Consider the following 60,948-nt stretch of genomic DNA (forward strand, 5'->3'; position numbering starts at 1 on the left):
ATTTATTAAGGCCTAACCTACGACTTCCTCCTCATTGCTAACACCTTTTAAGAAACTATTATATGTCAATCCACACTATTGTTTAAATTTCTCAAATGCCTGCATTACATTATTAGCTTCCCAATTCATCATGATGTATAGCTCATAACCTATTGCTATTTCCTGTTATATGGGTCAGTCTGTCCACAAGAACTTGTACCAAGTAACAACCAAGTAACTGTCCAAAATGCCACACTGGTTGACAAATGATTTGTGAAGGTTAAATGTCTTTTCCATTTTGCTGTCATGGTCAACATTCCATTTCTCAGTTTACCTGCGATACACTCATTTCTTTTAATTTCATTTTCTCTCTGGCATTATTTGTGCCATATTTCCTGAACAACTTTAAATTAATTTATATTGTTTTAGATGTACTTACAGACATCCTTTGGCACTATGCTCTCCTGGTTCTCATTTCTTCAAAATAATCACACTTTAGACTTGGAGAGATTAGAGCTCATTGGTGTTTATAAGTTCATAGACAAAGGAGCAGAATTAGACCATTTGGTCCATTGAGTCTGCTCCGCCATTCGATCATGGCTGATATGCTCCTCACCCCCACCTTCCTGCCTTCTCTCCTTATCCCTTCAACCCATTACCAATTAAAAATCTGTCTGACTCTTCCTTAAATTTACTCACTGTCCCAGCATCCACTGCACTTTGGGGGAGCGAATTCCACAGATTCACAACCCTTTGGGAAAAGTATTTCTCCTCAACTCTGTTTTAAATTTGCTACCCCTTATCCTAAGACTATGACCTCTCATCCTAGAATGTCCCAGAAGAGGAAACATCTGGTCCACATTTATTTTATCTGTACCTTTTATCATTTTGAATACCTCAATTTGATCTCCCCTCATTTGTCTAAATTCCACAGAGTATAGGCCTAAACTGTTCAATCTCTCTTCATTCGACAAGCCCCTCATCTCTGGGATCAATCTAGTGAACCATCTCTGAACTGCTTCCAATGTCACTACATCTTTCTTCAAATAAGAGAACCAATACTGCGCACAATACTCCAGGTGTAGTCTCACTAATGCCATGTATAGTTGCAACGGTGTTTCCTTACCTTTATATTCTATTCCTTTAGCCATAAAAGTCAACATTCCATTCATTTTCTTTATTATCTGCTGTACCTGCATGCTGGTTTTCTGTGACTCATGAACGAGGACACCCAAATCCCTCTGCACAGGAGCACCCTGAAGTCTCTCCCCATTTAGATAATAGTTTGCCTTCCCATCTTTTTGACCATACATATCCATGTTAACTGCATCTGCCACATTTTGGCCCACTCTCCTAACCTATCTATAACCATTTGTAATGTTCTTATTTCCTCATTGCAATTTACATCTATTTTTGTGTCATCTGCAAATTTGGCTCCAAAGCCTTCCATCCTGTATCCAAGATGTCAGCGTAGATTGTAATAGCTTGGATCCAAGGACCAATCCCTCACTAGTTGGTATGATCAGGGCACTGTTGGTATGATCAGTAAGTTTGCAGATGCCACGAAGATTGGTGGAGTAGCGGTAAGCACAAGGGACTGTCAGAGAATACAGTAGGATATAGATAGAATGGAGAGTTGGGCGGAAAAGTGGCAGATGGTTTTCAATCCAGACAAATGTGAGGTGATGCATTTAGGCAAAACTAATTCTAGACTGAATTATACAATGAATGGAAAAGCCTTGGGAAAAATTGATGGGCAGAGAGATCTGGGAGTGCAGGTCTATCATACCCTGAAGGTTGCTGTATACAGGTGGATAGAGTGGTCAAGAGGCATATGGTATGTTTGCCTTCATTGCGCGAGGTATTGAGTATAAGAGCTGGCACGTCATGTTAAAATTGTACAAGACATTGTTTCGGCCACATTTAGAGTACTGTGTACAATTCTGGTCGCCACATTACCAAAAGGATATGGACGCTTTGGAGAGGGTGCAGAGAAGGTTTACGAGGATGTTGCCTGGTATGGAAGGTGCTAGCTATGAAGAGAGGTGGAGTAGGTTAGGTTTATTTTCATTAGAAAAAAGGAGATTGAGGGCGGACCTGATTGAGGTTTACAAAATCATGAAGGGTATAGATAGGGTGGATATAGACAAGCTTTTTCCCAGGGTGAAGGATTCAATAATGAAAGGTCACGCTTTCAAGGTGAGAGGTGGAAAGTTTAAGGGGGGATACACACGGCAAGTACGTCACACAGAGGATGGTGGGTGTTTGGAAAGCATTGCCAGCAGGGGTGGTAGAGGCAGGCACGGTAGATTCATTTAAGATGTGTCTGGACAGATGCATGAGTAGGTGGGGAGCAGAGGGATACAGATCCTTAGGAATTGACCGACAAGTTTAGACTGTACATTTGGATAGGCTCAGGCTTAGAGGGCCGAAGGGCCTGTTCCTGGGCTGTAAATTTTCTTTGCTCTAGTTACATTTGGACACTCAGGAAAAAAAACATTTATCCCGTCTGTCTGTCTTCTGTCCCTCAGCCAGTCATCTATCCAGATTAATAAATTACCCCAAATCCATTTGATGCAACCTTGTGAATTAACCTCGTGTGTGGCACCTTATCATATGCCTTCTGGAAGTCCAGATATCTTACATCTATAGGATTCTTATTATCAACTTTGCTTGTTACCCATGAAAACTCTACTAAATTAGTCAAACATGATTTACCCTTCGTAAAACCATGTTAACTTTGATGGATGGTTTAATATAAGATGCTGCATTGTTTGAAGGGGCCTCCTCCACTGCCACATTCTAGCCACCCGATGCTTGGAGGAAGAACATCTCATCTTCCGCCTTGTTGATTTCACCAATTTCCTCCTCTCCCCTCCCCCCACCTTATCCCAGATCCAACTTTCCAACTCAGCACCGCCTTCTTGAACTGTCCTACCTGCCCATCTCCCTTCCCACCTATCTGCTCCGCCCTCTTCTCTGACCTATCAGCATCATCCCACCTTCATCAACTATCGCATTCCCAACTACCTGCCCCCAGCCCCACCCCTCTCCTATTTATCTCTCAGCCCCCTTGAGCCCACCCACATTCCTGATGAAGAGTTTATGTTCAAAACATTGACTCTCCTGCTCCTCGAATGCTGCCTGACTGGCTGTGCTTTTCCAGCGTCACATTTATTGACTCTGATCTGTAGTTCTCACTTACTCCATGTTGTTTGTTGTTAAGGAGACTGTCTGATATTAGTGTCTTTTTTAAACACCAGCTGATTGTCTAGTGCAGCCATGAATGTGATCCTCTAAAGCACTTACACATAGCAATTGTTTCCTAGCTAATTAGTTCCTACCTCTGTACAGTCAATGTACAATATATAGCATGCCATTCAATGCTTAATCTGCAGAACCCTTTATTTAGCTGAGAATTATTTGTTCAAGGGCTCTGAGCAACTGGCAGTGTTTTCTGAACATTATCACACAACACCAGGTTATAATCCAACAGGTTTATTTGATGCACAAGCTTTCGGAGCACTGCTTCTTTGTCAGGTAGCTAGTGCCACAGGATCATAGGAAACAAAACTTATAGCAAAATATCAAAGTGTCAAATAACTAATGCAATGTATTGAACAAATCTAGATTGTTGTTTAGTCTTTAATGCATGAGAATGGGTTGCAGGTTTCAATTAATTAATATGTAAATCCCAGAACTTCTTATAAGTCACATTCCCAAGATAACTTAAGGTATTAATTAAAAAAAGCTAACATTTCAGCTCAGCCAAAGTATTAAAAGTGTGAGGTTCGAGTCTGTCTGTATTCCAACCTTGAGTCAGACCAGTTCTATTTCCAAAGTAGGAATTTATAAAATGTCACATGGACTGACTGCCTACAGCTTGTATGCTTTTTGAACAAAATAGAATGTATCTGCAAACACAAATCTGCAAGTGCAAATTCATCCCATAGACGTGTGTGTGTGTGTGTGTGTGTGTGTGTGTGTGTGTGTGTGTATGTGTGTGTAAAATGGAGTATACACCTGTGAGAAGGTGTGCGCAAAAATGTGAGTGTGGGAGGGGGTGTTTGTCTGCCTGAAACAGAGAGAGAGAGAGAGAGCGTGTGTATGAGAGCATGTACACTATACACACACGAACACACACTCTTACATATACCCCCACAATCATACTCACACACATACCCCTACACTCATGCTCACAAGCAAACCTTCTCACAGATATATACTCCATCACACTCATGCACACACGCACACCCACACACTCTCTCTCTCCCTCACACACACTCACTCACTCACACTCTCTCTCTCTCTCACACTCCCTCACACTCACACACATACACACACACATATAAGTCTATGGGATGAATTTGCATTTGCTGATTGGTATTTGCAGTTACATTCTATTTTGTTCAATTTTGCATGCAATCCGTAGGCAATCATTCATGTGGCATTTCATAAATCCTTACTTTGGAAATAGAACCGGTCTGACTCAAGGTTGGAATACAGACAGACTCTAACTTTACACCTTTAATGCACTGTATGAGCTGAGATGTCACTTTTTAAAATAAAACCTTAAATTATCTCAGGAATGTGACTTTTTATAGAATCCCTGCAGTGTGGAAACAGACCCTTCGGCCCAACAGGTCCACAATGACCCTCAGAAAAGTAACCCACCCAGACCCACTCCCCCATTACTCTACACTTACCCCAGACTAATGCACCTAACCTACACATTTCTACACACTGTGGGCAAATTAGCATGGCCAATTCACGTAAACTTGAAAGCAGTTCTGGGATTTACATATTAATGAATCTAAACCTGGAACCATTCTAAGTGATTAACAACCGAACAGCAATCTAGATTTGTTCAATACATCGCATCAGTTCTATGAAACGTTTGACCTTTTACTATAAATTCTGTGTCCTATAATCTTGTCCCATTGATAAAGGAACAATGCTTCGAAAGCCATTACTTCCAAATAAACCTGTTGGACTATCACCTGGTGTTGTGTGATTTTTAACTTTGTCCGCCCCAGTCCAACACTGGCACCTCCACATCATGAATATTATCACATACAGAACTAGAAAGAAATGCATTCTCCCAGTCTTAAATAATTCAAGAAAGCTTGGTGCGAAACAAAACAGAGTAGACAGTTTCATGATAACAGATAAACTCTCACATTGAGAAATCCTCAGCACAATCCTCATGATTTCCCAATTTGCATTCCTGGCAGCTCAGCTATTGCATGGTTGAATTTACGATTTTGTTTTCTTTCCAGCCATTTACTGTCAACACTATGCAATGCCACATTTGTTTGCAGTGGTCAAGTACTTCATTAACCTGAACTTCACTGACTTCATCTTATCTGAGCCAGTCCTTCACTGAGGCAGTGAATGAAGGTCATATCAACTCATAACCCATTGCTATTTCCTGTAATATGGGTCAGTCTGTCCGCAAGAACATGTATCAAGTAACAACTGAGTAATTGTCCAAAATGCAAAGCTGCCTGACAAATGATTTGTGAAGGTAAAATGCCTTTTTCATAGGTGTTTCCCTATGTTGCTGAAGAAGTAATTTTGGTCATAACTTAAGTACACAATTAGCTGTTTGTGGAATCTCTACTAATAGCCTGAGAAGACATAACAGCATGCCATGTGTCTCTTGGCACTAAGCCAGCTTGCTGTTAGTCATACCTTATTTAGTACTTGTCCTTCTGTCTGTACTGCAAAGTTATTACAAAACCAAGGTTAAATAATTTGACTGCGTCTCTTAAAATTAAGGAGTTTGCATGTTTTTGAACAATTATAATTGCACCAAAATGAACAAACAAGAACTTAAGGAACAAATTGGGATTGCTGGCTGAAAGATGTAGAGGTCGATGATACATTTGGAAGGAAGCCAAAAACAACTTGAGAAATATTTCATTCAAGTTTGAAATCTGAATGGAGCATTAATATCTTCTTTATTCGGCTAATCATGTGAGCAGTGACGTGTGGGAACATAAGTTCTATGGAAAGGGTAAACAGGCAGGTTTTTAAGCTGACTAACTTGATAATACTCCAGTGAAGAGCCATGTAATAGTTTACTATGATAAAAGCATGATATAAGGACGAGATGTTGATATTGACTGTTTTTCATCTCTTATTATGGTGAATTTTTACCCTCAGTAAATCTTACTCGGCAGCCCTGCAAATTTAGAAGCTAAAGTCATAATTGCAGTTTTCACCTATTGTGCCAGTTCAATTTTGTACTGAATAAAAAGACGGCAACCCAACAAATTTCCTCTCCTTACTCCTTGTTGTGCTGTAACACCACAGCCAAAAGTTGTCACCCAGTACCCGATTTAAAAATTGCTGTTTATGGACATTGATTTAAGTCATCAGCAGGTTATTTTGGTGAATTTGGACTAATGGGATGTCACTAGAAAATAACCAGATTATGATGCTGGCTGATTGATCTTTTCCCAAGTTGGACTGACAATTCAATTGCCGTAATCCATTTGATGCTTAGCTCAGTTCAGTTAATTGGAAAATCCAACTATAACCATTGAAACAAGCAACTGAAGTGGGCTACCAATAGTAACACCAAGAAAAGATCTTATCATTTTCAAAGAAGTGCTGTGAGTTTTTCTTAATATGCTAACTAAAGTTGTTTCTATTTTTAGGGTTACAGTGGCAGGAGGACAAAAATGTCTTATTCACAAGGGAGTGGAAATACTTGCCAGGATTGGCAAGTCTAAGACTGTGGTTGAGGACGCCAAACACTTGGCAAATGCCTGGAAGGTAGAGATCAATCCTTCTCTTGAAATTGTCGGAATCTAAACACCTGCAAATGTGTTGCTGGTCAAAGCACAGCAGGTTAGGCAGCATCTCAGGAATAGAGAATTCAACGTTTCGAGCATAAGCCCTTCATCGGGGCTTATGCTCGAAACGTTGAATTCTCTATTCCTGAGATGCTGCCTAACCTGCTGTGCTTTGACCAGCAACACATTTGCAGCTGTGATCTCCAGCATCTGCAGACCTCATTTTTTACTCGGAATCTAAACACCATCTGCTAAAAATTCAGTCAAATAATGTTTGATTGGTCAGGTTACTAAATTTGTATAAAGCAGGCAGGAAGAGTGTAAGTCATTGGCTACTAGCCAGTCATATTGGATAAGGTGAATATACTTGTAACGTGAGTGCATGTTAAGAACATTTAAAGATTGGAAAACCTTAGAATGCATCAGAAGCTGCCTTTCATTGTCAGTTTTCAAGGGCTGCTCTTGTGTGTTCTCAGCCTGGGACACCCGGCTGTAGATTCACATACCTACTTGAACCTGAAGCTGGAGATGAAGCAATTTCTGCTACACCATACCCGATAATCAAAGAATCCAGAAAATTGTAAAATTCTGGATCCCCCACCTCCCCAGTGCCTGAATTAACCACAAACCCTTCCAAGCTTACTTGACGGCTGCTACAGTGATCTAGACTTTAGTTATGCTCTGCCAAAAACTCTGCACGGCTCACCAGCTCTAGTGAAGTAAAGCATGAGAACCAAATTCATGAACGCTGCAGCCTTCATTATTCAGGCACAGGGATTATAACAGAGGCAATACAAAATAAGGTGTGCTTTCTAAATGGGGTGTAGGGATTTTTATGTCCTTAAGTCATCAAAAGAAATGTGCAGGAAGCAAGGATTTAAATTCTTGGATCACTGGGGTATGTTTTGTGGTAAGCATAAATTCTACAAGAGGGACAGTTTACACCTTAATAGGTGAGGGACCAGCATTCTGGCAGGCAGGTTTGTTACTGCAACACAGCTATGTTTAAACTAAGTAGCATGGGGGAGGGGACAAACTGGATGTTTAAGAAGGAAATTGAAGGGAAAGTTAGAACAAGGGAAGTCAAGAAAGACAACTGTATCAATGAGGCAGAAAACTCAGAAAGGGATCATGCTGTAAGGTTGTGTGAAATAGGAGTTGATGGGAAGAGTGAGGGCAGTAATAAATTAAAAATACTATACATGAATGCACGAAGCATTAGAAATAAGATGGATGAGCTTGAGGCTCTTTTGGAAATTGGCAGATACGATATTTTGGGGATAACTGACTTCAAGTGGACAGGGCCTGGGTAATGAATATTCAAGGCTACATGTGCTATCGTAAGGACAGACTGATGGGCAGAGGGGGTGGGGTGGCCATGTTGGTAAGGGATGATATTCAGTCCCTTGCGCGGGGGGGTACCTAGAATCAGGGGATGTAGTCAGTGCGGATAGAGCTGAGAAATACGAAGGGTAAAAAGACCCTCTTGGGAGTTATCTACAAGCCCTCAAACAGTAGTCTGGATGTCGGATGTAAGTTGAATCAGGAGCTGAAATTGGCCTATTGCAAAGATGTTACTACAGTTGTTATGGGGGATTTCAACATGCAGGTAGACTGGGAGAATCAGGATGGTAGTGGACCTCAAGAAAGAGGCTTTGTGGAGTGCCTCAGAGATGGATTCTTAGAGCAGCTGGTGCTGGAGCCTACCAGGAAGCAGGCAATTCTGGATCTGGTATTGTGCAACGATCCAGAATTGGTCAAAGACCTCGAAGTGAAGGAGCCATTGGGAAGTAGTGACCATAATACAATAAGCTTCAATCTGTAATTTGAGAGGGAAAGGGTACAATTGGAAGTGACAATATTTATGTTGAATAAAGGGAACTATGGAGCTATGAGGGAGGGGCTGGCCAAAGTTCAGTGGTGCAATACCTTAGCAGGGATGACAGTGGAGGAACAATGGTGGATATTTCTGTCTATAATGCAGAAGCTGCAAAATCAGTTCATTCCAAAAAGGAAGAAAGATCCTAGGAGGAGGCATGGGTGGCCGTGGCTGACAAGGGAAGTTAAGAAACATATAAAGTTAAAAGAGAAAAAGTATAACATAGCAAAGATAAGTGGGAAAACGGAGGACTGGAAAGCTTTTAAAGAACAACAGAGGATTACTAAAAAGGAAATATGCAGAGAAAAAATGAGGTACGAAGGGAAACTAGCCAATAATATAACGGAGGATAGTAAAAGTTTTTTTAGGTATGTGAAAGGCAAAAAAAAAATGGTTAAGACTAAAATTGGGCCCTTGAAGACAGAAACAGGGGAATATATTATGGGGAACAAAGAAATGGCAGACGAATTGAATTGGAACTTCACTGGGGAAGACACAAGCAATCTCCCTGAGGTAACAGTGGCTGAAGGGCCTGAACTTAAGGGAATTTATATTTGCCAGGAATTGGTGTTGGAGAGAATTGGAGAGACTGTTTGGTCTGAAGTTTGATAAGTCCCTGGGGCCTGATGGTCTACATCCCAGGGTACTGAAGGAGGTGGCTCGAGAAATCGTGGATGTGTTGGTGATTATTTTCCAGAGTTCGATAGATTCAGGATCAGTTCCTGCGGATTGGAGGGCGGCTAATGTTGTACCACTTTTTAAGAAAGGTGGGAGAGAGAAAGCAGGAAATTATAGACCAGTTAGTCTGACCTCAGTGGTGGGAAATATACTGGAGTCTATTATAAAAGATGAAATTATGACACATCTGGATAGTAGGAACAGGATAGGTCAGAGGCAGCATGGATTTATGAAGGGGAAATCATGCTTGACTAATCTTCTGGAATTTTTTGAGGATGTAACTTCTGAAGATGGACGAGGGAGATCCAGTAGATGTAGTGTACCTGGACTTTTAGAAAGCTTTTGATAAAGTCCCACATAGTAGGTTAGTGAGCAAAATTAGAGCGCATGGTATTGGGTGCAAAGTACTGACTTAGATTGAAAGTTGGTTGGCTGATAGGAAACAAAGAGTAGTGATAAACGGCTCCACTTCGGAATGGCAGGCAGTGACCAGTGGGGTAATGCAGGGATCAGTACTGGGACCGCAGCATTTTACAATATGCTAATGATAAAGAAGATGGTATTAGCAATAACATTACCAAAGAGTGGAATGTGATGAGGATGCCAGGAGATTACAGGGTGACCTGGACAAGTTAGGTGAGTGGTCAGATGCATGACAGATGCAGTTTAATGTGGATAAATGTATGGTTATCCACTTTGGTGGCAAGAACAGGAAGGCAGATTACTACCTAAATGGAATCAATTTAGGTAAGGGGGCAGTACAGAGAGATCTGGGTGTTCTTGTACACCAGTCAATGAAGGTAAGCATGCAGGTACAGCAGGTAGTGAAGAAGGCTAATAGCATGCTGTCCTTCATAACAAGAGAGAATGAGTATAGAAGCAAAGAGGTTCTTCTGCAGCTGTACAGATTCCTGGTGAGACCACACCTGGAGTACTGTGCACAGGTCTGGTCTCCAAATTTGAGAAAAGACATTCTGGCTATTGAGGCAGTGCAGCGTAGGTTCACGAGGTCAATTCCTGGAATGGCGGGATTACCTTACACTGAAAGACTGGAGCGACTGAGCTTGTATACCCTTGAGTTTAGAAGACTGAGAGGGGATCTAATTGAGACATATAAGATTATTAAAGGATTGGACACATGGGAGGCAGGAAAGATGTTTCCGCTGATGGGTGAGTGTCGAACCAGAGGACACAGCTTAAAAATACGGGGTAGACCATTTAGGATGGAGATGAGGAGAAACTTCTTCACCCAGAGAGTGGTGGCTGTGTGGAATGTTCTGCCCCAGAGGGCAGTGGAGGCCCAGTCTCTGGATTCATTTAAGAAAGAGTTGGTTAGAGCTCTCAAGGATTGTGGAATCAAGGGTTATGGAGATAAGGCAGGAACAGGCTACTGATTAAGGATGATCAGCCATGATCATATTGAATGGTGGTGCAGGCTCGACGGGCAGAATGGCCTACTCCTGCACCTATTGTCTATTGTCTAAGAAGAACAACCCAGATGAAGGGTCCAGTTAATAAAGTAGACAATATCCAGGGCATAAAAGGAGCAGAGAGTAAAGGAGCAAGGAGTTCATGTTGAACTTGGATAAGCCATAGGCGTGCATCAATTGGAGTGCTACGTATTGTTCTGGCAACCACACTTTATGAAGGATGCAAAAATATTGACAAGAAGGCAGAAGAGGTTGACAAGAATGGTTCCAAGTTTGAGAGATATAAGTAAAGAAGATCGATTGGAGAAGTTGGGCCTTCTTTTCCGACATTAGTTGAAGAGGAGATTTGACTGAGGTTTTCAAAATCACATGGGGGCTGGACAGAAATTAGGGAGAAACATTCCCCCTCATAAAAGAATTGAGAATGAGAGGAAAAATTATTTGCAAAAATCACAAATGTAGTATGAGAAAAAATACTTTTCAAACAGTGAGCATCTAAGTCCAGAAATGTTTTGCATTGAAATGTTATGGAGGCTGGTTCAACTGATTACTTGAAGCAAAACAATGTGTAGGGCTATAGGGAAAAGGCAGGGAATTAACATTAAGTCATATTGCTCATTTGGAGAGCCAGTACGGACGCAATGGACTCTTCTGTGCTGTAAAATTACTGTGATTATAAGATAAGCTCCAGCTCTTTCACTGCACTGAAACATTAGGGTGTGTGAACTTGCAGACCCACAAACTCAAGCTAATTTGAAAACTGAATCAATTTTTTTTATTAACCTTTCGTTTTTGTTTTCTGTTACAGGTAGAGGAAGAAAGACCAGCATATAAAAGAAAAATGCTTGAATTTATTAATGCGTGTGGTGAAGATTATGATGTTTTAACAGACAACTGTCATGATTGCACAGAGAGAATGATGGAACTGACTGGCACTTCTTATTTTTAGGCTGTTATTATGAGTTATTAGGTGGTTAGGTCACACCAAACTAATATGTGGATTGTTGGTCAAATTTTAAGAACTATATATTTTTTCATAAATATTATACTTTATCAATCTCATTTTCTTGTCCTATCAATTTCTTTCTTGATCGTTGTTGTAGACATATTTTAAATTGAAAGCATGTGACATATTATACAACAACATTTCAAAATCTATCAGTTACAAAACGAATACTTACGACAAAATTTTGCAAAATCAGTTTGTTCTGTGATGCAGTATATGCAGAGCAGGGTTCTACTAATTTTGCAATAAAGCACCATTAAATTGCTGGATCAAATAATCAGCCTCCAAGTGTATCAAATAACACTCCAGGTGGGTGTCAAGGGAGGAAACCTTATTACATGCTTCCAAAAATCATGGACAAATTAGAAGCAGACAGATATGGTGCTTATATTTTTAAAAAGTGGAGAACAAATTTGACGCAAGCAATCAGTCCAACATTGATAATGGTTATGGAATAGAAACCATTTTAAGGGGTAAGTTAGAGGCACACCTTTCCATTATTAACAGTTTGACAAGAAAACAGCCAGCATGGATTCGCAAGGAGGATGATCCTGCTTGTTAAGCCTTGATTTTAAATATATTGCAAATAAAGTAAATTAGTGAAACTCCTGATGACATACATATTTGGATTTTCACAAAGCTTCTGAAATGGCTCCACACGAATAATAAACATAACATCCAATATTGAATATTAAGAAGTTGTATAAAAACAGAGAAAATGGAGACTAGACATGAGAGGTGTCTTGTTAGATCTGTGGCAGGATGGGGGAGTGGCAGAGTGTAGGGGTGCTATGGAAGACTGTGAGAGTTTGATATGTAGATCACCTTTTGTTCATTCCACTGACAAGGCCACATTTAGTGCCCTTGAGAAGGTAGTGATGAGCCACCCTTCTGAACTGTTGTAGTCGCTCTGGTGAGGGTATGCCCTTGGTTCTGATGTCAAGGGAGTTCTAGGACTTTTTTTCCAGCAGCCTGAAAGTTCAGTTCTGAGATGCGTACCATCGGAGTCTTTTACAGCACATTCTATATCTGTGGTCTCTTAACATCTAGCAGGACAAGGGCATCAATGCACGGAAATTTCTCCTTCAATCCAAACACCATATCAATACCCCTTCACTGTCTCTTAGTCAAAATCCTGGAACTTCCTTCCAACAGCACAGTGGATCTACCTAATTCCCCACATGAACTGTTGCGGTTTAAGAATAAAACTTCCCTCCACCTTCTCCAGGCCATTCAGGAACAGGGATTAAATGTGAGTCAGTGACATCCGCATTTCTGATGTGAATAAAACATACTGAAAAGGAGTATTGAGCTGATTAGTTATGATGCTGAGACAGAGAAACAACAGAACCAAATATGCTTCTGGATTGCCTATTCATGATAATGCCGTCATTCCAGTCCATACTTTCAGGCACCAAAGATATTCCATAGCGATTAAGGTGGTGAATTGAGCTGAAACACAGGTTTAGACCATGCATTGCACAAGATGCAGGGCTGCATTTAGCTCTGGTACCAGCTCCCATTGCCAAGGTCAAAAATGTGTGGGAGTCACCACATGCTACAGTGAATGACAGCACACTACATCACTGACAGCAAAAGACATGTCTAAGTTTATTAATCCAAAGTGAAGATTTGAGAGTGGAACTAATTTCAGCATATGAAATATTAAATTCTACAAACAATCTAAAACTGGATTATTTACTTTAAAGTAAGTAAAGCCAATTGGATCAAGGATGTTCATCCTTAAATAAGTAAAAAGTAAAGTTACAGCACAATGTTCAAAGAAAAAAAAAACTCAAAATTAAAATAACATTTGGAATAATCTATTAACACAAGCAAAAATGTTCAGAACACTGAAGCACTGAAAATGCAGTTGGATGAAAAATTTGAGGAACCATTATGCAGGATAGGTTTAAATAGATTGAGTGACCATCTCTCATCCATAACTTTTTTTCTTATAACTTGAGAGCAAGTGTGCTCCCACGAGGAGGTTGAATAGTTCATCCACTTTACCAACACCTTCTACCCTGACCTCAAATTTACCTGGACCGTCTCAGACTCCTCCCTCCCCTTCCTAGACCTTTCCATTTCTATCTCGGGCGAGCGAATCAACACGGACATTTACTACAAACCACCTGACTCTCACAGCTACCGAGACTACACCTCCTCCCACCCTGCCCCCTGTAAAAACGCCATCACATACTCCCAATTCCTTTGGCTCCACCGCATCTGCTCCCAGGAGGACCAGTTCCAATACCGTACAACCCAAATGGCCTTCTTCTTCAAAGACCGCAATTTCCCCCCCGATGTGATCGAGAATGCCCTCCACCGCATCTCCTCCACTTCCCGCTCCTCCGCCCTTGAGCCCCGCCCCACCAATCGCCACCAGGACAGAACCCCACTGGTCCTCACCTACCACCCCACCAACCTCCACATACAATGTATCATCCATCGTCATTTCCGCCACCTCCAAACGGACCCCACCACCAGAGATATATTTCCCTCCCCTCTCCTATCAGCGTTCAAAAAGACCACTCCCTCCGTGACTCCCTCGTCAGGTCCACACCCCCCCACCAACCCAACCTCCACTCCTGGCACCTTCCCCTGCAACCGCAAGAAATGCAAAACTTGCGCTCGCACCTCCCCCCTTACTTCCCTCCAAGGCCCCAAGGGATCCTTCCATATCTGCCACAAATTCACCTGCACCTCCACACACATCATTTACTGCATCTGCTGCACCCGATGTGGCCTCCTCTATATTGGGGAGACAGGCCGCCTACTTGCGGAACGTTTCAGGGGACACCTCTGGGACACCCGGACCAACCCAACCAGCCCTTGGCTCAACGCTTCAACTCCCCCTCCCACTCCGCCAAGGACTTGCAGGTCCTTGGACTCCTCCATCGCCAGACCATAGCAACATGATGGCTGGAGGAAGAGTGCCTCATCTTCTGCCTAGGAACCCTCCAACCACAAGGGATGAACCTAAATTTCTCCAGTTTCCTCATTTCCCCTCCCCCCACCTTGTCTCAGTCAAATCCCTCGAATTCAGCACCGCCTTCCTAACCTGCAATCTTCTTCCTGACCTCTCCGCCCCCCACCCCCCCCCCCCCCACCCCGGCCTATCACCCTCATTTTGACCTCCTTCCACCTATCGCATTTCCACTGCCCCTCCCCCAAGTCCCTCCTTCCTACCTTTTATCTTAGCCTGCTGGACACACTTTCCTCATTCCTGAAGAAGGGCTCATGCCCGAAACGTCGATTCTCTTGCTCTTTGGATACTGCCTGACCTGCTGCGCTTTTCCAGCAACACATTTTCAGCTCTGATCTCCAGCATCTACAGTCCTCACTTTCTCCTCCAGCAAGTGTGTGGGGTCAATAACAGGACAAGCACACCAGAGAATACTTTCTCTCAGATGCTTCATGTCCTTAAAAAGCAAAGAAGGATAAAAGATAAAAAGGAAAACATAACACCTAAATTCTATCTTTACCTACCCTGTATTTTCCCATTTCAAAAGATAACCTAGAAGAAGTTCTTACATTCTAAAATTGGACAGCTCTGAGAATCTTTCCCAAAAGCTTTGCCAAATAAGTGCCTTCAGAGGTTAAGATTTGGCTCAGCAACTCAGAAACAGGCATTATGTAAAACTATCCCGTTCGTTATATTTGGCAAAAAACATGCCCAGGACACCTGTGGTAAGTTTAACATCTTATGGTAATAGGTAAATGACCAAATCAAGAGTGTAAAAGGAATTTCAGCAAACTAAGTAACGACTAGGTAGGTCTACTGTAAATTATACTTTAGGGTTGGTCTTGTTATGAGCTGAGCACCAGTCACAGTTATTGGCATTAAGTTATTGGGGGACATATTCTGCAAGGACATCATAAGAAAATACTTGCATCGAATTGTAAAATTAAAAAGACAGATGTTACAATCTCCCTCCAAGGGCTCTGCACAGCAGAGCAGTGCAGGGGGTCTCCATGTGGTCTGACTGCTGGTTGCGAGCTCCATGCTGAGCCACTGCTGCCACGCTATAGTGGTCATTGTCATCGCTTTGCAGTGGGCCATTGGTCACTATCATCCCCACTCCGGGCCTCTGGTCACTGGCATCCCCAGTCCAGGCCACTGGTCACTGTCATTCCCACTGCAGGTGGCCAGTCACTACCATCCCCACTCAGGGCCCCTGGTCACTACCATCCCCACTCAGGGCCTCTGGTCCCTGTCATCCCCACTCCGGGTCGATGATCACTGTCATCCCCACTCCGGGCTGTTGGTCACTGTCATCTCCACTCCGGGCCGTTGGTCACTGTCATCCACACCCCGGGCCCCTGGTCACTGTTATCCCCACTCCAGGCCCCTGGTCACTGTCATCCACACCCCGGGCCCCTGGTCCCTGTTATCCCCACCCCGGGCCCCTGGTCCCTGTTATCCCCACCCCGGGCCCCTGGTTACTGTTATCCCCACTCCGGGCAGTTGCTCACTGTCATCCCCACTCTGGGCCGATAGTCACTCTCATCCCCACTCCGGGTCTCTGGTCACTGTTATCCCCACTCCGGGTCGATGGTCACTGTTATCCCCACTCCGGGTCGATGGTCACTCTCATCCCCACTCCGGGTAAATGGTCACTGTTATCCCCACTCCGGGTCTCTGGTCACTGTTATCCCCACTCTGGGTCAATGGTCACTGTTATCCCCACCCCAGGCGGCTGGTCACTGTTATCCCCACTCCGGGTAAATGGTCACTATCATCCCCACTCCGGGTCAATGGTCACTGTTATCCCCACTCCGGGTCGATGGTCACTGTTATCCCCACCCCAGGCGGCTGGTCACTGTTATCCCTACTCCGGGTCGATGGTCACTGTCATCCCCACTCCGGGTCAATGGTCATTGTTATCCCCACCCCAGGCGGCTGGTCACTGTTATCCCCACTCCAGGCCCCGGGTCACTGTTATCCCCACTCCGGGTCAATGGTCACTGTTATCCCCACTCTGGGCCCCTGGTCACTGTCATCCCCACTCTGGGCTCTGGTCACCAGCATCTGGCCTCAGGCTGCCGATCACTGACCCCCGCTTCAGGCTGCTGGTTGGTGGCGTCCCCACATCAGAGGCTGTGAGTCAAAGGCTGGGGCCAGGTGTCTGAGGCCGAGAGATGGGAGGAAAAAGGGGAGAAAGAGGGAAAAAAAACAGGTGGAGCAAAACCATGATCTGCAACTTTCATATTAATCATCACAAGTTCCTGAGTTTGCTGGTCTGTACAATTCACTGAAAAAGTTTGGCATGCCAGAAATCCCAAGAAAAATTTTTCTAAATTTTAGACAATGGCTAAAATATCTGAAATCAGGTCCTGTGGTGCATTAGTCACATGTGCCATTAGCTTTTATATTCTTTTTTCCCCTGGTAAACAGTAATACTTTCTAATTATATAGTGCCTATAACATAATGAAATTTCCCAAACCACTTTCTGGGAGTATTATAAACATGGCATTAAGCCAATAAGGAGATACTAGAGCAGATGATGAAAGACATAGGTTTTACAGAGTTTTAATGAAGGAAAATGAGATAGAGAGACAGAGAGAATTTGAGAACTTCAGTCCAGCCCACTAACGGCACAGTCACTAAAGGTAGAAGGATTAAGATTAGTGCTGCTCAATTGTCCAAGATGAGAAGACTGGAAAGATCTTGGAGAGTTGTGGACTGGGGAGATTTCAGATGCAGGATGGGATTTGGAAAGATTTGCAAACAAGGGCGGCATATTGGCTCAGTGGTTAGCAATGCTGCCTCACAATGTCAAAGGTCTGGGATTGATTTCAGCCTTGGGCCATTGTCTCTGTGAAGTTTCCACATTCTTCCTGTGTTTGTGTTGGTTTCCTTCCACAGCCCAAAGATGTGCAGGCTAGGTGAACTGGCCAGGTTAAATTGCCCTAAAGTTCCAAGGTTGAGCAGACGAGGTGGGTTGCCATTGGGTATAGGGTGGGGAGAGGGTTGCTCTTCAGAGGCTCAGTGCAGACTGAATGGGCCAAATGTCCACTATCGGTACTGTAGGGATTCTATGATTAGAGTTTTGAAATAAAGATAGTGTTTAGCTAGGAGATGACACAGGAACCACAAAGGTGATAGCTGAAGGGGTAGCAGAGTTTCCAGTAACCTCAAGTATTAGTGAACAGAAGTTAGGACCTGTTGCAGTCAATCTGAATTTTACCAGCCCCAGCTACAGGGATGGAAGTGCAGTGACAGTTAAAATAGAGCAGTAATTACTGAAGGTCAGCTCCCAAACTTATCCAACTGGTAGGAATGCTTCACGGCAACTGGATGCAGTTGGGCTGCTCGATCCATACAGACAACATTTCTGACATTAAAGCTCCAGTTAGGGTCCATTAAGCAAATACGCAACCATTTTGCAATCAACGGAAATGACCCCATCATTCGGGAAGATGTAGATGGAGTGAATCACGCTATGATAGCTCATTGAGCAGCCAGAGGGCTGTGGGGAAAGGAAGACAGTCCAGGCAGCACCAACCATTCCCTGAGAAAATTTGTCTCTCTGACTCTCAACAACATTTTTTTAAAGTTTTCATTTACTTGGCAGGAGGTGCCCTGAGATCTCTAAGCTGCCTTTTCAACAGGCCAGGTATTAAGGTTTCAGATTGCCAGCACTTAAATTGGCCGTCAACATAGGCATCTGTCTTGAAAGGGATGGCTAGCGAGAAAGTGGGAAATGGAGAGACCACCTCTGGCAAGATTGCTGAGCTAATTTCACTGCTGGGACATATGGACTCCAGATCCCCACATGGTCTCAAAGCTGGAGTCCTGACCCACAGTAAAAGTCAGTTCATCAACTCTAGGTAAGAAAGGCATGGATGAGATTTTCAGCAGAAGATGAGCTGAGGCAATAGTTGAGTCAGGCAATATTAGGGACCAATAAATGAGGATAGAGGAGAGAAGTTGGAACTGTGTTCTCCATGGAAAGGGGAAAGCTTAGTGGAGATCTCGTATCACTTTTTAAAATCACGCAAGTGATGCAGTTAGGGAGAAACTGTTCCTGCTCATAAAAGTATCAAGACAAGAGGGTATAGACTTTCTATGATTCGGGTAAAAAACAAATACAAGGTGAGAGAAAAAACTTTTCCAGTTCAAGCCTGGATAGCAATACCTAAAAATGCGATGGTTCAATTGAGGCATCCAAGAAAATATTGGATGAGAATTTAAATGCAAATGATGTGCAAGGTTATGGGGAAAAGGCAGGAGAATGGGATTAACAAATGATACCCATTTGGCAAGCCACTGCAGACATTATGAGCTGAATGGCCTCCTTCTGCATGATAGCATTTCTGAGACACTATGATTTTGAAATCTCTGAGTTCAGAAGGACTTCATCCTTGTGCCTTTAAAGAGTTGCTCATGAGTTAGTGTTAATTTTCCAAAGATTCCTTGATTCAGGAAAGGATCCACCAGACTAGAAAGTAGAAAATATTATCCCTTTATTTGAGAAGAGAATGAGGACTCCATGGGTCAGTTAGCTTGATATCTCTTATAGGAAAGGTGTTACAGTCAATCGTTTAAGAGATTATAAATGCACACTCAGAAAAAAAAACTCCTGGAAATGAAAAATAGCTAGCGTAATTTCATCACAGAAATTAAGATTAACCAATCAGAAGAAATTTGATAAGGTGTCACATCAAAGGTTATTATAGAAAACGAAAGCTCGTGGTATAGGGAATGGCATATTAGCATGAATAGAAGGTTGGCTTGCTGGCAGAAAACAGCGAATGCGTAAATGTATCGTTTGTCTACTTGACTAATTATGCTCTGTAGAGTCCTTCAGGGTTAGGGCTTCAAATTTTTACAATTTGACTGACTGAGATGAGGGGAGAAATGCATGGTAGCTAAATTTCCAGACATGAAGATACTTAGGAAGCATGTTGAAGAAGACATTAAAAATGTTGCCCATGGGTGCAGATGGGTTGAACGAGTGGACAAACATTTGGCGATGGAGTATAATGCGGGAAATGGGAAGATTTTCATTTGATAGGAAGAATGGATAGCAACTGCGGAATTCCAATGCACAGAAGGATTTAGGTTTCTAGTGCATGAGTCAGTAAATGTTAGCAGGTACAGCATGTAATTAAGAATATTAATGGATGCTATATTTTATTACAAGGAGAATTGAACATAAAGTTAAGGATGTTAAACTTCAGTCATACTGTGCATCGGTGAGGCTGCATCTTATTAATTACGCCTTTTTGGTTTCCTTATTTAGGGGCTCTCGTAACTGAATAGGAGGTGGTTCAGAAGTGGTTTACAATAATGAGATTGGAATAAGTGAACTGTGTTAAGAATCAAGGATGATTTGATTGAAATGTGTAAGATCCTAAATGGTCTTGACGATGTGGACATGAAAAGGCAGTTCCATAGAACATAGAATGTTACAGCGCAGTACAGGCCCTTCGGCCCTCGATGTTGTGACAATTTGTGAAATTAATCAGATGCCCATCTAACCTACACCATTCCATTACAATCCATATGTGTGTCTAATGCATATTTAAATGCCCCTATTATCAGCGAGTCTACTACTGTTGCAGGCAGATCGTTCTGCACCTTACAACGGGGAACTTACAATGGTTGTGTTCCCACATATTCGCTGCTCTTGTCTTCCTACATGGTAATGGTCATGGGTTTCGAAGATGCTGTCTGAGGAGCCTTTATTCAACCAGTCTTCCACTTCCCTACTTTTATTTACAGTATTACCTCATCATTTTGTTAAGGCCTACATCACTACATCCTTTTTCTTCTAAGATAACTGTAAAAACATTTTGTACTAACCTTACACCCCTTGCAAGTTTCTTTTTGTGCTTAATTTTTGTAACACTACCTGTTTACCTCATAGTCAATGGGTTTTACAGTGAGGAAAGTGATCCTTTAACCAATTCTGTCCATGCCAATCATCAAGCATCTATCTACACTAGTCTCTTATTCGGTCACTTGGCTTGTAGACTTGCATGCAATGGCATTTCAAGTGCTAATCTAAATAATAAATGATAACCGTCTAAATGTTGTAATGGTTCCCACTTCTACCAAGCCATGAGTTCAAGATAACCACCACATACTGGGTGAAAAAAAAATTCTTCCTTAAATATCTGCTAAACCTGCAGATATTGTTGGAATATTGCATGCAATTCTGGTCTCCTTCCTATTGGAAAGATGTCGTGAAACTTGAAAGGGTTCAGAAAAGATTTATAAGGATGTTGCCAGGGTTGAAGGATTTGAGCTATAGGGAGAGGTTGGACAGGCTGGGGCTATTTTCCTGGAGTGTCGGTGGCTGAGGTCTGACCTTATAGAGGTTTACAATATTATGAGGAGCATGGATAGGATAAATAGACAAAGTCTTTTCCCTAGAGTCGGGGAGTCCAGAACTAGAGGACATAGGTTTAGATTGAGAGGGGAAAGATATAAAAGAGACCTAAGGGGCGTTTTCACACATAGGTTTGTACGTGTATGAATGAGCTGCCAGAGGAAGTGGTGGAGGCTGGTACAATTGCAACATTTAAGAGGCATTTGGATGGGTATATGAATAGGAAGGGTTTGGAGGGATATGGGCAGACATCTCTATGACTCTGTATCCTTACCTTAAATCTATGCCCTGGTTTTTGACTCATGGGAAAAGTCTCTCCATATCTACCCTAACTATGCCCTTCATAATTTTGAATGCAACAATACACCCGCCCCTCCCCCCACACCACTCGCAGCCTTCTTGCTCTAAGGAAAACAACAGTTTTTCTAGTTTCAATTCAAAGCTAAAATATTCGAATCACGATAACAGCCTGTCGAATCTCCTCTGCACCCTGTCTCCAACATTCCTATGGAGTGGCATCCAGGATTAGAAGTAATGGTAGGGGATTTTAATCTTCTGTTAATACTTTTTCACATCTTACCCCATTCTCTGATCTACCCTTCAGGGTAACTTGATGATAAGCTAAATTATTTTTAATAGCTGCAGTTGTATTTAGTAATGTTTTGATTCAGTTGGTATAATGATTCCCCATCTGTTCCCCAAAAAAGTTAGTTGTAACAAAATCCAGAGTCTTTTTGGCTGTTAGGGTTCTCCTTATTGTAATCACTGTTTAACAAATTTTTCCATTACAGATAGATTGTTGACAAAATTTGGTTTATAATCATTACTAAATCTGGCCTGATCTGCCCTCTTGTGGATTGTAGGACATATTGTTCCAGAAAGTACCTGTATTAAGAAATACACCATTTTATTTAGTCAGGCCAGTTTTTCCCCAATTTAATATCTTATTCTTGATTCTTAGATTTCTGATTCTTAAAACTCATCCAGTCTAAAATAGCATTTGTTGAACTTTGAGTTGCATCAGGTGTGGATAAATATCACCGCAGTTTTTGATGAGTCTTTCTCACATTCTGTGCTCAAATATATCGCTTTGCCAAACGTTGTGCGTTTTAAAGAGATAACCTGGAGAAATATAAGATTTACTTTTAAAACAAACAATACAATATGTACATGTCATGAAAATTGAATGATTGTGTGGGCCAGTATTTCACATATTCGTTACTACATGTTTAATAAATTAACTCAATGCGTATAGAGTGGCCTAGTTGGGATATTTTCGAGCATCTGAAGTGAAGAAACGGTAGTTGACATCTTACATGTCATCTAGTGAGAAGTTATTGCAATTTAGATTATTGATTAAGTACAGACCCTGCTGACCTGAATTCAGCAAAGATACAGGTTTAAATTTGACAAGGGAAGCTATCTAGCCATTTTCACTCTGAAAGACATTTGGGAGACTTTTTATGGAAATTCAGGACAGGATACCTAGAAAACTTTAGATTAGATTCCCTATAGTATGGAAACAGGCCATTCAGCCCAATAAGTCCACACTGACCCTCCAAAGAGTAACCCACCCAGACCCATTCTCCTACACCTTTCCCCCAACACTATGGGCAATTTAGCATGTGCCAGTCACCTGACCGGCACATCTTTTGCATTGTGGGAGAAAACCAGAGAACCCAAAGGAAACCCATGCAGACACAGGGAGGATGTGCAAACTCCACACAGCCACCTGCGGCTGGAATTGAACCCAGGTCCCTGGTGCTGTGAGGCATCAGTGCTAACCACTGAGCCACCATGCTAGTTAAGGGAATGGCCATCATGGGCCAGGATTACATAGATTGTATCCTATATTGTGTTAACACATTGGCAAAGGGCAGTCACATTACATTTCCCACTCACTAATATAGTATGCTCCTTGGAAGTGCTCATTCAGATTCTCACTCTGCTAAACTTCACTGATTGCTTTCAGAATCAACTTTACAGAAAGCTCCAAGCTTCCATCTTGATTAGACAGGTGGACCTCAGTATAAAGATTGATGGGGTTGCTGACACAACCAAATATTAATTTCTTTAATTTAAAGAAGCTTTAAAAGATCTTGCTAAAGGAGCCTTGGTGAAATTCTCAGTGCATCTTGTATATGATACTGACTGCTGACACTATGCACCAGTGATAGGGATGAGTGAATGCTTAAGATGGTGGCTGGGGTGTTGATCAGGGGACTTGCTTGAAGTTTCCTGAGCATTGTTGGAACTGCTGTCATCTACATGTGTCTTGTAAATGGTGAACAGGCTTTGGGAGTCATGAGGCGAGTTAGTCAGAGATGAGTTAGTTCCTACAGAATTCCCAGTTTCCGATCTATTCTTGTAGCCCCAGTATTTATGTTTCTGGTCCTGCTCAGTTCTTCATCAATGCACAGGTAACCTCCAGGAAGTTTAAAGTGGGAGATTTGGTGAGAGTAAGATGATTGAAGGTTGACAGGAGATGATTAAGTTATTTTTTGTTCTTTAGTCATTACCTGCTTGTTGTGTGACACAGATTCTCCTGGTCATTGAGGTCCACAAGTGAAGCTGGGTCCAGTGCAGGATAATGAATGCTTTCCTGTGCCCCTCAAGGCTAAATGGAACCGTGTACTCATTGAAAATTGACACTTAGAAGGTCATCAAACAATGTCAGTTTGCGACTGCAGAGCGCTGTTACACAGGAGTTTGTGTTGCACATCTCTACATCAAAAAGAACGTGCAGACTTAAATGTATCAGAGTGACTTCAACTTTTTACTTTATTCACCCATGGAGCCTGGGTGTCACTGGCTGTCTGGCATTTACCGCTAGTCCCAAGTTGCCCTTGAGAAGGTGGTGGTGAGCTGCTTTCTTGAACCGCTGTAGTCCACCCGCTGTAGGTTGATCCACAATATCCTTAGGGAGGAAATTCCAAGATTTTGATCCAGCAACAGTGAAGAAATAGTGATATATTTCCAAGTCTGGATGGTGATTGACTTGAAGGGGAACTTGCAGGTGGTAGTGTTCCCATGTATTTGCTACCCTCATCCTTCAAGTTGGAAGCAGTTGCGTATTTGGAAGATGCTGTCTGAGGAATTTTGGTGAATTTCTGCAGTACATCTTGTAGATAGTGCACACTGCTGGTAATAAGTGTCAGTGATGGAGTGAGTGGATATTTGAGGATATGGTGCCAAATCAAGCTGGCTGCTTTGTCCTGAATGGTGTCAAACTTCTTGAGTTTTGATGCAACTACACTCATCCAGGCAAGTGAGGGGTAATCTAACACACTCCTGACTTGTGCCAAGAGGTGAGTTTTTCACCGCATTTTCTAGCCTTTAATCTGCTCTTGTAGCAATTGTGTTTATGTGGCAAGTCCATTTGAGGTTCTGGTCAATGGATGTTGACAGTGGGGGATCCAGTGATGTTAATACCATTGAATATCAAGGGGCTGTAGTTTGATTATCTCTTGATAGATTGGACATGATCACTGCCTGATATTTTTGTGGTGGAAATGTTACGTTACCACTTGCCAGACCAAGCTTGGATATTGTCCAAATTTTGTTGCACATGAACATAGACTGTTTGAGGAGTTGCGAATGGTGCTGAACATCGTGTAATCATCAGTGAACATCCCTGCTTCTGACCTTATGATTGAAGGAAGGCCATTGATGAAGTAACTGAAGATGATTGGGTCTGGGACACTACCCTGAGGAACTCCTGCAGAGATATCCTGGAGCTCAGATGACTGACCTCCTCCAACGATCACAATCATCTTCCTATCTGACAGGAGAGTTTACCCATGATAAGCGTTGATTCCAGTTATATCGGACTCCTTAAGGCCACTTGGTCAATGTGGCCTTGATGTTCAGGGCTATCACTCTCACATTCAGCTCTTTTGTCTTTTTTTTACTAATGCTGTAATGATGTCAAGAACTGAGTGGCCCTGATGGAACCCAAATTTTCAGGTTATTGCTGAGCAGGTACAGCTTGATAGCATTGTTAATGACACCAGCCATCATTTTATTGATGACTGGGAGTAGACTGATGGAAAGGTAATTGGCTGGGTTGAATGTGACCCGATTTTTGAGTACAGTTCGTACCTGGCAATTTTCCACAATGGGTAGGCACCAGTGTTGTAACTGGACTGGAAGAGCTTGACTAGGGGAGGGGCAAGTCTTCAGTTCTATTGCTGGAATATGTTCAATGAACAAAGCTTTTGCAGTATGCAGGGACTCCAACCGTTTCTTGATATCATGCAGAGTGAATCGAATTAACTTGTAGCTGTGGTGCTGAGGACCACTGGAGGAGGCCGAGATGTATCTACGACTCAGCACTTCAGGCAGAAGATTGCTGCGAATACTCCATCTTTATCTTTTGTGCTGATGTGTTGGCCTTCCATCATTGAATTTGGGAATATTTGTGCAGCCTCTTCCTCCAATATATTGTCTAATTGTCCATCACCATTAACGACTGTACATGGCATGTCTATATAGTTTAAATCTAATCCATTGGTTGTGGAATCGCTTAGTTCATGAAATGGTGCATCCAATGGGATGACACTCAATCCTTGTTTGCTTGTAGCAGATTCTTATAACCAGAGGGAGTGCTCTTAAAGGATCAAGATGCTGCCTTCTGCAAAAGTCAGATGGGTCATGGGACAGTTGGCAATAGCCACTGAGAGCCAGATCCAGCAGAACTGTCAGTGTCACATGGAGCCACAAAAAATGAACACAACCAAAAAGTTATAACAGTCATAAAGGTGCCTTCAAATGCAGGTTGTGTGCACTGAAGAAGAACTCTGTGCTTTATATAACTGAGAATAAAATTTCTTGCGTAGAGAATCCAAGTTACTGGAATTACAGATGGCCATGAGGAAACAAAGGCTATGAGAGATTTTCAACTGTCAAGAACCATTGTGGAGATTCAAAGATTCCTTGGAATATTGAACCTAGTGATTAGGGTTTTGCCAGACATGGTAGAAATAAATGAGCCTTTCAGGTAGCATGTATAGAACATATACCAAAGTCAACATGGCACTGGAATGTAAATCAGGAAAAAGCATTTGACAAAATCAAGCAGTGTCATCAGAAATCCTTACAAACTATAATCTGCATCGACTGACCACTGTAGTATCTGATGCATTTTCAAGAGGATTAGGACAGTACTTTGAACAGTACTGTTGCAGGTGCAAAGAATGGGAAGTGTGGATTAGTCTACTATGTTTCTAGTTCACTCACTAAGATGAAACAGCAGTGATTGAAAAGGAGGCTTTAGTCATAACATAGGCATGACAAAAAAATGTTTTTGTAACGGGCCTACAACTTAAGATAAAAACACCATAAACTCTTCTGAACATCAATGAAATAGTCAAGGAGCCACCGAGAATTCGTTTTCAGGCTAATGAGGTATGCTTCAACAATTGATTACATGTGAGGGAAGTGCAAGGTACTTGTAGACTAAATGTTGAGAATATCAGCAACTGCAGCAGAGAATGCACATTTAGATTGCATAGAGGAGGCTGGAGCTTATACATCAGAGGTCACAAACATTTACCAGCTATAGAAGAAAACACCAATAAAATCCAGGAAACAAAATGTAATATGGAATGTATCCAAATAAGGAAATATTGCCTGAAAGGCTGGCCAATCTGCATAACAAATAATGCTATACTACTTTGAGCAGCCTTCAATAAGACACTAACAGTGCCAATAGAATCTAACCCACACCTCTCGCTTCCCACACTTTTATAAACTCCACACTTTCATAAATCCTACCCTCACTATAAATCCCTCCCTCCTCCTCTCTCTCTCTATTCCACCCTCTTTATAAACTTCACCCACCCTCTATATCCAACCCATCTCTCTATCCCCACCCTTTATTAACCTCTCCCTCTTGATACCACCTCCTTTGAAAATCACTCTCTACATCTCAACCTCTGTATAAACTCTTCCTTGGTCCCACTGCCTTTATAAACCTCACCCACTCTATCCCCATCCCCTTTATAAACTCCAACCTCCCTATCCCATTCCATTGATAAACCTCACCCTCTCTATCCACACTCCCTTAAAAACCCCACCCACTCTATCCCTCCTCCTTTATAAACCCCACCCTCTCTCCCCATGCCCTTTATACACCCTACCCTCTCTATCCCCAACCCCTTTATAAACCCCACCCTCTATCCCAACCCCTTTGTAAACCTCCCCCTCACCCTTTTTAAACCCCACCCTCTCTATCCATACCACCTTTATTAACCGCAACCTCTCTGTCCCACCACTGAGGTCAGACTAACTGGTGTATAATTTCCTGCTAAACTAAGTGGGGGGGGGAACCAAACTGGATGTATAAAAAGGAAGTTGAAGGGAAAGTTAGAACAAGAGAAGTCAAGAAAGACAACTGTATCAATGAGGCAGAAAATTCGAAAGGGGATCATGCTGTAAGGTTGAGTGGAACAGGGGTTGATGGGAAGGGTGAGAGCAGTAACAAATTAAAAATACTGTATATGAACACATGAAGCATTACAAACAAGATGGATGAGCTTGAGGCTCTTTTGGAAATTGACAGATACGATATTGTGGGGATAACTGAGACGTGGCTTCAAGTGGACAGGGCCTGGGAAATGAATATTCAAGGCTACACGTGCTATCATAAGAACAGACTGACGGGCAGAGGGGGTGGAGTGGCCTTGTTGGTAAGGGAGGATATTCAGTCCCTTGCGCGGGGGGACCTAGAGTCAGGGGATGTAGAGTCAGTGTGGATAGAGCTGCGAAATACTAAGGATAAAAAGACCCTCTTGGGAGTCATCTACAGGCCCCCAAACAGTAGTCTGGATGTCGGATGTAAGTTGAATCAGGAGCTGAAATTGGCCTGTGGTAAAGATGTTACTACAGTTGTTTTGGGAGATTTCAACATGCAGGTAGACTGGGAGAATCAGGATGGTATTGGACCTCAAGAAAGAGACTTTGTGGAGTGCCTCAGAGATGGATTCTTAGAGCAGCTGGTGCTGGAGCCGACCAGGGAGAAGGCAATTCTGGATCTGGTATTGTGTAATGAACCAGAATTGGTCAGAGATCTCGAAGTGAAGGAGCCATTGGGAAGTAGTGACCATAATACAATAAGTTTCAATCTGCAATTTGAGAGGGAGAGGGTACAGTCGGAAGTGACAATATTTATGTTGAATAAAGGGAACTATGGAGCTATGAGGGAGGAGCTGGCCAAAGTTCAATGGTGCAATACCTTAGCAGGGATGACCGTGGTGGAACAATGGCGGGTATTTCTGTGTATAATGCAGTAGTTGCAGGATCAGTTCATTCCTAAATGGAAGAAAGATCCCAGGAGGAGGCATGGGCGGCCGTGGCTGACGAGGGAAGTTAAGAAACATATAAAGTTAAAAGAGAAAAAGTATAACATAGCAAAGATAAGTGGGAAAACAAAGGACTGGGAAGCTTTTAAAGAACAACAGAGGATTACTAAGAAGGAAATATGCAGAGGAAAAATGAGGTACGAAGGTAAACTGGCCAATAATATAAAGGAGGATAGTAAAAGCTTTTTCAAGTATGTGCAAGGCAAAAAAATGGTTAGGACTAAAATTGGGCCCTTGAAGACAGAAACAGGGGAATATATTACAGGGAACAAAGAAATGGCAGAAGAATTAAATGGGTACTTCAGATCTGTGTTCACTGGGGAAGACACAAGCAATCTCCCTGAGGTAACAGTGACTGAAGGACCTAAACTTAAGGGAATCTGTATTTGCCAGGATTTGGTGTTGGAGAGACTGTTAGGTTTAAAGGTTGATAAGTCCCCGGGGCCTGATGGTCTACATCCCAGGGTACTGAAGGAGGTGGCTCGGGAAATCGTGGATGTGTTGGTGATGATTTTCCAGAATTCGATAGATTCAGAATCGGTACCTGAGGATTGGAGAGTGGCTAATGTTATACCACTTTTTAAGAAAGATGGGAGAGAGAAAGCAGGAAATTATAACCAGTTAGTCTGACCTCAGTGGTGGGAAAGATGCTGGAGTCTATTATAAAGGATGAGATTACAGCACATCTGGATAGTAGCAACAGGATAGTTCAGAGTCAACATGGATTTATGAAGGGGAAATCGTGCTTGACTAATCTTCTGGAGGTTTTTGAGGATATAACTCTGAAGATGGACGAGGGAGATCCAGGAGATGGAGTGTACCTGGACTTTCAGAAAGCTTTTGATAAAGTTCCACATAGGAAGTTAGTGAGTAAACTGAGGGCGCATGGTATTGGGGGCAAAGTACTAGATTGGATTGAAAATTGGTTGGCTGGTAGGAAACAAAGGGTAGTGATAAACGGCTCCATTTTGGAATGGCAGGCAGTGACCAGTGGGGTACCGCAAGGATCCCTGCTGGGACCGCAGCTTTTTACAATATATGTTAATGATATAGAAGATGGTATCAGCAATAACATTAGCAAATTTGCTGATGATACAAAGCTGGGTGGCAGGATGAAATGTGATGAGGATGTTAGGAGATTACAAGGTGACCTGGACAAGTTAGGTGAGTGGGCAGATGCATGGCAGATGCAGTTTAATGTGGATAAATGTATGGTTATCCACTTTGGTGGCAAGAACAGGAAGGCAGATTACTACCTCAATGGAATTAATTTAGGTAAAGGGGCAGTACAGAGAGATCTGGGTGTTCTTGTACACAAGTCAATGAAGGCAAGCATGCAGGTACAGCAGGTAGTGAAGAAAGCTAATAGCATGCTGGCCTTCATAACAAGAGAGAATGAATATAGAAGCAAAGAGGTGCTTCTGCAGCTGTACAGGGCCCTAGTGAGACCACACCTGGAGTACTGTGTGCAGTTCTGGTCTCCAAATTTGAGGAAAGACATTCTGGCTATTGAGGGAGTGCAGCGTAGGTTCACGAGGTCAATTCCTGGAATGGCGGGATTACCTTACACTGAAAGACTGAAGTGGCTGGGCTTGTATACCCTTGAGTTTAGAAGACTGAGAGGGGATCTGATTGAGACATATAAGATTATGAAAGGATTGGATAGTCTGGCAGCAGGAAACATGTTTCCACTGATGGGTGAGTGCTGAACTAGAGGACACAGCTTAAAAATATGGGGCAGACCATTTAGGACAGAGATGAGGAGAAACTTCTTCACCCAGAGAGTGGTGGCTGTGTGGAATGCTCTGCCCCAGAGGACAGTGGAGGCCCAGTCTCTGGATTCATTTAAGAAAGAGTTGGATAGAGCTCTCAAAGATAGTGGAATCAAGGGTTATGGAGATAAGGCAGGGAGCGGATACTGATTCGGAATGATCAGCCATGAACATATTGAATGGCGGTGCAGGCTCGAATGGCTGAATGGCCTACTCCTGCACCTATTGTCTATTGTCCCCACCCGCTTTATAATCCTCACCATCACTGTCCCCACCCCCTTTATAATCCCCATATCCCTTTAGAATCCCCACCCTCTCTGTCCCCACACCCCTTTATAAACCTCACCTGTCTCCACATCCCTTTGTAATTCCCACGCTCTGTCCCCACATCCCTTTATAATCCCCACCCTCTGTCCCCACACCCCATTATAATCCCCACCCTCTTGTCCCCATACGCCCTTATAATTCCCACACTCCTTTATAATACCCACCCTCTATCCCTACGCCCCTTTATAATCCCCAACCTGTCCGTCCCTATACCCCTTTATAATCCCCACCCTCTCCGTTCCCATACCCCTTTATAATCTCCTCCCTCTGTCCCCACCCTCCTTTTTAATCCCCACCCTCTCTGTCCCCATACCCCTTTATATTCCCCAGCCTCTCTGTCCCCACACCCCTTTATAATCCCCACCCTCTGTCCACACACCCCTTTATAATCCCCACCCTCTCCGTCCCCACACCCCTTTATAATCCCCACCCTCTCTGTCCCCACACCCCTTTATAATCCCCACCCTCTCCATTCCCACATCCCTTTATAATCCCCACCCTCTCCGTCCCCACACCCCTTTATAATCCCCACCCTCTGTCCACACACCCCTTTATAATCCCCACCCTCTGTCCCCACACCCCTTTATAATCCCCACCCTCTCCATTCCCACATCCCTTTATAATCCCCACCCTCTCCGTCCCTACACCCCTTTATAATCCCCACCCTCTCTGTCCCCACACCCCTTTATAATCCCCACCCTCTGTCCACACACCCCTTTATAATCCCCACCCTCTCTGTCCCCACACCCCTTTATAATCCCCACCCTCTGTCCCCACACCCCTTTATAATCCCCACCCTCTGTCCACACACCCCTTTATAATCCCCACCCTCTCCATTCCCACATCCCTTTATAATCCCCACCCTCTGTCCACACACCCCTTTATAATCCCCACCCTCTCCATTCCCACATCCCTTTATAATCCCCACCCTCTGTCTCCACACCCCTTTATAATCCCCACCCTCTCTGTCCCCACATCCCTTTATAATCCCCACCCTCTGTCCCCACACCCCTTTATAATCCCCACCCTCTCTGTCCCCACATCCCTTTATAATCCCCACCCTCTCTGTCCCCACACCCCTTTATAATCCCCACCCTCTGTCCCCACACCCCTTTATAATCCCCACCCTCTCTGTCCCCACATCCCTTTATAATCCCCACCCTCTGTCCACACACCCCTTTATAATACCCACCCTCTCTGTCCACACACCCCTTTATAATCCCCACCCTCTCCATCCCCACACCCCTTTATAATCCCCACCCTCTGTCCCCACACCCCTTTATAATCCCCACCCTCTGTCCCCACACCCCTTTATAATCCCCACCCTCTGTCCACACACCCCTTTATAATCCCCACCCTCTCCATTCCCACATCCCTTTATAATCCCCACCCTCTGTCCACACACCCCTTTATAATCCCCACCCTCTCCATCCCCACATCCCTTTATAATCCCCACCCTCTGTCCACACACCCCTTTATAATACCCACCCTCTCTGTCCACACACCCCTTTATAATCCCCACCCTCTCCGTCCCCACACCCCTTTATAATCCACACCCTCTCCGTCCCCACACCCCTTTATAATCCCCACCCTCTCTGTCCACACACCCCTTTATAATACCCACCCTCTCTGTCCCCACATCCCTTTATAATCCCCACCCTCTCCGTCCCTACACCCCTTTATAATCCCCACCCTCTCCGTCCCCACACCCCTTTATAATCCCCACCCTCTGTCCACACACCCCTTTATAATCCCCACCCTCTGTCCCCACACCCCTTTATAATCCCCACCCTCTGCCCCACACCCCTTTATAATCCCCACCCTCTGTCCACACACCCCTTTATAATCCCCACCCTCTGTCCCCACACCCCTTTATAATCCCCACCCTCTGTCCCCACACCCCTTTATAATCCCCACCCTCTCCATTCCCACATCCCTTTATAATCCCCACCCTCTGTCCACACACCCCTTTATAATCCCCACCCTCTGTCCACACACCCCTTTATAATCCCCACCCTCTCTGTCCCCACACCCCTTTATAATCCCCACCCTCTGTCCCCACACCCCTTTATAATCCCCACCCTCTGCCCCACACCCCTTTATAATCCCCACCCTCTGTCCACACACCCCTTTATAATCCCCACCCTCTCTGTCCCCACACCCCTTTATAATCCCCACCCTCTGTCCCCACACCCCTTTATAATCCCCACCCTCTGCCCCACACCCCTTTATAATCCCCACCCTCTGTCCACACACCCCTTTATAATCCCCACCCTCTGTCCACACACCCCTTTATAATCCCCACCCTCTGCCCCACACCCCTTTATAATCCCCACCCTCTGTCCACACACCCCTTTATAATCCCCACCCTCTGTCCACACACCCCTTTATAATCCCCACCCTCTGTCCACACGCCCCTTTATAATTCTCCCTCTCCCCTCTCCCTCCAAAATCCAACTCCATGGCATTGCCCTTTGACCTACTCCGGTGTGACATCGGAGCACTGACCTTTCCCTTTTGTCGGAAGGGGGTGGGCGGGGTGATGACGATCATTTCCGGGTCGTGCTGGGGTTGGGGGCGGGGGCGTTGTGGGTGGTGCGCACGCGCTGTCGCTGCCGGCTGGTTTGGTGTCGGCCTGTGCCCCGGGACCGCGGTTTTGGGTGCGCTGTGCTGTGCTGTGCTGCTGTGAGAGAGTAGGCCCCGGAGTCGGTGCATGGTTTGATTTCATGGTCGGCGTTGTGGTGGCGGGGTTGAGAGGGAGTCCGTGGAGCTGTGCAGTGTTGTGATCTCTCCCCCGGGTGACCATGGCCATCAGTCAGTTACGCTCACTCCGAGTGTGTACATGTTTAGCGTGGCTGCTGTCCCTGTTCAAGAGGCTCATCTGCAGGTATTGTATGTACTGGTGGCCTCATATAATCACCGGCTTATTGTCCTGAACTGTCTGCAGGCTATTGTAGCTTTAAAATCAATAATTAAAACACAACATTTACTTTCTTCCAACAGTTGTCCTTTTACATTTGCAATTACCCCTCCCCCTTATTGGATCAGTGCATTTTTTGTGTATTTTTATCACTCAAATTATATTTGTATTTGTGTTATCACATTGCTACTTTTCAGCCTCCTAATCTCAGATAGTTGGCACTCCTGGTGACTAATGGTGCTATTAATGCCTGCAGATTTTGAATGGCAAAACCTTTTATTGGTGTGCGGAGCAATTCTGACTCCGAGTATGACCATATGACACAGGAATAGAAATTAGGCCATTCAGCTCATCGGGTATGCTCTACCATTCAATCATGGGTAATATGGCACATTGAGTAAAAAATGAGGTCTGCAGATGCTGGAGATCACAGTTGAAAATGTGTTGCTGGTTAAAGCACAGCAGGTCAGGCAGCATCCAAGGAACAGGAAATTCGACGTTTCGGGCATAAGCCCTTCATCAGGAATGAGGAGAGGGTGCCAGGCAGGTTAAGATAAAAGGTAGGGAGGAGGGACTTGGGGGAGGGGCGATGGAGATGTGATAGGTCCCTTGATGCTTAAAACTATCTGGGTGAAAGATTATCCTCTTGCGACATTGTTGAGAAACAAATGAACACCGCTGTTGGATGAGAGAGTATGGAAATGTAGGGCTGGGGTAGGTCAATTAGATGCTTCTTAAATGTGTGTTTAGCTGAAATGTGAACAGCTGAAATGTTGAGACCTGAAATTCAAAGCATAAAGGTGTAACTAGGAAAAAAGTGCTCTCGATGTGGAAATTTAAATAATTACACCTAGCGCTGGTTTTAAGAAGAAAATTGGGATAATATTTTAAGAACTATATACATCTTTACGAAGGCATATTGTTTATAGTTAATGACTGTTAGTGTCCTCTAATCTTCAATGGGTTTGGAGTGCAAAATACCTTTTAACCATCTGAGAACAACACATTTTGTGTTTCAAGAACTTCAATTGATGTGCAAATAGATTTGGGACCTATTGGTTTTTATGAATAACAAGTTTTAATATATGCAATAATGCTGTAAGTCAATCCCAAGGTATTTGACAGAAGAGGTATCATATAGAACTTGAAATCTGGCCACAGAAGGGAATATTAGGATAGTCCACCAGAAATTTGAACAAAGGTAGTTCTTCAGGAGTGTCTTTGTTGAAAAGACAGTGGTTAGGAAGGAATCCTAGCATTTAGGGGCAAACAGCTGAAAGCACATTTGGCAATGGTGTTATCATTTAGAAAGGGATGTTCAAGAGACTAGAACTTGAGGAGTGCAGAGGTCTTGGAAATGTGTAAGACTGAAGGCAAATACATGACTATGAGGAGGTGAAAGAACTTTGAAACAAGGATCAAAATTTTTAATTTGAGGCATAGTTGAATCAAGGATTGATGTATGCAATGAGAATAGATGAGGGCCACAGTGCTTAGTGCAAGTTAGCACTTGGTTTTGTATGACCTCAAGTTTTGTTGAGGCTGCCAAGAAGGAGGTTGGAGTAGTCAACTCTAGAACTAACAATGACGGGAATGAGGCTTTCAAAGATAGAATCGCTACATTGTGAATACAGGCCATTTGGCCCAAAAGGTCCACACTGACTGTCTGAAGAATGAACCAGCCAGACCCTATTACTCGACATCTGTCCTTGATTAATGTAGCCAATCCATACATCCCTGAACATTATGGGCAAATTAGTGTGGCTAGCTCACCTAACCTGCATGTCTTTGGATTTTGGGAGGAAATTGGAGCACCCGGAGGAAGCTCACGCAGATATGGGTCGAATGTGCACACTCCATACAGACAGCCGTTCGAGGCTGGAATTGAGCCAGAGTCCCTGGCACTGTGAGGCAGCAGTGCTAACCACTGAGCCAGCATGCTGCCCATTGAGTCAAGTGATGTTATGCAGATGAAAATAGGTGATTTTAGGGATGGTATTACTGCAGGAGAATTTTTGTGTAGCACTGAAAATTTAGTTTAAATAAAAACAAGTTTGTGAGGGTTGAATATTGGGGTCATAAGTAAAGTTAGAGTCTAGCTGAGACTTCTGGCTCAAGATGCTTTACAGCTGAGGGAGCAGCCATGACCAGGATTGTACATGGTCTGTTCAATTCACCAATTTGGTTATCAAACGTCCATACTGCGTAGAATTGTTAATGTGAAATCAATGCCCGAGAATGTGAAGAAGTATTAAAGCAGGTTTCTTTAAAATTATTCGTTTGTTGCTGTACACTGATCTCAATTTTTGGCATTTTCAATACTGGTCTGATGTAGGGGATTGTAAAACAGAAATTCATGCAGCATCTTGCACATCAGGAGGTATATTGCACTGTTCTCAATGTGATATTTTATTGTCTATAGTATTTTATAGAATCTCATTGAAATATTAATGTCTGCACCAGCATTTTTTTCATAAATTTTCTGATGTTTTCTTAAAGTTAAACAAAAAAGTAAGATTCCAGCTGAGAAAGCTGTCTCCTTGTAAGAACCTGTAACGGCACTTTTTTTTGCATTTTTGATTATGAACTGAAATAGGAAAAATGGCTGTCTTCAAAAAACACTATGAAGGATGATTTAGGCTGTGAATATAGGAAGTGTGGGATGTAATTTTGCAGATTACCCCAAAATTGGTGCAGTGGACAACCCAGAAGGTTACCTCCAAAATACAACGGGTCCTTGATAAAATGAGAAAATGGGCTAATGCATGGATGATGAAGTACAGTTTAGGTAAATATGTTCACTTTGGTAAGACAAAGCAGAGCAGGGCTTATACTCTGATTGTTAAGGTCCTGGGGAGTGCTACTAAAGAGCGAGATCTTAGAGTGCAGTTTCATATTCCTTGAAAGTGGAGTTGCAGGTAGATAGGATAGTGAAGGAGGCATTTAGGGTGCTTGTCTTTATTAGTCATTGCGTTGAGTGTCAGAGTTGGGAGATCATGTTGCAGCTGTACAGGACATCGGTTAGGCAACTTTTGGAATTTTGTGTTCAGTTCTGGTCTCCCTGCTTTAGTAAAGATGTTGTGAAACTTGAAAGTATTCAGAAAAGAGTTACAAGGATGTTGCCAGCGTTAGCGGATTTAAGATAAAGGATGAGGCTGTGTAGGCTGCGGCTATTTTTCCTGGAGTGTTGGAGGCTGAGGGTTTGATTCAATGAGGTTTTTCAAATCATAAGGGGTGAAGAGCCTTGATGAAGATGACTGCCTGCATCTCCAAAATATTTGTACTTTTACAGCTTCCACCAAAACCAGCTTTTGTTGTTAAAGGTGACTTCAGTATAACTTGCGTTACATTTGCTATTACATTGAAAGGAAAAGGGAGGTAGCACTAAAAACCTGTGATGAGTTGACATACAAAATGATGTTAAAGGGCAATACAAGTCCAGAAGTTGTCATAAAACTGATAAAAGTCTTATGGAACTGAGATTGATGGCATTCTAAAATGATGAAGGAGATGGATAATATCTATGCATTTAGGTTTCCTTTGGTTACAGAATCGGATGGCATTATGTGTATTCACATATTTACTCCACTAATGACACTTTAGGGATTATCTCTCAAACATCGATAATAAAATATTACATTAAACATGATTGATCTTGTACAGCTCTTCTAACTGAATACTTGTGCTCTTAAAACGAGTAGCATTCCAAGCCAGGATATTTCATGATATCTCCAGCACTGGCAGCTACAACCAAAGTAGAAAATTGCCAGAGTTCTGAAGAACAGTCATGTTAGACTTGACACGTTAACTTGTTTCTCTCTCCACTAATGCTGCCAGACCTCCTGAGTTTCCCCAACATTTCAGTTTTGATTATGGAAAGTCACACTTGTCCACAAGATGTGGGGCAAATGTTACATGGTCAATTATTATTGATAGTATATGCCAGTATACTATCAATGACCAGCAAAATGATGGAAGGTTTCATCACCACTGCCATCAAGTGGCACTTAGACAGCAAAAACTTGCTCACTGACACTCCTGTTAAGGTCCACAAGGACCATGCAGCTCTGACCTGATCAAAGCCTAGTCCAAACATGGCCAAAAGAGAATCTGTCATGCTCTTAACATCAAAGCAGCTTTTGACAGAATTCAGATCAAGGAGCCCTAAAACCTCCTGGAACCCTGCTGATTGGCAACCCATCCACATCGCTCATTTTCTTTTCCATCAACAGACAGTGACAGCAGTGTGTACCTTCTTCAAGATACATTGTGGCAACTCCCAAAGGTTGCTCTGACAACACCATCCAAGCTTGCAATCTTTACTATCTAGAAGGACAAGGGCAGCAGATGCACAGAATAGCCACCACCTGTCAAATTCTTTCTGGTTTTGAAGCCTGGAATTCCCTATCTAACTGTGCATGTACCTACACTCCAAGAACTGTCACAGTTCAAATATGTGGCTCACTGTCACCTCATCCAGGTCAACTGGGCTCTGCAATAAATGTTGGCTTGGCAAGCAGAGTCATATTGTCATAAAAAGAAACCGATCTTTTAGTCAAGGGAATATGCTATTCAGTCCTGGCCTGACCTGTAGTGACTCTGGTACTGTTTAGAATGACAAATGTTTGAATTGGTGATGAACTAGAAATGATGGTCCTGCTCCTCTCAGGTGACTGTTTCTACAGATTTGCAAGCTTAAGCTGCAGGTTCCTTTCCTGAACTGTTTCACCCCTCTCTTCCATCTTTGACATTCCATGACTAAATATTACTAGTCCATCCTATTATAACCTTCATGATTTGGCAAAGTTTTGTCTGATTGCGTTTTTGAAAAATAGTCAGTGATTATTACATAGAAGTGCACTTGTTGTTATATATATTTGGGTGCTTTGAAGTGCAGTGATTTGATCAAGATGTGTGAGCTTCAGGAACAGTAAACAAAAACTGAAATTGTTCCAAATCCTAAATCTAATTTCTAGGCTGTTGGTCCAACTTTGTAAATTATATTATTTGCTTCTGAAAGCAGAGTTGGGATCAGTCATGGCATAATATTTTATTAACAGTTTCTGGGCTGATAATCTTCAGTCTGTGAGCCAGTAATTGGTGAGCATTGTGACTTGATAGTATTGACAATAACCCATTCCATCACTTTGCTAACAATCAACGATAGACTGAGGCACCAATTGGCTTGGTTGAATTTATCCTTTTTTTTGTCTGGAGAAGACATATGTGATCAATTTTATACATTGCTGTGTAGATGCCTGTGTAGTAGATGTACTAGGACAGCTTGGCTAGGGGTTTGGTTGGTTCTGGAGCAGAAGTCTTAAGTAATGTTGGCAAAATGGTGTCAGGGTTAATAGCCTTTTCATTATCCAGCCCCTTCAATTATAGTTCAATGTCATGTGGAGTGAATTAAACTGGTCAAAAACTGTCATCTGTGATTCAGGAGACTTCAGGAAGAGGTAGAAATGGATGATCTACTTCTAAAACTTCAGTCTTGCCTTTTCCACTGATATGCTGAACTTCTCTATCATTGAAGATAGGATATTTGTGGGAGCTTCTTATGTTAGCTGTTTAATTGTTTCCCCACCATTCAAGTTTAGAAGTGGTAGGACAGCACAGCTTTGATCTGATCTGATCTGAATGTGGGATCTCGCAGTGCTATCAGTCAAACTTTCATATCGTATTTGACATGCACAGTCATGTGTTGTTGCCTCACCAGGTTGGCACCTCATTTTTGGGCATGTCTATGTTCCATGAATGCTGTCCTGCACACTCTCTAGTGAGCCAGATTTGGTCCCCTACTAAATGGTGGAGTTAGATATGCTAGGCTTGAGATTACAGGTTATGATGATGTGAAGGTACCAGTGTTGGACTGGGCTGGACAATGTTTAGCAATCACAACACCAGGTTATAGTCCAACAGGTTTATTTGGAAATACAAGCTTTTGGAGTGCTGTTCCTTCGTCAGGTAGCTATTGGAGTAGGATCATAGGACACAGGACACAATGTATAGTAAAAGGTCAAAGTGTCATACAACTGATGTGATTGTATTGTACAAACCTAGCTTGCTGTTAAATCTTTCATCTTGAGTCAGGAATGTGACTTGAAAGAAGTTCTTGGATTTACATATTACTGGATTGAAAATTGCAAGTGACCCATTCGAAGTGATTAAAGACTTAACAGCAATCCAGGTTTGTTCAATACATTGTGTCAGTTATATGACACTTTGATCTTTTACTATACATTCTATGTCCTATAATCCTGCCCCACTAGCTACCGGAAGAAGGAGCAAGGCTCCAAAAGCTTGCACTTCCAAATAACCCTGTTGGACTCTAACCTGGTGTGTGATCGAATATAATTTTACTGCTGCTAATGGCCTAAAGTGCTACATGTGTGCCCAGTTTTGAGTTTAAGCTGCATCTGATTTAACACTGGTAATGGCACACAACATGGAGGGTATTTTCACTGTGAAGGTAGGACTTTTTCCTAACAGAGACTGTGGGGTGGTCACTCCTGCTGATTTTGCCAGAAAGAGAAGCATCTTTAACAGGCAGACTGAGGATGAAGTCAAATGGGTGTTTGCCCACTGACCACCTGTTGCAAACCCAGTCTGGCAGCTTCAGAACTTGCTAGCACTTCTGAATATAAAAATAGAGGGGAAAAAAAAACCCTTTAGAACTCAGCTATTTTTGTTTGTGGTGGCTGCTGAGCTATTCGTTGTGGATATTGAAGTTGAAAATGTGTTGCTGGTTAAAGCGCAGCAGGTCAGGCAGCATCCAAGGAACAGGAAATTCGGCGTTTCGGGTACAAGCCCTTCATCAGGAAACACATCATTCCTGATGAAGGGCTTGTGCCCGAAACGTCGAATTTCCTTTTCCTTGGATGCTGCCTGACCTGCTGCACTTTAACCAGCAACACATTTTCAGCTCTGATCTCCAGCATCTGCAGACCTCACTTTTTACTCATGGATATTGAAGTCCCTCACTTCGTATATTGTCTGTATTTGCCACCTTCTGAATCTTCCAATGATTGTTCAACATGAAAGAATATTTAGATTTACTAGCCAAGCAGGTAGGTGCAGCATGTGGCAATTAGCATGAGGCTTTCTTACCTATGCTAACTTGATGCTTGAGATTCGTGGATTTGGAGTCAATGTTGAGGATTCCCAGGGCAAGACCCTCCTGACTGTGTGACTGTGTCAGGCTGTTGCCTGATTAGACTGTGGCATGTGTCTCCAGATGTTAGCAAGGAAGACTTTGCAGCATTGAGAGTTCTGGGTTTTTCCAGTGGGTGCCGAGTCAGTGTGGTCCATCCAGCTTCATTCTTAGACTTTGTGGCAATATGATACAACAGAATGGATTGAGAGAGCATTTGAGAAAAATACATTGCTGTGGGTCTAGAGTCACATGTACATCAGACCAATTCAGGACAGCAGATTTCTTTTCCTAAAAATCATTAGTGAACTCTGTGGGTTTTTTTTTGACATTCTACAATGATTTCCTGGTTACTGTTAAGACTAGATTTTGATACCAGTTTTAATTCGATTTCTGCAATGTTGGGATTTGAACCTGTGTCCCGAGAGCTGGATCCTGGGCTTTTGGATTATCATTGACTTTACTATTTCACCACCGCCTCCCATAGCAAAAGACAACATCAAGTATCTTATTATGTATTAGTTAAAGTGTATACTTGTCACATGTGCATAATTACATGTGTATAATCACACTTGTACAACAGTATTGGCCTCAATTCTAACCATTCATTTATAATCTCAGAAAGACCTGTTTAATCGGGGTACTTATAATACGAATGAATGAATTATTCACTGAAAATAGATGTTTTTCAGATCCTGTCTGAGAGTTGAATAAATGTAACTGAATGCTCTTGGGCCAGCATTTCTCAGGAGTGGCAATCATATGCTTGTTGCATTAGAAGGTGCATACTAGCAACTAAACAGCTCCTTCTTCTGATAGCAGATTTTTACATAGTGTTCCTTCAGAATGCAAAACTATTTCCATTTTGACAGGTCATAGAGATGTACAGCATGGAAATGAACCCTTCGGACCGATTCTTCCATGCCAAACAGATATCCTAACCTAATCTAATTCCACCTGCCAGCACTTGGCCGATATCCCTCTCAACCCTTCCTATTCGTGTATCCATTCAGATGCCCTTTAAATGCTGAAATTGTACCAGCCTCCAACACTTCCTCTGGCAGCTCATTCCATACACACACCACCCTCTGCGTGAAAAAGTTGCCTCTTCGTCCCTTTTATATTTTTCTCCTCACCCTAAACCTATGCCCTCTAGGTCTGGACTCCCGCACTTCAGGGAAAAGACCATTTGGTAAGTGTTAGGATGCCAGGAGAGTGAGGCACCTAGTGAGGAGGGAGTAGAGTGCCAAGTAGGTTGACCCTTATAATGTTTCTGATCTCGACAGTCACCTAATAGTTACCAAGGAGTTACCCTAGTTTAATAGTCTTGCTTTTTCAGAGTGACTGTGTGTATAACTGCAGTGGATTTCTGTGCTTTGTGGTTTTAATTAGATTCTTCTGGAGGTTCCGGCTATTAAGCAACTGGAATTTTGAATTTCTTGTACAAGGAGATCCGAAAGGAATTGCCCAAATCCCATCTATGGTTTAGAAATGATTATCTGACCATCGGAAAATCTGGACCATAGTGTCTTTGCCATCTCACTGAATCTAAGTAAGGAAATACAGATTAAAAAAAACACCTGGACAGTGAAACAAGTCCTATCATTGTGCTTGATTTGGAGTGCTCTGTTTACTAATCCATTTGAAAAGGGATCCTTTAGCCAAAAAGGATTGAGAATTATAGCATTATACTACAGCAAGCCCTTGTATGTTCCTTTTATAAAGAAAATGACCATTTTAAGTCTCATAAGACTTTGTCTGCACTTGTGTTTTAAAGGATTCTCTCTCTTCCGCTGTAGATCATTTAACCTTATTTCCCTTCCTGTTTTTTTCCCCTTGTTTTAGAATTCTCCACATTAAAGTTTTTCTGTTCCCTATCCACTCAGTCTGCCACCCTTGTCTTCTAAAGCTTTGTTGTCAACAAATGTGTCTTCTTAAGCAACTTCAATTAGTATTGCAAAATTATTTACTTAGTAGTTACTGCTGGATTAACTACGTAATATTCCAAGTAAATAGCTCATAAGCAAAGGAAGCTCACAGTTCTTGTGCATCTCAGCTGGATAGCAGTTGGAATATTATAAATAATCACTCACATCTGAGGTGGTAAGGGACATATTCATTTCTATTCTGACTTATAGTTTGAAATGTGGATGTCGGCAAGAGCAATATCATACTTGGGAGTGATATTTCCTCCTGTTCAACTGGTTTGTGCAGGCATATTGTGCATATTCACTCGAATCAAATTCAAATGGATCGCTATCTTTTGAAGTAGTACTCCTACAGCAAGTTTTATTTTAAAGTAGTTTGTGGCATCTACCTACTTGCCCTTCAGAAAGTGGGCGGCACGGTGGCACAGTGGTTAGCACTGCTGCCTCACAGCGCCTGAGACCCGGGTTCAATTCCCGACTCAGGCGACTGACTGTGTGGAGTTTGCACGTTCTTCCCGTGTCTGCGTGGGTTTCCTCCGGGTGCTCCGGTTTCCTCCCACAGTCCAAAGATGTGCGGGTCAGGTGAATTGGCCATGCTAAATTGCCCGTAGTGTTAAGTAAGGGGTAAATGTAGGGGTATGGGTGGGTTGCGCTTCGGCGGGTCGGTGTGGACTTGTTGGGCCGAAGGGCCTGTTTCCACACTGTAAGTAATCTAAGTAATCTAATCTAATCTAAAAGTCATACTGGAATGCAGCAACTTTTGTTGAAGAAAGAATGATGCCATATGTCCGCATAAGGGCAGTGAGTGACTTGAGGAGGAATTCATTTTGCTGGTTCCGTTATACCTGCTGACTTTGTGCCTCTTGATGGCAACAGTTATGACCTAGGAGATATTGCTGAAGTTGCCATTCAAATAGTATGCACTGCAACTGTGGTAAAATGATGATAAATGTTGGATGGGTGGGATATCAATAAAGCAAATTCCTTTTGTCCTCCTTGCTATTGAGCTGCTTGAGTGGTGTAGCTCCTCTAAACCAAGCAAGTGGGCAGTATTGTGTCACAATGTTGATTCAAATCTTACAGATGCTGGCGATGCATTTGAAAAATTAGGTGAGTCATGTGCTGCTGCTGGGTAAAAACACTGACTGCAGATGCTGGAAACCAGATTCTGGATTAGTGGTGCTGGAAGAACACAGCAGTTCAGGCAGCATCTGAGGAGCAGTAAAATCGCCGTTTCGGGCAAAAGCCCTTCATCAGGAATAAAGGCAGAGAACCTGAAGGGTGGAGAGATGAGCTAGAGGAGGGTGCGGGTGAGGAGAAAGTAGCATAGAGTACAATAGATGAGTGGGGAAGGGGATGAGGTGATAGGTCTGGTCAGGGAGGAGGGTGGAGTGGATTGGTGGAAAAGAAGATAGGCAGGTAGGACAAGTCATGGAGACAGTGCTGAGCTGGAAGTTTGGAACTAGAGTGAGGTGGGGGAAGGGGAAATGAGGAAACTGTTAAAGTCCACATTGATATCCTGGGGTTGAAGTGTTCCGAGGCGGAAGATGAGGCATTCTTCCTCCAGCAGTCTGGTGGTGAGGGAGCGGCGGTGAAGGAGGCCCAGGACCTCTATGTCCTCGGCAGAGTGGGAGGGGGAGTTGAAATGTTGGGCCACAGGGCGGTATGGTTGATTGGTGCGGGTGTCCCGGAGATATTCCCTAAAGCACTCTGCTAGCAGGCATCCAGTCTCCCCAATGTAGAGGAGACCGCATCGGGAGCAACGGATACAATAAATGATATTAGTGGAAGTGCAGGTAAAACTTTGGATGTGGATGGACGTGAGGGAGGAGGTGTGGACGGAGGTTTTGCAGTTCCTGCGGTGGCAGAGGAAGGTGCCAGAATGAGAGGGTGGGTTGTAGGGGGGCGTGGACCTGACCAGGTAGTCACGGAGGGAACGGTCTTTGCGGAAGGCGGAAAGGGGTGGGGAGGGAAATATATCCCTGGTGGTGGGGTCTTTTTGGAGGTGGCGAATGATTTGGTTTATGCGAAGGTTGGTAGGGTAGAAGGTGAGAACCAGGGGCATTCTGTTCCTGTTATGGTTGGAGGGGTGGGGTCTGAGGGTGGAGGTGCGGGATGTGGACGAGATGCATTGGAGGGCATCTTTAACCAAGTGGGAAGGGAAATTGCGGCCTCTAAAGAAGGAGGCCATCTGGTGTGTTCTGTGGTGGAACTGGTCCTCCTGGGAGCAGATACGGCAGAGACAGAGGAATTGGGAATACAGGATGGCATTTTTGCAAGAGGTAGGGTGGGAAGAGGTAATCCAGGTAGCTGTGGGAGTCTTCAATCTCTCACCCACAATGCGCAGCCCTCCAATCCCTCTGCTCCAATCCCAACCTCACCATCAAGCCAGCAGATAAAGGAGGCGCACTGGTGCACTGACCTCTACACCACTGAAGCCAAACGCCAACTTGAAGACAGTTTCCTCATTTCCCCTTCCCCCACCTCATCCTAGTTCCTAGCTCAACACTGTCCCCATGACTTGTCTTACCTGCCGATCCTCTTTTCCACCTATCCACTCCACCCTCCTCCCGCACCTGACCTATCACCTTCATCACCTCCCCCACTCACCTATTGTACTCTATGCTACTTTTTCCCCACCCACACCCTCCTCTAGCTTATCTCTCCACCCTTCAGACTCTCTGCCTGTATTCCTGATGAAGGGCTTTTGCCCGAAACGTCGATTTTACTGCTCATCGGATGCTGCCTGAACTGCTGTGCTCTTCCAGCACCACTAATCCAGAATGTGCTGCTGCTGACATGCTTGCAATAACCATGGCAATTTTGTGGCTGTTCTTGTATTCTTGTTAATACTTAGCCAAAGATGTTGACATTGAGGGAATTTGGCAATGATAATGTCAGAGTAACCATGTGCCTTTGGTATTCATGATTTGTTATTTGGAGTTGGTCATTGCCTTGTAGTTTCGTGATACAAATATTAATGAGATGGGAACAGAATTACCACATGGCAGGGGAGCATTGGATAATAGGCTATTAGTGTAGCAAGTTGGCGAATTGTTGAAAGGCAAGTTTTAATTTACCTGTAACATGCCAAGTTGCTGCAAACAAGCTTGACGTATGCACCTTCTCTATCTGATCAGTTACAGAATTTCCACATTTAAATTAAGTTCACATCATGTGTTGTATACGGAATTAACAGTATTTTGAAGTGTGAAAGCAGTAATACTTAAGGGTGCTCTTGTTGCGAAAAACAACTTTGACTAGTTTGCAGTCATGATTATTTTTGTTTTGCACCACCTTCTACTCAGATAATGTTCATGGTTACTGATATTGCAGTACCTTTGTTTGAAGTGCTCTGTTTAAAAAAAAAGCTTCCCGTTTCACCTTGATCACTGATTCTGAACCACTGTTTCGTAATTGAAACCTGAGCTTGCTACTTGGGAGCAAATCTGCATGAAGCAACAAGTCTCTTTAAATACACACCGAGCTGGAGAAGCTCAGCTGGTCTGGCAGCTTCTATGGAGGGAAGTAACGAGTTCATGTTTCAGATCACTGAAGAAATCCTATTGGACCTAATGTTAACTCTGTTTTTCTATCTCTCTCTCCCTCTCTCTCTCTCTCTCTCTCTCTCTCTCTCTCTCTATGGTTGCTTTTAGACCAGCTGAGCTTTTCCAGCACATTGTGTTTCTGATTTCCAGCATCTGCAGTACTCCACTTTCAGTTTAGCCTGTTGGAATAGATAGCAGGCAGACTGAATACTGCCCCTTTCCTTAATATTTAATTGCAAGTAAAATATTAAACTTGTTTAATTTCAAGCACAAGTCAGTTTAAAGTTTTACATCTTAACATCCAACTATGGCAATTTAACAATTGGTTTACGTTATTACATGATGTTAACTAAAAATCCTTGGGGTAACTCCTTCATGTAATGTTGAATTTCAGGTGGCTAATTATCGTCTAGCTTTTTTATAAAACAATTGCATAGTATTTGAGACTATTTAAGCACATTTTGTTATTTTTTTTAAATGGAAAGGTTACACATGATGTGCTAATGCTGCATTATTCTTTCCCTCAAGGTCTGGAAGGGGTAGGAAATTGAGTGGCGATCAAATAACCTTACCAACAACAGTTGATTATCCATCTGTTCCGAAGCAGGTACCCATTTTGAAAAAAATTAGTCTTGCCATTCAGTGGTCATTTTAATCGAGTGCTTTATTTGCTGTAATCAGCTGCAAGACAGTAGTATTTTTTTAGCAAATTAATAACTATGAAACTATTTTTCAATTGACATAAAAACTCCTTTCATTCACTAATGTTCTTTAGGGAAGGAAAACTATTACCATTGCCAGGTCTGACTTGCATGTGACTGCAAACCACAGCAATTTGATTCTTAGGCTGCTGAAATAGCCTAACAAGTCACTCAGTGCATTGGACATTGGGGATGGACAATATATGTACATACTGGCCTTGCCATTGACACCCACATCCCATGAAAGAATGAAGGAAAACAAAAACAGCCTGTACCTCTGGGCCAGGTGCATTTTATTACTTATTCTCAAAGGATATCATCGTTCTTGATTAACCAACATTTATTACTCACCCACCTGTCCTTTTGAGAATGGTGGTGAACTGATTTCTTGACAAGTACACCCAAAGTGCAGATAGATTGGAAGTTTCAGGATTTGTACCCTGTGATGAAGTGATGGCAATATGTTTCCAAGTCTGGAGGGTACATGATATCAAGGGCATTTTGCAGGTGGTGGTGTTCCCATGCGGCTGCTGAATGTATTCTAGGCAAAACAGATTGCAGTTTTGGAGGGTACCATTATAGAAAGCTTGATGCATTATTGTATTGTGCTTACCACAGCCACAGTAGGTCAATCCTAAAGAAAATTAAAAGCTTAAAGTTCTGGATGTAGGTTTGCTCACTGAGCTGGAAGGTTCATTTCCAGATGTTTCATCACCCTACTAGGTAACATCTTCAGTGGGCCCCCGGGCAAAGCTAAAGTGTTGGACAAGAAGTCAATCAAGAATCACAGTCATGCATTATTGGTTTTAAATTAACTGAGCATTAGAGTCATAAAGTCGTAGAGATGTACAGCATGGAAACAGATCCTTCAGTCCAACTTGTTCATGTCAATCAGATATAACCTAACCTATTCCTCTTTGTCAGCACTTGGCCCATATCTCTCCAAACCCTTCCTATTCATATACCCATCCAGATGCCTTTTAAATGCTGTAATTGTACCAGCCTCCACCACTTCCTCTGGCAGCTCACTCCATACACACTCCACCCTGTGTGTGAAACGTTGCCATGTCTCTTTTTATACCTTTCCCCTCTCATCCTAAACCTATGCCCTCTAGTTCTGGACTCCCGCACCCCAGGGAAAAGACCTTGTCTATTTATCCTATCCGTGCCCCTCATGATTTTATAAACCTCCATCAGGTCACCCCTCAGCCTCCAACGCCCCAGCCTATTCAGCCTCTCCCACAGCTCAAATCTTCCCACTCTTGAATCATCCTAGTAAATCTTTTTTTTGAACCCTTTCAGGTTTCAGAACATCCTTTGGATTGGAAGGAGACCAGAACTACACGCAATATTCCAACAACGGCCTAACCAATATCCTGTACAGCCGCGACATGACCTCCCAACTCCTGTATGCAATGCTCTGACCAACGAAGGAAAGCATGCCAAATGCTGCCTTCACTACCCTATCAACCTGCAACTCCACTTTCAAGGAACAATGAGCTTGCACTCCAAGGGCTCTTTGTTCAGTAACGCTCACCAGGACCTTACCATTCAATGTATAAGTCCTGCTCTGATTTGCTTGTCCAAAATGCAGCACCTCACATTTATCTAAATTAAACTCCCGTTTGCCACTCCTCAGCCCATTGGCTCATCTGATCAAGATCCCATTATACTCTGAGCTAACCTCCTTTGTTTTTGTCTGTAAAGCAACCCTCCACCACCATCCTGTTTTCTACCTTTGAGCCAGTTCTGTATCCAAATGGCTAGTTCTCCCTGTATCCCTTGAGATTTAAACTTGCTTCCCAGCCTCCCCTGAGGAACCTTGTTGAATGCTTTACTGAAGTTCATACAGATCATGTCGACTGCTCTGCCCTCATTAATCCTCTGCTACTTCTTAAAAAAAACTCAATTAAGTTCGTGAGACATGATTTGCCACGCTGACTATCCCTCATCAGTCCTTGCCTTTACAAATATATGTACATCCTGTCCCTCAAGATTCCCTCCAACCACCTGCCCACTACCGATGTCAGGTTCACTGGTCTATAGTTCCCTGGCTTTTCCTTATCATCTTTCTTAAATAGTGGCACCACGTTAGCCAACCTTCAGTCTTCTGGCACCTCACCTGTGACAATCGATGATACAAATATCTCAGCAAGGGGCCCAGCAATCACTTTCCTAGCTTCCCACAAAGTTCTCTGGTACAGCTGATCAGGACCTGGGGATTTTATCCACCTTTAACCGTTTCAAGACATCCAGCACTTCCTCCTCTGTAATTCAAGACGTCATCATCTATTTCCCTACATTCTGTATCTTCTATGTCCTTCTCCACAGTAAAAGGGTAAAAACAATGACTGCAGATGCTGGAAACCAGATTCTAGATTAAAGTGGTGCTGGAAAAACACAGCAGTTCAGGCAGCATCCGAGGTAAATACTGACGCAAAATACTAGTTAAGTATCTCCCCCATTTTCTGCGGCTCCACACATGGACTGCCTTGCTGATCTTTGAGGGGCGCTATTCTCTCCCTAGTTACCCTTTTGTCCTTAACGCATTTACAAAATCCCTTTGGATTCTCCTTACCCTTATTTCCCAAAGCTATCTCTTGTTCCCTTTTTTTGGCCCTCCTGATTTCCCTCTTTCATATACTCCTACTGCGTGTTGGAGCAACCTGGACAAGTAGAAGTATTTCACCTCCTGGATGAGGTTGGAAAGACTTTGGGGAGTTAGAAAGTGAGTTACTCAGCGCAGAATACTCCACGACCACAGTATTTGTGTGCAAAGTGCTGTATGTTCTTTGGTGAATGCTAATTCTCTGGTTGTTGAATGTCAAACGAACATTGTTAGACACACTCCTCATGGAGATGCTTATTGCCTGGTTGTTGTATGGTGTACATATTACTTGCCACATATCACAAACTTGAACGTTCAGGTTTTGCTGCATGTATGAAAGCACTAATGCTCTATTATCTGAAGTGTTGTGAATGTAGCTGTATACTGTAGCTATCGGAAACATTCTACCTCTGATGGAAGATCATTGTGACTGAGGGCACTGACGACTAATGTTAAGAGCGTCCACCCCTTTATTTTAATTCAGGTTCCCTGAAAATGGCACACAAATGGGTATCCTCATACATAAGCTTGAGAAACATCTGTTGAGCTGACTTGTTTTCTTAATGTCATTGTTCCATGTAAAGAAACTGCACCACATTTCAGGATGATTGTCAGGATAACTATTAGCATAAGCATAGGTGGTGTGAAAACTGGAAACAAATCACAATGGGGTCAATAGTTATTCTGTTTCAAATACAGAGGTAAAAGTACATGACCCGAAGCATGGTTTTTGGAATGTACCTATTCATGCCAGGTAACGATGATAAACAAAGGAGATTAGTGAATCAGATGGGTTTTTACGGCAGTTGATAATTTTGTTTTTCTTTCATTTTTTCTTTCCTTGAACTTAAATTTCACAAGTTTCGGAGATTGTTATAAAATAACTCCGTCGTTCTGAGTATCAGTCTAGTTAACCCCCTTCAATTTATTTGCATCCTTCCGAACAAAGGAGACCAAACTGCATGTGGTATTTGAGACATGGTCTCACCAATACTGTGTATAACTGAAGCATATTTTCTTTACTTTTGTGTCAAATTCCTCTTGTAATAAAGGATAGTCTTCCATTTGCTTTCTTAGTTACTTAATGAACCTGCATATTACCAGTTACTCAAGCACCTAGATCCGTCTGCATCTCACAATTCCACAATTGTGCTCTGTTCAAGTAATATTCTAGTTTTTTTTTGTTTTCTCCAATTTCACATTTTCTGAGATTATATTTGCATCTACCAGATTTTTTGCAAGCTCACTCGAGCTGTCTATATCCCATCTGCAAACCCCATGTGCCTTCTCAATATACTTTCCTGTTTATCTTTTTTGTCATCTGCAAGTCTAACTTTTTGATATCATTTGTAAAAGCTTACTGTGCGTAAACACAGACCTGGTCAGGATTTTGCTTGTCATGTCCAGCCGATTTGAAAATGTTTTATTCTTGATTTCTGTTTTTTGCCAGTCAGTGAGTTTTATCTCCATGCTAACGTGTTATGCTCTACACCATGAACTTTTATTTTCTACAAAATATATAAATGGGGTACCTTGTCAAATGCCTTCAGGAAATTGAAGCCCAGCATATTTATAGGTTGAATTCCCTGATGCTGTCTGGCTTGCTGTGTTCTTCCAGCATCCTGCTTGGCTACCCCTTTATCTGCAGCATATCTTATTCCGTCAATGACATCTAATTGGTTAAATTAGATTAAATTAAATTGATTAAATTAAACATGGGCCCGGAAATTCCAAGGAGTGGCAGCCACAGTACTCCCCGCTGTACTCCCATTCTGTTTCATTGAGGACTAAACTCCCACATTTCTGGCCAGGACTCTTGAACCCAGCTCCTCAAACATGCAGACCAAACTTGAAATGAAACAGAGTTTCATTTGAAATGAAATGAAACAGAGTTCAAGATATCTGAGAGAAGTTGAACTGTGTTCCATTTTGAAGCTACTAGTGAGTGTGTTCTGAGATGTAAATGTCCAAGAGTACAACACTTTTAGGCTTTGTTGAGCTGACAGTAATTAACGTGGTCTTTAACCTGTGTACCAAGTGTGCAGCCACAAAATGAATGATTGTTGCCATTTTGGGCTTCAATAAATAGCATTTTCCTGTGGGAAGGGAGTATGCACTATGTATTGATAAGAAGAAAACTCTGCTGGTGCGCATTTGAGAGGTTCAATTTATCGAATCTTCGGTTGAATTAAGGGTTTCCAATTTATAAGCTGACAAAACAAAAAAACTAAAAAGTTTGTTTGATAATGTGGAGGTTGGTTATTTGGAGCTGATGTAATCCATTTTTTAAAAATCTCCTAAGCCTGAGGTCGAAGAATGGAGTTCCTGGGATGAAGACGGTCCAACAAGTATTAAAATTGAGGGAGGCAATGGTAATATAGCAACACAACAAAATGGCACGGGAGAGCCTGAAGAACCTGATTACTTTAAAGATATGACACCAACCATACGAAAACCTCAAAAAGTATGTCATACTAATATTCTCTATGCTAAAAATGAACAGTAGAAAAATGTTTAAGCAAACTTTAATAAGCAGGTTATTAATTTTTTTATACTATTGATAAAATTATCCAATTACGTTGTATATTTTAGATTCAATTTGTACTACTGACTTTGCTTGGACTTGGACAGACTTTGATTTCAATTTTTGTAAAGTTTGTTGAAGAATACAAAATTCTTAAAATCCTATCTTAAATTCAGTAAGTTTTTGCTTGAATTAACACATTTTTCTTTATTTCATAGATTATTATTAAGAAAAAAGAACCGTTAAATTTTGGAATGCAAGATGGTAATGTAGGATTTTCCAGTAGACTAGCAGCTACACAGGACATCCCATTCAATCAACCATCAGTATGTATTTTAATTACATTGCATTGAATTTTATTTTTAATAGCTCCCAGGAAAAAAAAGGATTAAGTGACTGATCAGAGCTAGGCTTTGTTTTATGGTGTGTAAAACATTTGAATTTTTATTGCAGAGTTAAAATCAAGTGAGTCTATTTAGGCTAACGGTCATGATGTTTCAGAATTTCCCTTAAGCTTTATGGTGTGAGGGTACCAATTGTTGTTCTGCAATTATCATTGGAAATGCTAGTGCAATTCTACAAATGTTAACTGATCAAGTGAGTTTTAAATTACAATGTCAGGCATGGAATTAAATTTGTTTAAAGTGCCTAATTCCTGATGAAGGGCTTATGCTCGAAACGTCGAATTCTCTATTCCTGAGATGCTGCCTAACCTGCTGTGCTTTGACCAGCAACACATTTGCAGCTTAAAGTGCCTAAAGCCTTATCACTATAATGATTAAATTCTTTCACAAATTGTTAATTAATATTGTTTTGCATTCTCTCATCTTCAGCAAAAGTGGCAGGGGAGGAAACGTAGTCTATATTGCCCAGTAATGTTAACTTGAATCCAAGTTTCTCAGTGTCTTGTCTTTGTTTTCCTTGGTGTTATTGCTTACACATTAATCAGTTGACTTTGAAATGCATTGTGTGCATGAAAGACAGTATCAATTGCTCAGATCTTCCATTAGTAAGGAAGTCATTGCAGCAGGGCAGACTGGAGTTGTGGGTCAGAACCTGGGGGTGTCTTGCTGTAGCTGATTGCATGGGAATTGCCAAGGAAATTGAAAATACTAATGGGCCCTTATCCAGACTGGAATCCTCCACAGGACTCCTCAATGCTGGGTCAGATTTGGAGAGTCTGCACAGTTCTGACTGATTTAGGCTTTGTAGTTGTCCAGGAAAAGTTAGAAGTTTGAAACCCGTTGAAGTTTCAGTATGATCAATAAACTAACTCACTATTGTCACACACCTGGCATAACAATTTCACCCCGGCAGCCTCAAAGCACATCTTTTCCACCCATCTCTGACTCCAACTCCCCACTGATCGCCACCAGACAGAAGCATCCCATCCATTACTGCCACCTCCTTCCAACCTGACCTTTTCGGACTCAGCCTACTTGTCTCACTCTGGCAGTGCCACTTTGTCCTAACTGCTGTCACGGAGTACTGGCCCGCTTTCTTGGCACCCTACCCACACACTTACCTTAGACTCTGATTCTCTCAATAACTGTAAATGTGGCTACAGTGCTTTAAATTTCAGAAGACAGCACTCTCATTTGACAAAGGGAGCATGATTTTCACATCAGGTTTCTGTTCCTATCTGCATGGATTCCTGGGTTCATCTATCAGATTCAGTTGGTTAACTTCCTGACTCAGAGATTTACCCAGAAAAACCAGATCAAAGGGTGTAGGTCATTTTTAATCTTACCTGATTCAGAAACGGTTTCTGACCTAGTTTGGAAAATTTTTAGGCCAAATGTTTCTTGTATGTTTTTGGGATGTAAACATCTCTGGCAAAGCTAACATTTATTGCATGTAGCCTATGAGAAGGTGATGGGAAGCCACTTCCTCTTGAAAAACTGCAATGCGTGAATTGTAGATATACCCACTATGTGATGAGGGAGGAATTTCAAAGATTTTGACCTACTAACAGTAAAGGAATGGTGATACAATAGTTCTTTTGTATGTATCTAAAATTCAGAATTGTCTATGATTAATAGAGTAATTAAATCTCATTGTAGATATCTAGTTTTTGAAGCTGGATCATATTGCATTCCGTTACAACTTCCATGGAAAATGATTTCTGTTTCTTCCTCTCTTACAGCCTGAACTGGGGGATTTTGAGACTTGGCAGGAAAATACTAATGCCTGGGAAGAGGAGGGTGATGCCACCTGGGAGGCAGAGGAAGTGCTGAGGTACTCAAATTTAGATGCTATTGGTACCCAAATAGAGTAGAATCATAAAATTCTTAGGGTGGAAGCAGGCCAATTGGCCCATCGAGTCCACACCAACCGTCCAAACAGCAATCCACTCAGACCCGTCCCTGTAACCCTGCATTTCCCATGACTAATCCATCCAGCCTGCACATCTTCAGACTGAGAGGAAACCCACACAGATACAGGGAGAATGTGCAAATTCCAACAGACGGTCATCCAAGAACTGAATTGAACCTGGGTCCCTGGCGTTGAGGCAGCGGTGCTAACCACTGAGTCACTGAAGGTCATTAAGATTTTGTGATTAGGTGAAGTTATTTTGTTCTGAATATATGGAAAACATTTGGAATGTTACATTTCCTAATATCCCAAGGAGCCTCCAAGAAAGCAGTGCTGATGCTAGGTAGGGATATTGGCCTCCATGATCAAGGAGGAACATCATTAATCTGGAGACTGGCAAATATTCCATCAAACATCTGACTTGAACTTTTAAAAACACACTGAAAACTCTATTATAGCAGTCATTGTATCGATGCAGCTGGTTTAGTTCATCTGCACAAATATAAATGTCAATAGTGATGGGTTTTCCTACTTTCAAGATTATTACCCAATTCCATTGTAAGGTCAAACACACTGCTTCAGTCACAAGGGTTACGTATTCAGCAGAACACGAATCGTCAGTGCAATAGCCAGCTGCTTTGCTTATGTAGGGATGGCCGTTAGTAAAGACGATTGGACTCCGAATCCATTCCAAGACAACATCCTTGGGCTGCGGTGACCATTGTCTTACAAGTGCAATCATTTTCCTTTACGACTTGCTGACATCTAGCTGAATGCAAGATTTTTCTTTGACCTAATTCTTGTCAGGGTTCCATGGTGCCATACTCTGAGCTTGAGACACAGCAGTAGTTACGTCCACCTTTCCTGGAAGTATTCAACTGTTTGAATCTGCACAAATTGGTAGTAAGCTTGCAAGTCTTAATAGTAGACAAGAAACCATCATAAAAGAACCATCATTTGATACTGCAACAAGTGCAGTAATACTAAGTTGTGTATAATGGCTTACACTATTGTTTTTACACTAATACCCTAACCAAAGCACATAAATGTTAAACAATAAGTTGCAGTTACATTTGACATTGTAGAAGTCCCAGGGAGCTTCATAGGAGTCCACTCAGGCAAAACCTGGCGTGAGCTAAAGAGATATTCAGTGCGTGGGAGCTACTGATAGTGGAGCAACTGGGGTGAGAGATCCATCACAGTAAAGCAGTTTTAAAAATTGTTTCATGGGATATGAGTGTCTTTGATGAAGTCAGCATTTGTTGCCCATCCCTAATTACCCTTGAACTGAGTGACTTGCAAAAGCCAATCACATTGCTTTGGATCTGGAGTTGCACATTTGCCAAACCAGATAAGGACAGCAGATTTTCATTTTCTCAGAATTTTAGTGCATCATGTGTGCATTTACACCATGTGACACTTTCAGCTTTTCATTGCGGATCTTATTAATTAAATTCCATTTCTACTAGCTGCTATCCCCCAAAGTCCTTGCATCTGGTTTTTATGTAATGTGCAATCACAAAAGAAAGGTCTGCTTTTCAATGCTTTTAAACTATTTCAAATTGTCATTAGACAACATCTGTGATTTTAATTTGCTTTTTCATTATATTGCATTTTGACTTGTGTTTTTTGGTGGATATACTGATACAGATATAGATCTGACTCAGTACAAAGACTTTGTGAACTTTTAAAGGATAGCTCTTTGTCGTTACCTAACTATTTCCATTCAGTAGTCCAGAACTTATTTGGAATGTTTCCCCTATGTGTGCTTCAACTCCCATACTTCGATTAGCTTCCTGACTGTGTAACTCTGTCAGTTTTTAAAGTGCTTGTACGTAAGTAAAATATTGCAGTTCTGGATTCTTATGACCTGAAATATTAATTCATTTCCTCAGTATAGATGCTGCTTGATCTGAGTATTTCCAACATTTTCAAATATTTAAAATACTTAATTTTAAATACTTTTCTTTGCCGATGTTGATGGGAATGGAGGATCTGAATTATAAGGAGAGGATGGATAGGTTGGGACATTTTTCATTGGAGCATAGGAGGTTGAGGGGTGACCTTATAGGGATTTATAAATCATGAAGGGTATAGATGAGATCAATGGTTTCCCTAGGGTTGGGGTTTTTAAAACTAGGGGCTATTCAGGCTATTTATCACTATTTTTAAGGTGAGATGAGAAAGATTTAAAGGCTTGAGGAGGCAACTTTTTTTTTTAAGTAATTCCCAAATGGACTGAACTTTCCAAGGAAATGGTGGATACAGGTGTAGTACAGCATTTAAAAGGCATTTGATAAGTACATGATTAAGAAATGTTTGGAGGGGTATAGGCCAAGCAAGGGTAGGTGGGATTAATTTACCTGGGGATTATGTCCGGCCTGAACTGGTTGGACCAAAAATTGTTTCCTTGCTGTATGGGTTGGAGTCTACAAATGCACATTAGCAGAATTGTGTTTCTTCTACAAGATGCACTGCAGAAATTCACGAGCTGTCCCCTGCACAGCACCTGGACAAATCCATGACCACTACCATCTAGAATGACAAGGGCAAGATATGTGAGAGCCTTGAAGTTACTCTCCAAGATTGTCGCTATCCTGACTTGGAAAATATATTGTCCTCCTCTGTGTTGCTGGGTCAAAATCCCGAGCAGCATTGTCAGTGTTACTACACGAACTGACGTGTAGCAGTTCAAGAAAGCAGCTTGCCACTACTCTCTCAAGGACACTTGCATTGAGCAGTAAGTGCTGGCCCAGTCAGCAACACCCACGTCCTGAGAATGACTTAAAGTACAGCAGATGGACTGAATGTTCAGAAATTTAATATAAAATTATTCACATTGTTTTAAAGTATGCATGTGCTGAATACAGATGTCCTTTTTCTGAACTAAAATAACATTGAAAAGCTGCATCTTGTTACAAAGTTATCGGAACTGTTAAATGCTGATTGTGCAAAAGATTTAGTTCAGTGATTTGAAGTCCCTAGTTGAAGCATCAATATTGAGAGCTGCTCGAAGGTAATTTCAAATACTGTTTTGGCTTACTGTGCAAGTTGTTTTTATATCAATTTTTTTTCCACTATTTGTTTCACTTGAGCCATGCATTATTTTTCTAGTTCTCAAAAATGTTTCTAACGCTCTCTGTTCATTTTCTTCCTGCCTCTGCCCACCCTTCAGGCAGCAGAAACTTGCGGAGAGGGAGAAGAGGTCAGCTGAGCAACAAAAGAAGAAGATGGAGAAGGATGCACAAAGATTACTGAGAAAAGAACAGAATAAAATTGCTGTAAAACTTTCATAACTGTGAGCGATGTATGGACCTGTCACTCAGCAAAGGAGCAAGTCGTATTTCCCTCCCATGGCCAACGATGATCAGTACACTTCAATGAAGAACATTTTTATAAGTAATTTCTACTGATGTGCATTTGACCATTTTAGCTCAACTCACCATCTGATGCTCAGAAAACTTCATGGATTACTGGAAATCATTGGGTTAGATAGAAGATTTTACAGTATATATATATACAGTATGTTCTCAGCTATCCAATCAGTGCATTGTTGAGTACAGTACTTCATTGCACCAGTTCCTGATCACCTTAATAGGTTATTTCCTGGAGTTCTTTTCTGATTCTTCAGGTTGAATATAGGAATATTTATAGCTTGATGGACATAATTTATCTGTGTGTAAAATATATTTTATTTGGAATTATATTTAATCACCAATGTATGCTGGTTTGTTCCTTTGTGTGTCTGGATTTATCAGTTTTCCATCTGTTCTATTACACCAGGCATTGAAATATTACCAATGAAATCAATGAATTATCAAAACAAGAGATTTTGTGCTGTATATATTCCTTTTAACGGGTTATTGAGAATAATAAATTTAAAAGAAGTTACTAAATGCATTTGTATATATCGAGTAAATTGTCTACTTTGGAGTAATTGGCTGCAGCTAAATAGAGAAATGTCACTGAAACTCTTTAGTTCTAAATTCTTAACCTTTTGATATTCTGGAAGTTAACAGTTTTTGGTTGAGATTATTAATTCAAGTACAAGTTCTGCTGGAAGCAATGAAGCTTGTATCAAAAGTCATGGAAAATGGTCTTTGTCACAGCACTGTAAAATTTGAAACATTATGTAGTTTACAACTCTGCAGCATTTGCCATACTTGTGTCTTTTGGAAACCAGCCAAGTCATTTTTTTAAAAAAATTAAACTGTTTTGTTTATTCCCTTTAGTTACTTTCAGATGATGTCTTAAGTGAAGATGGCAGTTGTTCTGCTGTAAGTTGATGCAAATTTGTAGTTTGATTTCTATAATTCATAACTGAGAACATTTTTATTACTGTCTTAAATAAGACAAACCTAAGGAAACCTAAGCTTTCTCTACTAATACTTTAATGCTACTCCTACCCATCTATTTTCAAATGTTTCAATTTAAACATACTTATTGGATTGTTGAAATACACTTGGTTTGCATATGACTTATCAAAATTAATGTGCTTCCAACTTTGGTTCATTTTCCAAAATAGTTGGTCACCCAAGGTTGTTCTTTTCTTATTCTGTGCACTTCATTTTAGGGTAACTTTTCAAAATAAAATGAAGAGTTACATTCGGCATTTCTATTAGTATGCTAAACAAAGCAACATGCATCATCATGATAAAAAGCTGATGGTAGCTTTTAAATGATCCATGCAATATCTCTTGTAGTTGGATGCATGTTTCAGTCTGTGCACTGTATATCTTGCAATTGAGCATTTTGCGGTAACATTTTCTTTCTGATTCAGTGCTTCTCAAATCTGTAATTACTTCAAACAAATTTGGTGAAAGTATTGCTGAATCCAGTAAACAATCCCCAACATCTGAAATTATTTCAACAGCCTTGGTTTTGGCATTGAACAGTAACCTTAGATCTTGAGTGGCCATATCCGATGTCTTCGCAGGTCGACTTGACGAATAATTTGAATTCTTACAAGCTGATAATCATTGCCTCTTTGAAGTGTAATTCTTTCTTTGAGCATCTGTAAGTTTGTTTCTTGCTACTGCTTTACTTCTTTTCAGCAACCTTTACACTAAGCAATGTAAATTGTATAAATTTTTCGGCCTGTACAGTACCCATGTTTAAATCTATTGCACAGTACATTGTACAGTATTAAAAGGGTCGTTGAAAACTCATGCAATTTTTGTTCTATTCAATGAGTGGGACACTTAATGAAACATGAAGCACTATAGCTTTTACTATCTGATTTTTCCTACAAAACCTTTACTTTCTCCTAATAGGGGTGAACAATCAACTGCATGTTCAAATGTTTTGAAATGATTTCTATGTTTTGGTTGCTTTCAAAAGTCATTTTTTTGTTGAAAAATAAACATTTGTGTTTTATATTTTGGTTCATGTCCAGCTTTGATTACAGACAGAAAGAAGTTTGCATTTCACATTAGTGGTACAGAACATCCTAAAGTCACTGACAACATTCAAATGGATGATGTGTCTGTAAAATTTAGATCATACCAGGACACCACCTAAAAGGTTTAGTAATGCATTTAGAGGGAACACAAGCTTCTTCAAGGACTAATTCTTAACCTTGGACTTTTAGCTGCAGTTCTCTGTTGTAGTGAGCACCTAGATTAGAGGAGTGGCTACTTCTGGACAGGAAAAAGATTTTTCAAGCAGTTACTGTAAAAACCCACAAAACAGTTCTAGTGATTCTGAATTGAATCACTTCTTAATGTCACTTGACTATAAATTACCATTCTACATATTAGTAGAGAAGCACATAATGAGTTTGTATGACTTAATTCACACATGGAATATGGACGTTGCTGATAAGTTCAGTATTTATTACTAATTTTTATTGGTCCTCAAAGATGTTGGTAATCTATGTTCTTCAATAACTGTATTTGGTTTAGTACTTTTTATACTTTGAGTTCTATCATATTAATATGGCAGTGGTTTGCTAGACAATTTCCAATTGCAGGTGAGTCAGTCAAAACTTGGATCTTGAGTCATATGTGACTTGAATGGGTAAAGATGTCAGGTTTCCTTTGCTACAGGGCATTAATAAACCAGATGCACTTTTATGATCGATAGTTTTCTGATCATTATGTTGATTATAGCTCTGTTATAGATTTAAATAGATGATTTAAATTCGTGCCTCCCACAACAGGGCTTAAAATGGTCTGTCTGGATCATAACTCTAATCCTTTGCATTACTATTCCAGTAATATTCACACTGTGCCATCTTACACCTCAAAACTTATTATACTTACTATGAACAAACTTTAAAATATTAGATGGAAAATGCCACAGCAGATTCGTATGACTTCTTATTAACTGTTTTAATGAAAGCTTCACTTTGTATAAACTTTTTTGGAGACAAAAAAAACTGCAGATGCTGTAATCCAAGATAGACCAGCAGGAGGCAGGAAGAACGCAGCAGGCCAGGCAGCATCAGGAGGTGGAGAAGTCAATGTTTTGGGTGTAACCCTTCTTCAGGACTGGGGATGGGTGAAAGGGGAGCTGCAGATAAAAGGGTGGGGGGTTGGGCTGCTGAGGTGGGAATAGGTAAACACAGGTGCAGGGTATCACTTGGGTCAATGGGAGGAATGAATTCGGTTGGTAGCTGGAATGAAAGGGAGGGGAAGGGGATGGGAAAGGAAGTTAATTAAAATTGGAC

General features: G+C 42.0%; 1 protein-coding gene across 2 annotated transcripts; it reads left to right on the forward strand.

Moving 5' to 3' along the window:
- Positions 1–33,174: 33,174 nt before the first annotated feature.
- On the forward strand, positions 33,175–59,578 carry ebag9 (estrogen receptor binding site associated antigen 9). 2 transcript variants are annotated; one of them, XM_060824171.1, is made up of 6 exons: positions 33,175–33,467; positions 46,658–46,736; positions 51,741–51,902; positions 52,181–52,288; positions 54,109–54,200; positions 57,454–59,578. In XM_060824171.1, exons 1-6 carry the CDS (start codon positions 33,385–33,387, stop codon positions 57,572–57,574), a joined length of 645 nt encoding a protein of 214 aa, XP_060680154.1. In that variant the 5' UTR covers positions 33,175–33,384; the 3' UTR covers positions 57,575–59,578. The 2 variants fall into 2 exon arrangements, with proteins under 2 accessions (XP_060680154.1, XP_060680155.1); XM_060824172.1 differs by lacking the exon at positions 46,658–46,736.
- Positions 59,579–60,948: the final 1,370 nt, after the last annotated feature.

Source organism: Hemiscyllium ocellatum, chromosome 4, assembly GCF_020745735.1.
Source record: "Hemiscyllium ocellatum isolate sHemOce1 chromosome 4, sHemOce1.pat.X.cur, whole genome shotgun sequence".
Classification (NCBI taxonomy): Eukaryota; Metazoa; Chordata; class Chondrichthyes; order Orectolobiformes; family Hemiscylliidae; genus Hemiscyllium; species Hemiscyllium ocellatum.

Coding starts and splice junctions, on each gene's coding strand:
- ebag9 (XM_060824171.1), top strand. CDS start 33,385: ATGGCCATCAGTCAGTTACGCTCACTCCGAGTGTGTACATGTTTAGCG. Junction 46,737..51,740: donor ATCCATCTGTTCCGAAGCAG/GTACCCATTTTG, acceptor AAATCTCCTAAG/CCTGAGGTCGAAGAATGGAG. Junction 51,903..52,180: donor CCATACGAAAACCTCAAAAA/GTATGTCATACT, acceptor TTTATTTCATAG/ATTATTATTAAGAAAAAAGA.